Genomic DNA, 72089 nt, shown 5'->3' on the forward strand with positions numbered 1-72089 from the left:
GGAATCCACACTCCACGTCATCCACCCAACACGCCTTCCTCCAGGAATCTACACTCCACGTCATCCACCCAGCATGCCTTCCTCCAGGAATCTACACTCCACGTCATCCACCCAGCATGCCTTCCTCCAGGAATCCACACTCCACGTCATCCACCCAGCACGCCTTCCTCCAGGAATCCACACTCCACGTCATCCACCCAGCACGCCTTCCTCCAGGAATCCACACATCATCCACCCAGCATGCCTTCCTCCAGGAATCCACACTCTATTTCTGGTATCTCCTTGACTACACTGCTACACATTGTATTTCCTTTTCCAGCCTGTTTCCTCTGGGCTCAGGCACTGGATTGGCCCTTGGCATCCATTGAACTGAGTGCCTCAGTCAGCCTTTCTGCAGATGGGACAGCATTTCTGTCTCCCTGTCAGGTTAGGAGACCTTGGTATTATTGTGTTGCTGTAAGATCTCTCTTGTTCTTCCAGCTGGAGTTGACAGAGTCAGCCCCATCAATAAAGGGATGCTGAGCTAGGGGAGGAGACAGAAAGATCAGACTTCAGAAGCCATGTACAGCTGGATACCTGGTACCCAGCACAAGGCCTCTGCTTCAGCATCGGTGGTGAACTTTTCTGGCCCACCAGTCAGCTCTGTCCTGCCAGCCAGCTCCCAAATAACCACACAAAGGTTTATTGTTGATTATGAATGCTCAGCCTATAGCTTAGGCTTGTTACTAATGAGTTCTTACAGCTTAAATTAACCCATATTTATTAATTTATGAGCTGTCACGTGGCTCATGGTTTCTTACCTTATCTTCTACATGTCCTTCTTCCTCTACGTCTGGCTGGCAACTCTTGCATCTCCTCCCACTGCCAACCCCCCCCCCCTTCTTCACAGAATTCTCTCAGTCTGGCTCTCCCGCCTAATCTCTTCTTACCTACCTACTAGCCAATTGACTCTTTATTAAACCAACAAAATCAACACATCTTCACAGTGTACAGAAGGATCATTCTACAGCACATCAGAGCACACAGCACAGAACAGCAGAGCACAGCACAGCATGCCATGTTTACTATACCTTGAGAAGCCCTTGAGCATTTTATACCTTAGGAACAGTCCAATCCCCACTAACTGAGACTCTCATATCTTTGATTGCAATCCTTGTTGCAGAACATCGACTTCACTCTACCCCTCTTTCTGGAGTTCATGGTTCTCCTGCATATAATGCAGATTCTGACAGGGACTGGAAATTGCTTTGATGACAAGGCTCTTTCAAGCACCTCTGCTAGTATAAGAGGGTCCTGCTCCTTTGGCTGAAAGTGGTAGAAAGACAGCTTAGAAACCAGAAACAGCTCATGGCATTAAAATTCATGTTGGCCAAGAGCACTTAGCAAAAACCCATAATGTGAATCTGAATTTTGGACTCGTTCTGTGAAGTCCAGGACAGAGAACCAAGTCCAAGCTGTCTCCCCGTGCAATACAATCTGTATCAAGAGGACAGAATAGATGAACTAAGCCATGAGCACTGCTTCCAGGCCCCAGCTCCAAACCAAGTGTCTGCAGAGGAACTGAAGCAGGAATGCCTCTCTCCTTTTCTGACTCATATTGTGGTAGCACTAATAGGAATGAAGGTAGTCTAAAGAGATGCTTGTGCTCTCCCTATGGCTGTCAGATTACTGACACAAGGGACCTAAGAAATTAGACTTTCCTCGGGAATCTCTGACTGGGAGAAGGGTAGTCAGAGAAGCCTGGGGTCAGCGCAGACAGAGCTTTCCTGCCAGGAAAGATTTCACACTGTTCTGATAACCTGTCAGGCTATGCTGCAAACAGAAGCAAACCATGATAGGTGGGACCACACCTTCAGGGCTGCTTAGCTGTACAGGGCTCTTCTGTTTAAACCCAGAGCCTCCGAATTCTCCAGACAGGATTTTGAAGTTATACATTGTAGTATGAATCTTCACATCAAATATAGCTCCTGTGGCCCATGATTACTCCTTTTTTTAATTGTCCAATGGAGAATAGAATCTAAGCCTGGCTTGTCTATACCCAGGCTTTGATTCCAACATCTTTCTTGTTTCTTTTGCTTCTCCTCTAGAAGTTAAGGGCCAATGTGGAGAATCTAGATAACAGTGAAAGGCCTGTTCCAGGCTCCTTCCTTCAGAGAACAGTGCTGTCCTGATTCTTAGGTCAGTCTAGGGGTTCACCTGCTCACATTGGGGGCCCACTAAGTGGCATGCACACACTTCAGTTCCTCTATCATTCTACAGCTCCTGGGGTCACTTCCACACCAAGCAGGGTAGCCCATGCCTACATCAACGCTCTGCTCCAAGCAAAGGCAGGGCCCAGTCACAAAGCTGCCTTGGAAAATGGAGAATTGCACATTACGGTTAAGTGGTTATAATAGTTCTAGCTATAAGATCTCTACTCGTGGATATGGACAAACATGAGGTCATACTTGTCCAGCCACCAGAATGTGACCCTCTTGGGGCATTCTCAGCTCCATGGTGACTGATGACCCTGGCTCCCTCTCAGCTCAGCAGCAGCCCCCAGCTCCAGGCCTCACTATCTTCTCCCCATCAGCACAGCTATTTTCTAAAGTACATTAGCTCTCAGGGGAACTCATTTGAGCTTTACAAACGAATTCCTTCGGAAACATATACCCAAGATGTTTTGATTAGGATCTGGGTGTTTGTTAAACTCTTCAGCATCCCGTGCAGAGGCTTCCATGGGGAGTTTGCCTTGTGTAGCAGCAACCTTATGGCCCATGCTCTGTGGGCTCACGGTTACCTCATTTTCATGGTCCCTTGGATGCTATTACTTAGAGGCTTCTCATAGCTGTGGGTGAGTCTCTCACCACCTCAAGGCGGTGCCCAGCGTGTGCCCTGTCCCGGGTCTACAATGATCACTCTCTCTTCTTTCATACTCGCATGTCCTTGCCACCTATCTACTTTAAAACATCTAAATGAAGAGTTTATGTTATTACTGTTGGTTTCAGTCAATCCTCACAGGACTCCCTGTTTCTATTGCTGTGGTGAGACAAAATGGGAGTTAGGGAGAAAAGGGAATATTTGACTTAGACTTACACAATGTAATCTTTCATCAAAGAAAGTCAGGACACAAACTCAAACAGGGCAGGAACTGCTGCAGAGGCCATAGAGGAGCTCTGCCTACTGGCTTGCTTCCCGTGGCTTGCTCAGCTTGCTTTCTTGAATAAACCAAGGTCACCAGTCCAGGAATGCCACCACCCACAATGGGCTGAACCCTCCTGCACAAATAACTACTAAAGAAAATGCCCTACAAGCTTCCCTATACCCCCATTTTGTGGAGGCATTTTCTTTTTCTTTTTAATTGATTTTTTATTGAGCTCTACATTTTTTCTCTGCTGCCCTCCTGCCTCTCCCTTCCCCTTCAACCTTCTCCCATGGTCCCTATGCTCCCAATTTACTCAGGAGATCTTGTCTTTTTTCTCCTTCCTGTATATATTAGATCCATGTATGCCTCTCTTAGGGTCCTCATTATTGTCTAGGTTTTCTGTGATTGTGATTTGTAGGCTGGTTTTCCTTGCTTTGTGTTTAAAAACCACCTATAAGCAAGTATATGTGATAATTGTCTTTCTGTGTCTGGGTTACCTCACTCAAAATGATGTTTTCTAGCTCCATCCATTTTCCTGAAAATTTCAAGATGTCATTATTTTTTTTCTGCTGTATAGGTAGTACTCTATTGTGTAAATGTCCCACATTTTCCTTACCTATTCTTTAGTCGAGGGGCATTTAGGTTGTTTCCAGGTTCTGGCTATGACAAACAATGCTGCTATGAACATAGTTGAGCACACGTCCTTGTGGCACAATTGAGCATCCTTTGGATATATACCCAAAAGTGGTATGACTGGGTCTTGAGAAAGGTCGTTTCCTAATTTTCTGAGAAATCTCCACACTGACATCCAAAGGGGCTGTACCAGCTTGCATTCCCACCAGAAGTGTTTCCTTTACCCCACAACCTGTCCAGCATAAGTTGTCATCAGTGTTTTTGATCGTGGCCATTCTTACAGGTGTAAGATGTGATGTGGGAGTGATTTCTTTCTAATCTGTTGCTTTCATTGATTAATTAATAAAGAAACCGCCTAGGCCCATTTGATAGGCCAACCCTTAGGTGGGTGAAGTAAGCAGAACAGAATGCTGGGAGAGAGAAGCTGAGTCAGGGAGTCGCCATGATTCTCCCACCCAACACAGCCACAGGTTAAGATCTTCCCTGGTAAGCCACCTCATGGGCTACACAGATTATTAGAAATGGGTTAAATCAATATGGAAGAGCTAGCCACTAAGAGGCTGGAACTAATGGGCCAAGCAGTGTTTAAAAGAATACAGTTTCCGTGTAATTATTTCTGGGCATAAGGAAGCCATGCGGGCGGCCGGGTGCCGGGTGCCGGGGACGCAGCCCCACCGCTCCTATCACTACAGAGTAGTGCCCAGACGTGATGGACTAAACCCACTTAAAAACCTGAGAAGGCTTAAAAATAAGGGAGAGAGAGTTTAACTAAGGTTTTTTGCAGTTTGTTGATGGCGTGCTGTAGAGAGATTTCCTGATTCAGCAACAGCAGCAGAAAAAAAGCTGCATCATTTTATTTTATTTTTTTTAAAACTTCACATGAACTTGTTTACATAATTCATTCAACTTTATTTTTATGTGCACTGCTGTGAAGGTGTCAGATGCCTGGGAACTGGAGTTATAGACAGTCATGAGCTGCCATGTGGGTGCTGGGGATTGAACTCAGATCCTCTGGAAGAGCAGCCAGTGCTCTTAACCACTGAGCCATCTCTCCAGTGCCCAGCTGCATCATTTTAAAGTGTGGCTTCCTGGGTTGTGCCGCCAGTGCAAACTCTGGCTTTAAAGCATTTCAATGGCTTTTATGGGACTGGATGTTTGTGTTCCCACTTGGGATCTGAAGGAGAGTGTTCTGAGACTGTGCAGATGGCTCAGTGCTCCCTGCCTGCACCTGGGCAGACGGCAGAATCAGGCTTAGGCAGGTGGAAGAGCAGGGCGGATTCCTGCCGCCATACAGAGACGTGTTTTCAGACTGCGCAGTGCTCTGCGTGTCAGATTTGGCTGTAACTTGGATGAAAAGAGTTTCTGTGCCGCAAACTCAGTGTCAGAATTAAACTGCTGACTGTGGCTCCAATGTGGTCTTGCTGTGTGCCTGGAACTGTGCGCAGCTCAGGGGCACCAAATGGCTCCGAGGCAGGAGCAGCTCAGCTCCACCTTGCTGAACTGTGCTGACCTCAGGCAGGAAAGATCTTAATTACCATAACAATAGCACAGTTAAGGTTTAGACTGGCAGTAAACAGGCTGTACTGTAGTACTTCTACCTGGTGCAGCTTAAGTTTTTAAGAACTGCTTAACATTTTAAGAAATGCTCCTGGACATTAAGTGTCTTTTGGCCATTTGAACTTCTTCTGTTGAGAATTCTCTGTTCAGCTCAGTATCCCATTTTATAATTGGGTTGATTAGCCTTTTACGGTCTAGTTTCTTGAGTTCTTTATATATTTTGGAGATCAGACCTTTGCCGGTTGCGGGGTTGGTGAAGATCTTCTCCCAGTTGGTGGGTTGCCTTTTTGTCTTAGTGACAGTGTCCTTTGCTTTACAGAAGCTTCTCAGCCTCAGGAAGTCCCATTTATTCAATGAGGCCCTTAATGTCTGTGCTGCTGGGGTTATACGTAGGAAGTGGTCTCCTGTGCCCATGTGTTGTAGAATACTTCCCACTTTCTCTTCTATCAGGTTCAGTGTGTTCAGACTGATATTGAGGTCTTTATGCTCAACTTTCTTAGCGATAAGGGAAATGCAAATCAAGACAACTTTAAGATACCATCTTACCATAAGTTTGAGAATGTTGTTTCTTTATTTTCATTGAATTCCAGGAAGACTTTAATTTCTTTCTTTATTTCTTCCTTAATCCAGGTATGGTTCAGTAGTTGACTGTTCAGTTTCCATGAATTTGTAGGCTTTCTGGGGATAGCATTGTTGTTGAATTCTAACTTTAATCCATGGTGATCTGATAAGACACAGGTGGTTACTAATATTTTTTTGTAACTGTGGATGTTTACTTTGTTACCGACTATGTGGTTGGTAAGAGACTTGAACCTAGAGTGGCTCCCAGGTGCCCAGGGCAATGTCCCCAGTTAATTCCTTGGGCAGCTGAGGATAGGGAACCTGAAATGACCCTATCCTATAGCCATACTGATGAATATCTTGCATATCACCATAGAACCTTTATCTAGCGATGGATGGAGATAGAGACAGAGACCCACACTGGAGCACTGGACTGAGCTCCCAAAGTCCCAATGAGGAGCAGAAGGAGGGGAACATGAGCATGGACGTCAGGACCACGAGAGGTGCACCCACCCACTGAAACAGTGGGGCTGATCTATTGGGAGCTCACCAAGGCCAGCTGGACTGTGACTGAAAAAGCATGGGATAAAACCGGACTCTCTGAACATGGCGGACAATGAGTGCTGATGAGAAGCCAAGGACAATGGCATGGGGTTTTGTTCCTACTTCATGTTCTGGCTTTGTGGGAGCCTAGCCAGTTTGGATGTTCACCTTCCTAGACCTGGATGGAGGGGGGAGGACCTTGGACTTTCCACAGGGCAGGGAACCCTGACTGCTCTTCTGTCTGGAGAGGGAGGGGAAGAGGAGTGGGGAGAGGGGGAGAGCGGCGGGAGGAGGGAGAGGGAATTGGGAGGCTGGGAAGAGGCAGAAATATTTTTTCAATAAAAAAAAAAGATACCATCTTACACCTGTCAGAATGGCTAAAATAAAAAACACCAATGATAGCCTTTGCTGGAGAGGTTGTGGAGAAAAGGGTACACTCATCCATTGCTGGTGGGAATGCAAACTTGTGCAACCACTTTGGAAAGCAGTGTGGCGGTTTCTCAGGAAATTCGGGATAAACCTACCCCTGGACCCAGCAATACCACTCTTGGGAATATACCCAAGAGAGGCCCTATCATACAACAAAAGCATATGCTCAACTCTGTTCATAGCAGCATTGTTTGTAATAGCCAGAGCCTGGAAACATCCTAGATGTCCTGCAATGGAAGAATGGATGAAGAAAGTATGGAATATATACATATTAGAGTACTACTCAGCAGTAAAAAACAAGGGCTTCTTGAATTTTGCATGCAAATGGATAGAAATAGAAAACACTATCCTGAGTGAGGTAAGCCAGACCCAAAAAGAGGAACATGGGATGTACTCACTCATATTTGGTTTCTAGCCATAAATAAAGGACATTGAGCCTATAATTAGTGATCCTAGAAAAGCTAAATAAGAAGGAGAACCCAAAGAAAAACATATAGGCATCCTCCTGAATCTTAACCTTCATCAGGCGATGAAAGGAGACAGAGACAGAGACCCACATTGGAGCACCGGACAGAAATTTCAAGGTCCAAATCAGGAGCAGAAGGAAAGAGAGCACGAGCAAGGAACTTAGGACTGCGAGGGGTGCACCCACACACTGAGACAATGGGGATATTCTATTGGGAACTCACCAAGGCCGGCTGGCCTGGGTCTGAAAAAGCCTGGGATAAAACCGGACTCGCTGAACATAGCGGACAATGAGGACTACTGAGAACGCAAGAACAATGGCAATGGGTTTTTGATCCTACTGCACGTACTGGCTTTGTGGGAGCCTAGGCAGTTTGGATGCTCACCTTACTAGACCTGGATGGAGGTAGGTGGTCCTAGGACTCCCCACAGGGCAGGGAACCCTGATTGCTCTTTGGGCTGATGAGGGAGGGGGACTTGATTGGGGGAGGGAAATGGGAGGCGGTGGCAGGGAAGAGACAGAAATCTTAAATAAATAAATATATAAACCAAAAAAAAAAGAAATGCTCCTGGATAAAAAAAAAATTACAGATTCACAATAACACAGATTCAGACATAATAGACCACTAAATGCATCACATTGTTGGATGAATGTATGTAGGCTTGAGAGAGAGAAGAAAAAAATATATAAAAAATAAATGTTAAAAAAGGGTAAAGTCTTTAAAGACACAGAGTACAGATAGATATAGATTTAAAAAATAAAAATAATAAGCCATGTAAAAATGGAAAATTCACATAGAGTGTGGATTCTTTGTATTATTGTGTTTTCTTTCAACTTTTTGACTGTGAAGGAGCTAAGTACAGAGAGACATTTCATTATATGGGCTGCCAAGTGGAACCAGAACAGAGATCATGAGGGTATGACTTCAGAATTTGGGTCTAAGGATATGATGCTTTGAAAAGGAGTTTCTTCTTTTGTTTTCACAAAGGATGAGACCTTGTGGATGTATCTATCCCAATATGGTATGATAGACCACACCCTCCTGAAAGGTTGCTGTGAACACCCTCAAAAAATTACTTCACTCAACTGCTGACTGAGATGGGTCTAGCACACAGGTTATACCATAAAAGACCTGATTAACAGAGCCCCCATTCAACAGAAAGCAGTTTGGAGAGAAAAAACTGTGCCCATGTTCCCAAATATTGTTTATAACTGTTCTTTTACATTTAAAGGGGATAATTTTCTTTAGTTATGATAAAATATAAAATAGATATAAATATTGTAACTGTAATTCTTGCTTGGTAACTGTTTTACTATATGTAATTTTACTATGTTAAAATGAAAGCCTTTTTTTAAAACAGAAAGAGGGGAAATGATGTGGGAGTGATTTCTTTCTAATCTGTTGCTTTCATTGGTTAATTAATAAAGAAACTGCCTAGGCCCATTTGATAGGCCAACCCTTAAGTGGGTGGAGTAAACAGAACAGAATGCTGGAAGAAAGAAGCTGAGTCAGAGAGTTGCCATGATTCTCCCACCTGACATAGCCGCCAGTTAAGATCTTCCCCGGTAAGCCACCTCGTGGGCTACACAGATTATTAGAAATGGGTTAGATCAATATGTAAGAGCTAGCCACTAAGAGGCTGGAACTAATGGGCCAAGCAGTGTTTAAAAGAATATAGTTTCCATGTAATTATTTCTGGGCGGAAGGAAGCCATGCGGGCGGCTGGGTGCCGGGGATGCAGCCCCGCCACTCGTATCACTACAAAGGTGGAATCTCAGAGTTGTTTTGACTTGCATTTCTCTGATGACTAAGAATGTTGAGCATTTCCTTAAGTGTCTTTTAGCCATTTTATATTCCTCTGTTGAGAGTTCTCTGTTTAGGTCTGTACTCCATTTTTTTTATTGGATTATGTGTTCTTTTGTGACCAATTTCTTGAGTTCTTTGCATATTTTAGAGATCAGTCCTCTGATGTGGGGGTTGGTGAAGATCTTTTCCCATTCTGTAGGCTGTCGTTTTGTCTTGCTGACTGTGTCCTTTGCTTTATAGAAGCTTTTCAGTTTCAGGAGGTCCCATTTATTAATTGTTTCTCTCAGTGTCTATGCTACTGGGGTTATATTTAAGAAGTGGTCTCCTGGGCCAATACGTTCAAGTATACTTCCCACTTTCTCTTCTATAAGGTTCAGTGTGGCTGGCTTTATGTTGAGGTCTTTGATCCATTTGGACTTGAGTTTTGTGCATAGTGATAGATAGGAATCTATTTTCGTTCTTCTACATGTTGATATCCAGGTATGCCAGCACCATTTGTTAAATATGCTTCCTTTTTTCCATTTGATATTTTTTGCTTCTTTGTCAAAAATCAGGTCTTCAAAGTTGTGTGGATTAATATCTGGGTCATTGGTGTGTTCCTTCCAATTAATATAATATTAACAAATTAACATAAAACTAGCCAGTGCACCCCTACTAAACAAAAGGTTATTCCCTTTCTGTAATAGATAAGAATATAGCACTCAGGATATGTGAGTATCTTGACCGGGAATACACAGCCAGACTAGGCCAAGGCAGTCCTGTGAAGGTGGGCAGAATGCCTGTGCAGCTTCCCTGACCAAGAAGTCTGTAGTTTTCTCAAAGGTATGATCAATAACACACTTCCATGCAAGGGACAATAATTCAAAACTAATGTTTGCTATCAGCTTATATACCAGAGCATTTCAGACTGCTCCAGTTAAACCGTACAGCTTAAACAGCAAAGTCCTTGTGAGTATGCTGAGCCTCAGTCCTCACTTCACAAGATAAGGCTAAATGATATAGCTAAATAGGTGACTTGTCTGAACACATGCCTTCCCCAAAGGTCAGGAGCATACACACACGTCATACCTACACACCCACTCATGGCACTGCACTGCATACCCTACACACCCACTCACTGTACTGCACTGTACACCCTACATACCCACTCACTGCACTGCATTGTACACCCTAATCACCCAATCACTGCACTGCACTGCATACCCTACACACCCACTCACTGCGCTGCACTGCATACCCTAATCACCCACTCACTGCGCTGCACTGCATACCCTAATCACCCACTCACTGCGCTGCACTGCATACCCTAAACCCACTCACTGCGCTGCACTGTACACCCTACATACCCACTCACTGCGCTGCACTGCATACCCTACACACCCACTCACTGCGCTGCATTGTACACCCTAATCACCCACTCACTGCTCTGCACTGAACACCCTAATCACCCACGCACTGCACTGAACACCCTAATCACCCATTCACTGCACCACACTGAATACCCTACACACACTCACTGCACTGTACCACATACCCTATAACCCACTCACTGCACTGCACTGCATACCCTACACTCCCACTCACTGCGCTGCACTGCATACTCTACACACCCGCTCACTGTGCTGCACTGCATACCCTACACACCCACTCACTGCGCTACTGCATACCCTAAACCCACTCACTGCACTGCACTGCATACCCTACACTCCCACTCACTGCGCTGCACACCCTACACTCCCACTCACTGCGCTGCATACCCTACACTCCCACTCACTGCGCTGCACTGCATACCCTAAACCCACTCACTGTGCTGCACTGCATACCCTACACACCCACTCACTGCGCTGCACTGCATACCCTAAACCCACTCACTGTGCTGCACTGCATACCCTAAACCCACTCACTGCGCTGCACTGCATACTCTACACACCCACTCACTGTGCTGCACTGCATACCCTAAACCACTCACTGCGCTGCACTGCATACTCTACACACCCACTCACTGTGCTGCACTGCATACCCTAAACCCACTCACTGCACTGCACTGCATACCCTACACACCCACTCACTGCGCTGCACTGCATACTCTACACACCCACTCACTGCACTGCACTACATACCCTACACTCCCACTCACTGCGCTGCATACCCTACACTCCCACTCACTGCACTGCACTGCATACCATACACACCCACTCACTGCGCTGCACTGCATACCCTAAACCCACTCACTGCACTGCACTGCATACTCTACACACCCACTCACTGTGCTGCACTGCATACCCTACACACCCACTCATTGTACTGCACTGCATACCCTACACCCACTCACTGCGCTGCACTGCATACCCTACACACCCACTCACTGCACTGCACTGCATACCATACACACCCACTCACTGCGCTGCACTGCATACCATACATACCCACTCACTGCGCTGCACTGCATACCCTACACACCCACTCACTGCACCACACTGCATACCCTAAACCCACTCACTGTGCTGCACTGCATACCATACACACCCACTCACTGCGCTGCACTGCATACCATACACACCCACTCACTGCGCTGCACTGCATACCATACACACCCACTCACTGCGCTGCACTGCATACCCTACACACCCACTCACTGCGCTGCACTGCATACCCTACACACCCACTCACTGCGCTGCACTGCATACTCTACACACCCACTCACTGCGCTGCACTGCATACTCTACACACCCACTCACTGCACTGCACTACATACCCTACACTCCCACTCACTGTACCACACTGCATACCCTACACACCCACTCACTGCGCTGCACTGCATACCATACGCACCCACTCACTGCGCCACACTGCATACCCTACACACCCACTCACTGTACCACACTGCATACCCTACACACCCACTCACTGTGCTGCACTGCATACCATACACACCCACTCACTGCGCTACTGCATACCCTAAACCCACTCACTGCACTGCACTGCATACCATACACACCCACTCACTGCACTGCACTGCATACCCTACACACCCACTCACTGCACTGCATACCCTACACACCCACTCACTGCACTGCATACCCTACACACCCACTCACTGCACTGCACTGCATACCCTACACATCCACTCACTGCACTGCATACCCTACACACCCACTCACTGTGCCACACTGCATACCCTACACACCCACTCATTGTACTGCACTGCATACCCTACACACCCACTCACTGCACTGCACTGCATACCATACACACCCACTCACTGCACTGCACTGCATACCCTACACATCCACTCACTGCGCTGCACTGCATACCCTAAACCCACTCACTGCGCTGCACTGCATACCCTAAACCCACTCACTGCGCTGCACTGCATACCATACATATCCACACAGCACACTGCCCTGACACCTGTCTAATGCTGGCCCATTCCTACTCCAGCTCATTTGTGTGTACAGTGAGAACATCAGAACCCACAGAAATGATCTGAACTGTGCATGTATATATAGCATCAATTCCAATGGTGAGCACAAGCTGATTCATTAATCCAGATCTATATACCTGTTCCGCACGTATAAAGTGCACAAAGATGTGCACTTTTCCTGAGCACAGACTGCACATACCACGCCCTGTGGATTCTTAGAAGAATCTGCTCCAGAACTGTAGTCTTTTCACATCACAAGGAGCTGCCTTCTCCTCCACCTCCACAGTTTCTACCTGCTCCTGTCAGCAAATTCCAATACCTGTTCACAGAGCATGGAGTTTAGATCCAATCCTCTGGCTTTCTGAGCCAAGGCATGTTGAAAGTGTCTCTTCATTGGAAGCCCAGTGCTAAAATAATTCTTCTCATAACACACCATGTGTCTGGAGTAAAGAGGCCATCATATGACTCAAAGGACATCTAAACATGGAAACCTGAGCTCAGCCTGTACGTGGTGGGGTCCTGACACTGCTACCAGCGACACACGGTGCTTCTGAGGAGCAAGGTGAGGGTGGCTACCTAATCTCGGTGCCAACCTGTGCTCAAGGCCTCTCAGAACATTGTCTGGAATGAGAAGGGTCAGAGGCGAGCCTCTCTACACCTGTGTTGGACAGCTGCAGCAGAAGGTAAGAGGTGTCTGAGGTAGGCACTTGTGGGCTGGCAGCATAGGCATCTTGGCAAAAATACCAGAAGGAGTTCCCCAGCTACTGTCCTCACAACCTTGGCATCCAGTTCTCTTCTCAGAACAGTATGCTCTGCCAGGAATATTTCCTGGGAGCAGCGCAGCACCCAGTCTTAGGGAGGCAGCTGGCATGGCCGACAGTACTCCCAGTTCTTTCAGCTACCTCACTGGCACTGGGATGTTAGCTCTGAAAAACATGGGTGAGGAGCATGGGCCACACACATGTCTCATGTGCGTTTTCATTTCTCAACTCCCATTGTCTGGGTCACCAGATCCATTTCACTGTTGATTACTGAGCCATTGATTCAGAACTAGCAAAGTAACCCTGACGGCCCTAAATGGGTGCTTGCAAACCCAGTGACCATCCTCCTCATGGGACTGGAAAGACTAGAAACCCAGAGCAAACAGGAAAAGGCAGTCTGAGGTTCCAAAACCTCCCATGGCCATGGAAGGTTCCAAAATCTCCCATCTCCACAGAACAGTTTCCTCCATCCCAGCTAGTCACATACTTGGGGAACAAGATGTCTGTTATAACACAGAGTCCTTCATTGCACCGAGTTCACACTGTGGGGTCCCAGTCACTTAACCACAGCTGACAGTTTTAGTTTCTAGAATTATGGCATTCACCCTTAGGCTGTGCAGCCTGTAGACACCGCAGCATGTGTGAGAAGCAGAAGAGAGATTTGTAGATTATTCTCTCATATAAACCACCAGATCCCAGGGACCCTCATCATACCTGGTCACGTCCTAGACACACAAGCGTCAGTCCTGAGGACAGTGGCTTTGATGTGCCTGGGGCCACAGGGGAGGGGAGAATGCTGTCAGAAAACTTATGTTTGTCCATAGCTGATCAAACAGAATAACAAAATGTACAAATGAGCAACTGAGCAATGTTTCATATTCAGGCTGGCTTCTCATCACGGTTTAACCCTTCTCTGTACCTTCTCTGTTTTTTGAATCAAACATTCATTAAGCATCCTTCCATATTACCCAAATGACCAGCCAAGATCACATCCCACCCCTTACCGCTGTGGTTCTTAGCTTTTCAAAGTCTTGTTTATGGATGTATGCATGTCCAACATTTCTCTCTATACTTATGGGTGCAAGTCCACCAGCTCTATTTGATCAATCCAGGGGCTTCACTCGGATCATGTCACCACAGAGAGTGTGGATCCTCATCACTCACGGTCAGACCCACTACTACAGGCAAAGACACCCACTCTGTCTGTTTCTGACCCCCACCTATTTCTCTTCTACCTCTGTTTGTCTCTTGTGTCTCCATTTGCGTAATGCTACCATCATGTCCATAAACCTTGCCAAATCTCCCATGCTGCAGGGCTGTGGTCTCCCCTTCCCTATACCAGACCATGCTTTGCCATGTGCTGTCTGATCTTTGCTCCTTCTTCTACATGGAATCAGTAGGGTAAGGGGAGCCTAGCTTTTCACTGAGAGGTTCTGTTCCTGTCTGACAAGGGGAACCAGCAGCCAGGGTCATGTGCATACCAGGGCCTTCAGCGGAAAGAGGACCTGTGTCAAAGACAACTGCTTTGAGCCTTGAACCTACATGCATACTAGAAAATGTTGCAGCCAGAAGACACCACTTCTTCCAGTTCCAAGGAACAAAATGCCAGTCGTTCTCCCTAGGTAAAATTCCCAGACCCTTTCCAGAAGGAATCCCGCTAATTCTTTTTAAAGAAGGGAAAGAGATTCACTGATAGAAACCTTTTTATAATTTATTTGCTGTTGTTAATCTTCAGTAGAAAAATGAAGCTCTAGCTAAACGTAGGGTTTCAGTGGTGAAAATTTGACCCAATAAACAAATAAATAAATATTTACAGTCTTTGGCAAAAACAATGTTTCATTAACGTATATGAGAAGCTTTTGTTCTTTTTAAACTACATAAATAATTTACAAAAATAATATGGCACACTGAACGTATTCACATCTTCCCCACCACCTTGTACCATTCAACCAAATGCCCAAGGGAAAGCCTAAATGTTCTCCACACCCTCACAGTTAGAAGTCTCATGTTGGCCTTGGAAATACAGTTCCACAGAAAGCAAAGAGTGCAGGGTAACAAAACACAGAGGAAACTCACCCTCAAAGACACCAGCACAAATAATTGTGTTAAGATGAACTGTGGAAGCTCAGAATCTAAGCATGGATTCTTTCTATCTGACTTAGAAATGTGACTGCCTTTCCCAAAAAAAGGGATCATTCTCTACCCACACTAAAGAGAAACAAGATGTACCTCCACTGAACTCATGTGGAGTGAGAGAGACCATACTTCCTGCTGGGAGATCATGCAACTTAAAGCAAGACAATAAAACCAACCTAGCATGTCTGTTGTGTTGTGACTGATTAATGGGTGTGTCTGCGGGGAGGAGAATGTTTTCTTCAGTATTAAAATAAAAAGAACCTATATACAACAAATAGATAACAGTAAAATGAATTGAATTAAAATCATTGGTAACTGTGTGTATTAGGGTTCTATTTTATCATGACATGGAGCTTTGTATTTCAACCAGCAGATATTTTGGTAAGTGGATCATTATATCATTATATCCTTGTCATATGCTTATTTCTAGAAATTACACTACATATTTGTTGCCTTGCATATTTAAAATAAGTTATTCATGAATGGAGCTACATTCCAAATTCATTTAATAAATATTAACACAACAGTTGTACCTGGAACCTTAATTAAATATCTTACCAAATTAGACAAAAGCAACTTTTGTATCATTCCAAAGTCTAGACTAGGAGTAGGGTACCAAAATGCATTTGCAAATTTATCTTCTAGTCTGTTTCCTAGTAGTAGGAACAGGAAAGGATGCCCAGTCAGAGATCCTAGCAGTCAGTGTGCAGAGAGCTCCATGACTCCCAGCCAAGGAGGCTCTCCACAAAGCCCAGGAGGTGCTTGCCTCTGAAAGCTCTGAGAAACCCTGAAAGATTCCCTTTTGTAGTAATACACCTTCTTTGTCTTCATCAAGTCAGTTGTTAACTGTGAACCAAGAGGAATAAAAAGGGATTTTCATCTAATTTTCCAATCAGTGTCTACGTTCTGATTAGTCAGTGTTTAATATCACTAGACAAGGGGCCACAGTCATGTGACTGTCTTCTGACCTTTTCCTTACTGCAGCCACACTCACCCGATCTTTCTTTAGAATTGCCCTTACAGGATTGGTGTGTTGCTGAACAGCACAAATCCAAGAACAGTGACAACATTAAGCACTGAAAGTAGGTGAGCAATAGTTTTCATGCTTAATTTATGAGAATGACTTATACACAATATTCCCTTCAACTCCATATACACATAAATACTGCAAGTAATTACATTTTACATGTAAACGTCATTCTGTTTAAACAGATAGGAAAAGACAATGCAACAACACACTAAGTTTCCACTCCGTGGTGAGTCTCATTTCTCATCAAACTGTTTTCCAGCAGCGGGCCAGATGCTCATCTTGCAGTTCCCTTGATGTTTGTCATTTGAAGGCACTTGGACTTGGTGCTGATGCAGGAGGTGAAGATCCACTCAGTTAAGGTCAAGAAACAGAAAATGCTGAAAGAGAGAAAAGCTGCAAGTACCAAGATGGACCGACGTGTCTCGTAAACAGTGTTTGTAGCACATTGATGGAATGCAGCCTTTCTCTCTAGACATCTGGAAGAGAAGGAGCAATGGGATTAGGAAGGAATGACCAGGGGTATTTTATTATGTTCCTTTATTTGTTCATCTCATACCTGTAGCCCAGGTTATCCTAGAACTTGCTATGTCACTCAAACTGGCCTCAAATGAAGCAATTGTCCTGCCTCAGGCTCCCATTCATCTGTTTACTGATAACTTCAACTATCATCGTATTAATAGGTATACGGAAAGTTGATGGGTAGGACAGACTGTTAGCTGTGTGGATGGATGAGTAGATGGGAGATGAGCGGACGGATGGGATGATAGAAAGATGGATGCATGTTTGGAGAGGTAAAATAGATGTTTTGAAGGATGGGGACATAGATGGATAGATTAATGATTAGATACATTAAAAAAAATATCTTCAATGGAATCTTATCATAAGAAAAGGACCTTCGGTAGAAGAAGAGGTAATATGGTCTTGTCTTTACTTCTCTTTTATTTGTGTATTATTTTCAAGGTGTGAGCACTGAGGAATATTCCTGAACTTTCCTGATCTGCTCTGTAGGCCTGTCAGTACACTAGACTGGAGTCAAGTTTGCTTTCAGGCTTATCTTTTGGTTCAGATAAATACATTTCTAGCAGTATAACTAAGAATTAGACTCCTTCCTTCCCTCACTTCTTCCTTCTATCTCTCTTCCCCTCCTCCATTCTCCTTTTCCTTCTTCCTTTCTTTTCTTCTTGCAATTTTCAGTAAAGATAATATTCTAAAATGCCCCTAGGAACTCAGAGAGTATGGAAACAGGAAGCTACAGGATCAGCATAGTGGCAGATGACCTGTGAACTATCAGAAAGTATTTGTCTTACCAAAGACCTTCAGATTCAATATAAGACAAAAAACAAAAAACAAAGAAAAACAGAGAAATAGAGCAGGGGGATGTAAGTTGCCTAAACTACATCTTTGCTACAAGGGCAGAAACTGTAAGTCATCATTCATTTCCATGGAATGAAGCCTCTGTAGACAGAAAAGTGGATGTCAGTCCCACCCCGGTCCTGTGGGACCATTCCCTGTTGAGAACCTGCACTCACCTCTGCATTCATACTTGAGGTCCGAGAAGTAGACCATTTCTTGGGAGAAGACAAACAGGCCGAGCCTTCCACCAGCATAGGTTTTATCATAGATTGGTCCTGAATCAGCCATGACCTGCTTTCCTTCATGCACCAAGACTCTAAGGTAAGAAAGTGAAGGATAAAAGAGAACATGAACTTGGCAGCACATTCTCTGGAGAGGCTAGTGGTTGGTTCTGGATGGCAGCTGTTGATCAAGAGGAGTTTGGTCTCCCTGCTTGGTGCTAAAGATGAAAGCATGACCTTGTGAATGCTGACCAAGAGTTCTCTGCTCTACCACTGACTGAGCTGACCCAGACCAACCCAGAGGATCTATAGCCCCATACTTTCCTCAGGGTTTTAGCAACTGGGCTGAGCTTACTTTCCTTGTGGGAACACCAAGTCCTATCAGGAAGCAGGGGCTGAAGAGACCATTTCTTCTCACAGGCAAAGCTGTTGTACCCTTTGTCCTTTGTGTATGTATATGAGAGAGGGGAGAGAGAGAGAGAGAGAGAGAGAGAGAGAGAGAGAGAGAGAGAGAGAGAGAGACTAATCACCCAGGTTTGCATTAGGTTGCCTTTAAGAGCCAAGGCAGTGTACAGAGTGAGTGAAGGCTGGCTCCTGATTGCCTGTAGGAGATGGGTGCCTGTTTCTCTTCCTTAGAGACAGGAAGATGGTGGCTGCCTGTTTCTCTTCCTTAGAGACAGGCCTTCTCCTTGGCTTTCATTTTTTTGAAGATCCCTAATCTCATTTTTGTCCCATTGGAAGAGCTGTCTGAAAGTAGCGACAGGACTCTATCTTCCTAGCCCAGAGTGTGAAGTGATGTCACAGAATTCCCTAATGGAGCACATGGCAATGGGATCCCCTTTGCAGGGACATCACACCCTGCACACGAGTTTACACCTCACCTTCCCAGACCCTCAAGTATCTGCAAACACCAGACAGCCAACAGGGCTCTGGCTCATTGGCAGAACATTTGCTTATCATGTACAAAGTTCTGGATTTCATCCAGATGGATGTGGAGTGGGCTTCACACCACCCAACAAGTATCTTAAGACACAGATTTCTTTAAAGATTTTAAAGTAACTGATGTGTAGTAAGAATGCATGAGAGATGAGAAAAGACATTTAAAACTGAGGAATCCAGAGAAGAATTTAAAAGAGTTCTTTATGACTCAGTTATCTATTTGTAATCTCCAATGGGAAGGAAGAAAAAGAAGGTAGATTGTCCATTCAATGGGAAAACAATCTGTCTGTCCAATGGGAAGCAGACTACCCATCAATTGTAAAAGCCATCTAGCCATCCAATGGAAAAAGCAGACTGGTTATTTACAAGAAAGGAAGATTAGCTCATCCAATGGGAAGAAAGTCCTGAGGGACCTACCACTGAAGAGAAATGTACAACTGCCCTTACCTCATGTAGCCTGTCTTGGGCCTGTGAATCAGGTGCCACCTGTAGGCAGTGTAGTCTTTCCAGCCAATGTTTTTGGGGTCGTGCCATAGCGTGCGCACCTGTAGAACAGCATTGTTGTTGAAGGATGAGATACATGCCTCTCTACCATTCTTCTCTCCCCTACAACTGGACTGTGAAAAGCAATGCCCTACTTGCTTCACTACTCCTCTTGTATATTCTGTTTTATACACTATATCTTCAAACACTGTATATCATCTACCCTACTGTGCACACCTGTGGGGCACTACAGCCTGCTCCTAAATCCACTGCATAGTGTGCTGAAGCTAGCACTAAGAGCACCAACACTTGGCCCAGACAGGTATGGATCTGAATTCAGATCTTCTTTTCTTGGGTGTGACACTATGAACAGAACACTCACACTTTCGAGTCCTGTCTCTATAAGAGAATGAACATGTGTTCAGTCTTGTCAGCTTTGTTGACAGGAAGACTGGGCATTCTGTGTTTAATACAGTAGGCATTCAATGTCAACTATTAAAAAGATTTCTACTTGATTAAAAATGAACCAAGAGCATCATTTAAAATTAAAGAGAGCGGGCGATGGTGGCGCACGCCTTTAATCCCAGCACTTGGGAGGCAGAGGCAGGCGGATCTCTGTGAGTTCGAGACCAGCCTGGTCTACAGAGCGAGTTCCAGGACAGGCTTCAAAGCCACAGAGAAACCCTGTCTTAAAAAAGCAAAAAAAAAAAAAAAAAAAAAAAAAAAAAAAAAAAAAAAGTTAAAATTAAAGAGAGTGAAGGGTCTATACGGAAGAGGTCATCAACTGCTCAGTCCCTTACCTGGCCTTCTGTGTTTCCTGTGTGCCACAGGGCATTCCTTAGATGTTCACCGGTGCCGGTCGTGGAGTTCACCACTTTGAGGGATACACCAGAGTAGCCGTAAGCGCGACTGGGCTTGTCTTCCCAATAGGTCTGGGTGACCTGTTTCCACATCACCACATAGAAGCGGCTGCTTGACTGATAGCCGAAGACGAAGCCAGCGTAGTCATCATCCCGGTCAGTGTTGACATAGAATGTGCCACTGAAGTCCACAGACCCAAACTCATCAAAACCTGGATACGGAGGAAATAGGCATGGTTTGGAGGCCCAGGGAAAAGCACTTCAGGGACCCCTCAGGGGCCCATGTCACAGAAACGTGGGTCTAAAGAGCTTAGATTGGCTCTGCCGCATGCTCATCACTGAGAGATTAGCAAAAGCTACAGGACTTGTGACCCAACCAATAGCCTGCTGGGCTCCAGAACACAGGCTCCACTGTGTTGTGTACCATTTCAGAGAGTCCATAATATGAACTAGCTTATTGAACACCAGCTCCATAGACCTGAGGGGCAAACCTGCTCTTTCCCAGAGCCCCTTCCCAGGTTTTTAAGGGAGGCTGTTCTACATACCAAGACAGGGTAAGACTACCAGGAAAATTATCCTGAATCCTGTCCACATGGCCTCACTTGGCCACTCAACAGCATCACCTCACTTGGGATCTCAGACTCACCTACAGCAATGCCAGGGTCCGAGTTTGCTGTTTGCACCAGCTCTTTGCCTTGGTGACGGATCACCCAGTTGGGATCTATTTGAGTGGTTCCCTTGGGATCCAGAGGGACCATCTGGAAGTTCCTGAAGTCTGTCTCAGTGATAGCATTGTTCTCAGGACACACGTCATCAATATCTGGGACGTTGTCATTGTCAAAGTCATCTTTACAAATATCACCTCGGCCGTCACCTGTGGATAAGAAAGAAACAGACACGGGGGCAAAGGTGAGTGCTTTGCACTTGCTTCTCATAATCAGAGACCTTTGGGTCCCTAAGGTCTGTGGCTGAGCATCCTGCAGGTATCTATGGATTGAAAACCAACTGCCTCCTTAAGCACTGAGTTTGTAAAGCAAATAATCCCAGAGGTGCTTTTTAAAACATCATCACAGCAAACCCTGAAGCCAACAATAGCACGGCAAGGCCCTTGCAAGAGCTCTGCTCCCTCTCACTCAGAGGAGGCTGTTTGTCTCTCGCTGTCGTTCTTAATAACTGGAGCCATTTTAATTTATTTGGCATTTAAAATAGAACCTTTGCAGCACACATGACTTTCCCTAGGGAGATTGGGCCCAGAGAGGTTGGTCTGCAAAGGTGGATAGGTCATGTGTGTGACCTCACAGCTGCCCCACCGTTGGCCACAGTGAGATGCCCACAGGCAGAGGCAGTGGGGTAAACAGGCATGCTGCTGTGACCTCTTATTTCAAAAGGAAGAAAAGAAACCATATTTGGTATTAAGATTGATATCTTCATTCCCCCACTCTTCAAACTAGTTTCCAGTTCTGTATCCACTGCCACATCCTCCCCTGTCATGTGACACACATAACTAGGTGTACAGGCATTTCCTTTTCTTGAGACAGGGAGGGGGGGCCTCTGTAGGGCTTACCTCAAGGATGACTTTGAACTTCTGGTCCTCCTACTTCTACCTCCTGAGTTATAGGTACTCACTGATATGCTTTGTATATATAGTACTGAGTTTCATGTATGCTAGGCAAGTTCTTTATCAATTAAGCCGCATCCCTAGTCTCAGTGATGGCGTCTCAAAAGTATTAAAAATGTCAGCCTAAGTATGTCAACCTCTCCTCCTTCCCAATCCCCTTCCTGATGAGCCCAGATCTCACCCACCCCACCCCTGCTTGCACTGGTGTCTGTATCAAGCTGGAAACTTTCTGCTAAAAGCTGTTTCCCATGCAGGGAGGATCCTGGAGCTGCCCTTGGGCCTTGGCCAGGCCTTTCTCACGTGCTTCTGAGTCAGATTGGCTCAACACCCCAGGGCTCCTGGTCTCCATTTGTTCAGGATAAGTGTCTTCCAAATAGAGCTTGGATCATTCTGGCCATTGGGAGGGAGTTCATGGCCAGCCAACCAGCAAGCAGAGCTGTGTGCTTTGTTATTTAGGATTGTAGTGACTTCCTCCAGAACTTGCACAGTTACAGACTAGCGGTTTACACAAGAACGTCCACTTCCACTTGCCCTATTTTAGTTACTAGATTCAAAACAATAAATCCCCCATTCTGTCACAGGCTGCATACGCGAACCTTATTTCTTTCTAAGTGGCTCCCAAAGGTTTTCAGAAGTACAAAATTATTGAGAGGGTTCCTCATCATGGCACGTACAAGCACACTTCTCCTCTGTCATTGGTAGAATATTAAACACACCAGAAGAAGCTGAAACTACCAAGTATACTGGACAGAAAACCAGCCATCCCTGTGGCCAGCATACTAAGACAGCCATCCTTCTGACTTTTAAAGTGGCTTGTAAACAGAGAAGCAGGTCTACCTCTGTAGGACTGTTCACGCAGTTTGCAACACACGTATGAGCTGAGGAAGGCCCCTACCATCTGAGTCTTCCTGGTCTGGGTTGAAGACAAGCCTGCAGTTGTCCCTGTCATCTGGAATACCATCGTTGTCATCATCAGGGTCGCAAGCATCACCCTTGCCATCATTGTCGTGGTCGGCCTGGTTGGAGTTGGAGATGTATGGGCAGTTGTCCTGGTTGTTCTGGTGACCATCATCATCGATGTCCTCATTGTTGTCACACTGATCTCCAACAAGGTCATTGTCCATATCCGTCTGGAGGGTAGAGCAGGAAGTGAACACCAAGAATATCCCTGAGGAAGTCATTGAAGGCTAGGTGCCAGATCAGAGACCCACCCCATTGGGTTATAGGACAGTACTGGGGGCAGGGTGCAAAAATGGGGTGTTTTGGCTCGCTTACACAGAACAGAGCCTGAAATCCCAGACCCTTGGGTTCAGATTCTCCTTCCTGTGCCCCATCCTATCAGGGACTTATAGTTAACTGCCGTGCAACTGTCCCTGGTATCATTTCCCCCAGCATTTGTTGCTGTACGCTCTGCAGACCGTATTTCTAGGTCACATTCTCCTTGTCCCTTCCAACAGCCAGCCTGGAAATGTAGCTGGTTCTGAGTTTGCCTCAGAGTAACCATGGAGACAAATATCCCCCCAGACAGTGACGAAAAGCCACTTGGCCTGTGGCCACCTAGATACAACATGCTTAGGTGTGGGCTTGGTAAGAGGTTCCAGCTGAGATTATAGAAAAATCTATGCTGTCATCTTGGCAGAGCAGATGAGAACCACACAGAAGCATCTTTCTGAAACTGTTTGAGGATATGGCACACCCTGCCCTGAGATGCCAGTCGACCTCAAAGACCAATCTCAAGGCAGCAGCTGAGGCTCACAGAGCCCCGTTTAGAGATGTTCCATCACCTGGTCTGGGTTGTGCATCAGGGGGCAATTGTCACAATGGTCGCCCACGCCATCCCCGTCCGTGTCTCTCTGGTCAGTGTTGTAGACGTAGGGGCAGTTGTCTCTCTCATTGAAAACATCTGTGGACAGAAGAGAAAAGTAGTAACACCCTGAGTCTAGAGAAGACACGTCATTTTCCCATCATAAGATACAGACAAATTTTCACTAAGAAAAAATGGCAAAAATGTAAAGATTATTAGATTCAGGGAAGAGTACATGGTAGAGTTTCCATTAAAATTCAACTTTCCAGTGAGATGATGTCTCAAACACACACACACACACACAAATTCTCTTAGCCTAAAATATAGCTAGTGTTGTAATTCTCTGGGGTGATGCTGTTCAACCAGAGGAGGGTGAGTGCGGCTTGTCTCTGCGCTTGCTGCCTTGGCCACCCCACTTAGAGCTCAGAATGTCTGTGCTAATAGCAGGCTCTGGGTGATGCCTTCTCATCCACACACAGCAGGAGAGAAGCCGTGGTGGAGATAGAGTGGCCAGAGTCTTAGAAATCTGGAAATAGATAACACAGTCCACCAATACTGGAGAAACAATAATAATCTTAAAAAGATACGGTGGCAAAGTGAAGGGTCATAACTAGCAAATCAGAAAGAAGGGACCCTGGACACTGGCCTTGCCTCACAAGCAAGGGGAGGACATCTGGGGAGGAACTGAAGGCAAACGGACAGGGTCTAAGAACCTGAGACTCCAGTCAGCGTAACAGATGCATTAACCGACATCAGGACAGAAGGAAGAACCTGATGACCGCACTGAGCTCTGAGAAGGCGGAGTGGCTCAGACTGTCCTGAGGGTGAGGCTGGATGTAGAAGCTCACTGGAAAGTTCTACAAGAACTCAAGCTTTAAGATGGCTCCAAATAAGAGGGTAGAGTGAGTCAAAGTGGATGAAGAAACTCGAGGCTGGGAAAGGATGAGGAGGGGTGAGACTCATAGGGCACACGGAGAAGCTGAGCCGAGCAGTGCTCTGAGTGTCTCCTGCCTCTACAGCGACACTGTGAGATAGGAGTGTAGATTCCTGGGGCCATACAGCAGTTCCCTGGGCTCTTTCATGGGGCCACGGAGTCTCAGGGTAAAATGTCAGCCCACAGTGATGCCAGAGCTCTCGGGGGACATACATATCACCCTACCTGTCTAGGGAGCCAGATTCTGTACTCAGACCTAACCAATAAATACCACTAATAAAAAGGGATAGAAGTGAGACAACAGCTCTCCTCAGACCTTTCTCAGAGCAGGGTGAGGTTTAAGTGCAGGTCTTATATGTTTTAGATGGAGCATTCACTGTAGAAGATTCTGGAAAAAGAATATGGAGAAGCAGTTGTGGAACTGGCATCAAGGGAAGAGGATGCGGGAAATTGTGGTTTTCTGAGAATGGGCCTGAGGCTTGTGGGAGAAGGCAAGCTATTTAAGAAATCAATTTTATACAGTAGCGATAAAGTTGAGCTCTTGCAACAAGTTCAGAATTGTGAATGCAGTTGCCCTGGTGTACATAGAGGGCTGTTATCAGGACCTACAAAGATGCCAAAATCCAGATGTCCAAACCCATTATACAGAATGGTGTGATGTTTGCAAGCAATCTAGGTACAACCTTTTGTTTAAGGATAAGATAAAGATCTAGCAGGTAGTAAGAAGCCTGGGTGAGTAAAAGTGCTTGCAAGACAAGCCTGATAACCCAAGTTCAATCCTCAGAACTCAACATCAAAACAAAACAGACAAACAAAAATCAGATGCAGCTGAGCATCAGTGAACATTGTAATCCCAGCACCTCAAGGGCAAGATGAGCAGAAGACACAGAAACATCACCTGACTGTTCCCAGAGGAGCTTATCTGGAGTTGAGTGAAACAGAAACCAGACAGATCCTGTCTCAAGGAGGTGGAAAGAGAGAACCAACCCGTGAAAGTTGTTTTCTGACTCCCACGGGCACAGGGCAGCACCCTCCCCCTCCGCATACCCTCGGACGCACATAAATAAACTTTAAGTCTGTACACGCTCATTAGATGTGATCTCTTTGTCAACGCTCCATGTTTAGCTGATTTGTGGCTGTGAACCTGCGTACACAAGGTGCTGACTCACTTATGAGTCACTAAGATAAGCAGAGCTACTGACCGTCCCCGTCAATGTCCACAGAGCAGGCGTCCCCTTCGCCGTTGTTGTCCGTGTCGATCTGTGCTGGGTTGTGCACATAGGGACAATTGTCACAGCGGTCTCCAACCTCATCCTTGTCGTAGTCCAGTTGACGGGGATTAAAGAGGAGCTGGCAATTATCCTAAAAACACCAGAAAAAGACATCAGGAAGAGCACAGGACATATACCAGATGACCATAAGTCAGTTCAGTACTTAGGGGACAAGCAACAAGGAAGCAAAGGAAGCCAGCCAGTTAGCCCTCCCTCCGTGGGCACCTTTTCAACATCATGTGACTTTGCGGTTACATACACAGCTGGCCTGTCCCGTAAGTGTTAAGCTCTCCTGTTGCAAAGGGGTCATTTCATCTGTTTTCACAGGGAAGTCAAATGGACGGGATAGTGGGTGACTGGACGGACGGATGGGTGAGGCATGGAGAGCCCCGGATTTCCCCACAGAGAGCCCATCCTCAGGGAGCTGCGGGAGTCACATGTTAAACCTTCTGCTTGTAACACTCATCGCTTGCCTCAAGCACAGCTCAGCAGAAGGAAAGGAAGCTAATAAGGTCTTTGATGCAATTAAGGAAAGTGACGTCACTGAGTTTTACACTAGCCAATCAGCATTTGCAGAGACAACTTTCTCTACGGGTAACCTCTGGGATATGTGTCAGTAGACCAGCCTTGGGGGCACTGTTGGTGCAGGGGCCTGGTCTCTTCCAACAGCTGAGTGAGAGCAGCTGAGTGTCTGTCTGAGAGCAGCTGAGTGTCTGTCTGAGAGCAGCATCTATCCTACCTTCTCATCGCTCACGCCGTCATTGTCATCGTCCTCATCACAAGCATCTCCGATCCCATCCTTATCAAAATCCTCCTGCCCAGAATTTGGCAGTTTGGGGCAGTTGTCCTGTAATTCGGAGAGGAATAATCACCATGAAAGCATTCCAAAGTGGCTTTCTTTCCAAAACAGGGAAGACAAAGCAAGACTCATGAAACCAAGGATATAAATATCTGATACAAGTCCTCAGATAAACGCAGGACGGGGGCCAGAGCCAGCTGGCCTGGACGTGTGCTGTTCTTTTAAGTCCTACCCTGGGAATTATGTGGCTTCTGCACACGAACAGACAAAAGGAGCCCTGTTCTGAGCCCAGGACCTCCAGGAAGGGATCAGACACCTGGGAGAAGAGAGGAGGGTGAAGGGTGCCTGCCCAGGGGAGGCAGAATAGCAAATGCTTGGAGTCCAGTTCCTTCCCACAGCCGTAGCCAACGAACCAGGTGCCTTAGTGTCTATGCACGCTCGACCCTCAGTGGCAGGCAGGCCTCAAAGGAAGAAGCCTCCTCATACATGGTGCAAGGTTTGCAATTCCTGCATTGAACAGATGCTTAGAAGAAGGCAAGGCAAACTCCATTCCACAGTTGATGAACGTGTGACAGCTGCGTCCACTGTTATGTTACCTGAACCTGAGCCATGGACCCAACTGAGGGACTAAGGGAGAGTGGTGCAGGGAAGTGCAGTGTTGGCTTCAACCACATCGTGCCTTTGTGTGTGTGTGTGTGTGTGTGTGTGTGTGTGTGTGTGTGTACATACATGGTGTGTGTATGCATGTGTGTTTGTGTATGTGTGCACATGCATTATGTGTGTCTGTGTCTGTGACAGGTCCTCTATGAAATGATTATATTGCTGCTTAAGATTCTGCAAATGTTTTACAAACAAATCACCATGGTACCACAGACTGAAGGAAACACACTGTGTGTTCTGAGATTCATTTCAGTGTGTGTGTGTGTGTGTGTGTGTGTGTGTGTGTGTGTGTGTGTGTGTAAATCTCTGGCTTGTTTCTGTGACAGTCTTGCTTTGTTAGCCAATTCTTTCCATCTTCACTCAGTGGTTATAAAGAAAGAAATTCCTGCACTATGACTTTGTCACTTTAAACATAAAAGGAGAGTTTATGCATATAATTAAGTTTTTAAATGACTCTTCAATGAGAAGCCTTGCAGCACCTACACTTGTGAAGTTACAGAGGCCCAACCTGTACTAACCTCTCATGTGCTTGATCAAACTCTGACTCCCCAAACAGGCCTATACCCTGGCACGCGTGTGTCTTTGTAAAGAAAGACATTTGATGGGATCTTGCCAAGTGATCCCAAGCAGGATAACTTGTTGGGGTCATTTCAGCCTCACACTCTGGGGATAGGCGTGGACTCATCAAGTCCACTCACTGCTGATGGGCCTAGGAATCAGCAACGAGCACCATGAGTATGTGCTGCTTTCCCTAACCATCCCTGGAATGAAAAGAAAACGAAGGGAGAGATCTCTGTGTTCAGTGTTTGAGGTGGACCCGTGTGCTCTCCGTACATCAGACCCAAGCTCTCTTCATGCCTGCAGTTGTAGGAACACATGTAGGGCTAACACGGCCCAGTCTCAGAGCAGGAGGTTCATGTGGAGTAGTAGTTTCTCACTGTTTAGATCATTGCTCCCAGATTGGCCCAGTCTTTCCTGGCAGTGACCCACTGAAGAGAGACTGAGGGTAGACCTTTACACTGGCTGAAGAGGACTGAGGGGCAGACCCTTCACTGATGAAGAGGATGGGGAGCAGACCCTTCACTGATGAAGAGGATGGGGAGCAGACCCTTCACTGATGAAGAGGATGGGGAGCAGACCCTACACCAATGAAGAGCCATTGAGGCATGGAGTCCTGGCACCGACTTAAGGGAGGACTAAAGCACACAGTCCTAGCTCTTGGCCTGAGATGATGTGAGTCTCACCTTGATGCAATGGTAGGTGGCATTGGTGGCACACACCAGGTTGTTGTTGGGCCAGCCATCCAGGTCTGAGTCCTCCCCACAGATGAGCCCGTCGCCGGCATAGCCAGTCTGGCACTCACATTTGTACATGGGGTCACTGAAGTGGCCCAAGTAGATACACTCTGCATGCTTGTGGCAGTTGTGAGTCTTGTCCTTGCACGGGTTTTCCGGCTCACACACCTGCAAAGCAGAGAGTAGTAAGAGCTACAAAGAGGGCGCACGAGGAAAGAAGGTGACGATGGGTACCCCTGAGAATGGCAAGAGTCTCATTGTGAGGGACATGGAGAGTAGGGCATCATGCTGGGTTCTTAAAGTACTGATTTGGATCTCTCAGGGAGAAGACTTGAGTATTTTATAGTGGTTATCTGAGCCAGATAAATATCATTTCTGAGCTTACCATGTGATACTGCTCATCACGGATTTGCTAAGAATCTCTATCAGTGTAGTGGCTTCAGGAAGTGAAGAGTGAAGTCTCTTTGGAGGTGTATAGTTGTCAGGATCCTGCCACTTCAGCATGTCAATGCTGAGTCTCTCTCTCTCTCTCTCTCTCTCTCTCTCTTTCTCTCTCTCTCTGGCTTCTACCAGGTGATGACAGCACAGACACCTGAACTAGATGCCTGGTCTTCAGTCTGGGATTTCCAGTCTCCAAAATTGTGATAAACCGTGCCTTTCCTTTATCCCTACCCTACCCTGGGCATTCTGTTATAGCATCCCAGAGGTGACCAAGGTGTCACTGCTGCCCTTTGCATGAAGACATGTATTCCACATGTCAGTAGGAGAGGCCCCGGATGAACAGAGAGGCTTTCATAAGATAAACTCTGTCTCTGTCCATCTCTCAGCGATGTTGCCCCTTCTCTTTTTTATCCCATCTCCACTTGCCTAGACTTGTCTGACTTTTTCAAGCCTTTAGAAACACAGGCAAGGCCAGCAGCACTTACTTGTTTCTCTGTCTGTGCAGCCTCCAGGCCAACCCCGAAGGGCTGGCTCCCCTTGTAGCGTGGGGGACAAGGCAGACAGTGGAAGCCAGGGTCGGTATTGACACAGCGGGAAGCTTTGTTGGTTGAGAAGCAGATATCTGTGACCACAGCACACTGTGAAGACAAACAGAAGTCAGCCTTTCTCATTATCTCCACAGGATACCCTGCCGCCCAAGGTGAAGGTACCAACCTCATCCAGGTCCTCACAGTGGGTGCCATTGCCCAGGAAGCCCACTGGGCAGGAACCACAGGACCAAGACCCATCAGGGAAGCTGTTGCACTTGGCTCCAGGAAAACATGGGTTGGATAAGCATCCATCTGCATGGAGGATGGGGAACAGGGATATGACCAGATACCACACACATTTGTACATGTGGGCACACACACACACACACACACACACACACACACACACACACGCAGACAAGCCCTATGCCCTATGACTCACCAATGGGGCAGCTTCTCTTATTGCACATTTGATGTTCCTTCACATCCCCCACACAGTCCTTCCCACCGTACTGGGGTTCTGGGCTGTTGCAAACACGTGTCCGTTCACGGATCCCTCCAGCACAGGTGACTGTGCAGGCCGACCAAGGGGACCAGGGGCTCCAACGCCCATCAACTGTAGAGAGAACCAGAAAAGGTAGCTGAGAGGAGCATGGAGGGCTGGATGTGTTACCTGTGCTGGCAAAAGCAGAGGGAAGATGAAGTTGATATCCTGGCTATTCCAACATAGTTGAAAAAAACCAGTGTATGAGTGAAAAGGGAGGGGCTGGCCACAGTCAGGATTGATATACAATTGCTGATCGATTGTTTTGCCTCTGAAAGAAAATCCTTCTAATCTTTCACAGCCAGAAGCCTGAGTTTCCTTACAGAGCCAGGCCTCCGGGGTAGGAAATACTTTGTGGGACGGATTCTTATTGCACTGGGCAGACAGGCAGTGAAGATCTGGGTGGAAAACCTGTTGTGTGGAAGCAAACCTCCCGCATCCACACACTGCAGAAGCCCAGCCTCCCTGGGGAGGTCCTGGTATCCTAAGCTGTGAATTCCCTAAGCTGGAACTTGCTGTGATCCGGACAGCCCTGTCCTGAGACCTGTCCTGCTGATTTCCTGCTCCAGGTCCAGGTTGACAGTGCTGGCTTATTTTTCTGCAGATGACAATCCATGCTCACCTGATTGACCTGTGCCTGGTACAGAGACATCAGACTCACTAGGGGTTCAGGGTGGTGTTGTAGGAGCTGCGGGCCTCTTCCCACAGCCTGGCTCCTAGCCGCCGGCTAGCTTTACCCAAAATAACAACACACAAATTGTATTCTTTTAAACACTGCTTGGCCCATTATATCTAGCCTCTTCTTGGCTAACTCTCGCACCTGGACTAGCCCATTTCTAATAATCTGTGTAGCCCACAAGGTGGCTTACCGGGAAAGATTCAGCATGTCTGACCCGGCGGCTTGCTTCATCGCATCTGCCCGGGAGAGGGGAACATGGCCTCTGAGCTCACTTCCTCTTTCTCCCAGTATTCTGTTCTGTTTACTCCTCCCACCTATGTTTTAACCTATCAGGGCCAAGCAGTTTCTTTATTTTTTAACCAATGACCTTCCTCCATCAGGGTGGGGATCCAGCGACCCAGTGATGGGCTCTGTCCTCAGAGCAGGAGTAGCCACACCCCCACTGCTCAGACTCTGCTGGCTTTTGGTTTAATGGCCAGCAGCCGTCACAGCATCCTGTCTCACTCAGGCAGGCAGGACATCACCCCTCCCCATATCCCCGACTTACTTGGGCACGGCGCACCCTGGCAGGCCTTGGTCTCCCGGCCACTGCCCTTGCAGTTCTTGCCACCCATCTGGGGCACTGGGGAGTTGCAGAGACGTATGCGGGTGACATTGCCAACACCACAAGTCACGGAGCACGAAGACCAGGGTGACCAGTGACTCCAGCCGCCATTCTGCCGGACTGACATCAGAAGCACAAAGAGATCATTGTCCCAGGCTGTGACCTGGGGCCAGGCGATCCCCAAATCTGTCCTCCCAGCTAGTCTGTTTCCACTAAAGAGGGCAGGCCAAAGAGTACCACCGTCACCCAGAAGAAAGCGACTCTCGGCCATGGCCTCCAGACATCAGCAAACAGCTGTTGCTGGCACACCCACACGGAGAGCCATCCACCCTACCCTGGAGCACGGCAGGGGCACACTCACTTCTTGTATCACATTTGCCCAGGCTGCATGCCCTCGTCTGAATGGAGGGGCCCAGGCAGGTGTTGCTGGTGACATCACAAGACCGGCCTCTCTGCTGGGTCCCAGAGCCACAGGTGACAGAACACTCCGTCCACTCTGCCCACGGAGACCAGCCCTCATCATTTTCTGAAGCTAAGGGAGAAAGCACACATGTCCCTGAGGATGGGTTCTCCCTCTTCACACACCTTGGGGAAGTCAGGCACTGCAACCATGTGGGGCTGCTTTGGATACTTTGTAACAGGAAGGGGCTCGTCCAAAAGAAAATTCTATGGGCATAGACCCACCACCTGGGAAAAGGGTTTGAGTTCCTTCAGAAGGCAGAGTCCAGCACAGGGACAAGAACACCGAGTGAGTGTTAAGGAGCGAGTGGTCTAGATGTGTTTAGGGAAGCTGGTCCACAGAGCCGAGGAGATGGCTCCCACAGAGAATGTCTAGAGGGAGCGTTTTCAAAGCCTCCAAGAGGTCATTTCTACCTAGTTTTGTTGGCTCATATAAGGTAACAGCATGTCAACCATTGGTTGAGATTACAGATCGCATAATTTATTTCCAAACACTTGAAAGAAAATTCAATAAAAAGATAATTTTCTTGAAGAAAATTTTCACAGGCACATGGTGTGGTGGGGCCTGAGTTAAAGGTAAACTACACAGTAGGTCTTGTAGCAGGGGTCTCTTGGCAGGGGTCTCTTGGCAGGAGTCTCTTGGCAGGGGTCTCTTAGCAGGGGTCTTTTAGAAGTCCCTCTGGGGACAAAGGAAGGAAAGAGCAGCAGCAAGGTCGACACTGAGCACAGGCAGCCAGAGCACCCAGTGTGTCTGCTGTACTCTTGCCCTCACTGACACAGGGGAAGCAGCCTCAGGCGCTCAGTACTGTGGCAGTAGCATTGCTGTGTTGAGCAAGTAGATTCTAGACACACACCAGAAGGGAAGACCAGGATAAAACCCAAGCAGAGGAACCCAGAACACTCAGGGATGATGGCGAGGTCTGAAGGACAGGGAAGCCACAGGTGAGCATCACCCAGGGGCCAGATCCAGAGAAGAGGCACAGGGACCCACAGACCATAGGGGCTTCTGAGTGAGCCGTGGAGCTGAGTCGAGCAAGGACAGTGCAGGCTCTTCTAGGGTTCATCGGAGTCTCCAGGACTCCATGACACCAGCCCTGCTCTGTCTCTACAGTGTCAGACTTCACAGAACTGGCTCCGCCATAGTCCAGTTCTGTGTAACTTGGACCATATCTCTGTAACTTGAGTGCACCACTGAGTAACCGTCTCTGGGTTCTGTGTTTATTTACTGGACCGTGGGTTTCACAGCAACTGCCCAATCTTCACTCAGCCCAGATCAAGCTGCAGCTTCTGATCACAGCGGCTACTGACACAGGGCCTTGTTCTTGGCCTGGGCATGGGACTTTGGTCCGTGCAGTATCGCTAGGGGCCTCCTTGTCTGGGACGGGCCAGAATGGGACAGCTGCAGACATTTAATTTCTAGAGTTCTTCAAGGCTTCCTGGCCACTGGCTAGTGGTTAAAGGAGGGCCTCAACCACGCCTCTTCTCTTTCCCCACTGCCTGCCTCTAGGAACACAAACCTCACCCTCCTCCGCTCAAACCATAAAACAAATAAACAGATGCAACCACTAGGACTCGCAGCATGCTCGCCACCGGAGACTTACAGTGAGTACAGGTCGGGCAGCACTCGCCTTCCACGAAAGATGGGTTGGCGCAAGTCGCCGGCAAGCAAGTGATTTGGTGGCACACCGTTTTAAATTTCTGAAGGAACAGAAAAATATTTGGGAAACAATTATGTAATGTAACAGACATTGTCACGGGATCTGGATGAGGAAAAATCAGCAAGAAAAATGGGGGTTTTTCTGTCTACAAATCCTGCTTCAGATATAGGGCTTGAGCAGACCCAAGGGGACTCTGAGCACTGACATTGTGTCCTCCCGCCATGAACAGAGAGATGACGGCATCAGCATTTGAGCCCTCTGGGTGGGAAAGAAGAAGAATGAGTGACTATTCCCAGATCCCCCGACATCTGAGGTCAACACACGGACAGGGATTAATGAGAAGAAACTAGAACATTTGTATTTTCTCAATCATGACCAGGCTTCCCGGATATCTCCGTGAGCGCTGGAGCCCTGTCAGAGATGAATGGGGTCAAGCACACACTAGCGAGGCGCTGATACAGCTGGATTCTCACTGTTTCTCATCATGCGGCAACGCTGGACACACCACCCCACCCTCAGGCTTGTGGTTTCTTTATGCACAGCAAAATGAGGTCAATTTAAGTTACATTTGTGTTCACTTCCATGTCTAAGGCTCTCATGGTGAGCCTTCCATGTATCTAAACATTTTCTGTACATGTGTGCGAGCTAGTCATTGGCAGCCCTTAGGATCTGCATGTGTCAATTTGAACACGCCCACCCTGTGCAGGGCGTTTCTGCCTCCAGAAGAACCAATCTTCCAAACTCACCTTGCATGTGCACGTGGTACAGCTGTCTACCACCCAGGTTTCGTTTTCTGCAAAGATTCGGCCCTCCTGCACGCAAGCTGACATGTTCCTGGTCTTCATAGGGCCTCCAATGAGCTCCAAGAGGAACTGGTTGTCATTGGACTAGAAACAGAGGTGAGAGTTAGGACAAGAATTCAATGTCCTCTTCCATCGAGCTTAGGTCAAGCCTTGAAACCTCCAGGTGTAGATGGAACTTTGCCCTGGGATACTAGGGTCAGGTAAAGGCAGATGGGACTGCAATCCACATGAACTTCTGCAACAAAGACCGTATCACAGAACTCAGCTACACACACGTCTCAGCCTCGCTGCCTTTTCTCTGCTCACAGCTAATACCCAACACACAGATATGCAGAAGCGCTGCCTGCTCAACCCCTCAAAAACCACCATTGTGCACAGTGGGCAGAGCTCAGGGAAGGAGAGGCCAGTTTATGAATGCACTCATCTTCCTTTCGTTCAGCAGATAGGATGAGAAAGATGTGCAATGAGCTGATAGCGAGGGAGAAGACGGCCACAAGACCGGCCACCTGGACATTATACCAGGGGAAGGGGGAAGAAGACGGCCACAAGACAAATCTGCACAAAATGCCACTAAACATGTATGTTTTTGCTTTGGCCATCTCAGAACTCTGTAGGTTCACCCAAGGTGCAATGTCTGAACTTGGAAGTCAGATGGGTGTCACAAACCCTCTACAGCAAATACAGAAACCACACCACCTCTGTGGCTTTGTACAGCTTTAGGGCTCACACGTTTCCTTGACCTCTGATTTCACATTCAGTAACGTTGGACCTGGACTACATTACAGTGGTAGGGAAGCTGCCAGACCCTGTGCTCAGCCCCTGTCTCTTCTGAGCTCTGTAGCCAGGTCTTCTGTCAAGTCAGCCAGGATCATCACTGTACACTGAGTACTTCCTGGCACAGTAATGAATTAAGGGATACCACCCAGGGACCCTCACTAAGAGGCAAACAGAAACAGGAGAAGCTTCTGCCCAAAAGACAGCCCCACAGGGCACTCTGCACAGGCCTTGTCATGGGACTTTCTCCCTGAGCCATAGTGGAGGCTTGCAGGAAGTGTGTGTGTGATGGTCTCCCTGCCCTCTCTGCTTCTCATGATATTATGGGTGTCAGTGAGCTGCAGCCAGGAGAGACTACAGCTCTCACCTCCCTCTTCAAAGCCACAAGATGCCCGCTCTGGTGTGTGCAATTCTGTCCCCTGCTTCCACCCACTTTGGGACACACATGTTTGGCCTTAAATACAATAAGGCTGAGACATTCCTCAAGCCTGTAGACTATTCCTCTCAAAACTCTGCCCTTCTCCTAAAATATCTTCCTCTGCACGGACGTCTTTTATTCTCTGGGAGACGTATTTCCCAGAAACACAGCTTTATTGTGAGGAACTTGTGTCCCCTGACTGTGTTGTTATTTGCAATGTTTCTTGCATTTCAGGTTTTCTTCCCACCAACTTTGTGGTAGACCAGGTCCTGAAGGGTCTGACCTGAATGGCCTCTTAATACCATTTTCTAATCATAGATTCTCCGAAAGAGTGAAGAATTAGTCCTCGGAGGCTGACTGGATGGCTGCTGGGAGGGCTTCCCTGACAGGCTACCATCTGTTCCCCCTACCCTCATTTGCCAGCTCTGCCATCTCCCGTGTGCTCACCACTGTCTCCAGGTTCTTGCTCAGCTGGTTCACCATGACATGCAATCCAGACAGCTCGTTCATCATGTTGCTCAGCTCCTCACAGGAGTGTGCGCACACTTCCTGTGTCTTCTCCACACCCTGGACCACCAGTTCTGTGGTGATGTGGGGACTCAGGTGGAGTGTCTCTGTGTACTCATTGATGGTGTTGACTTCAGCTACGGGAGAGAAAGCACGGTCAGCAGAGCACAGGCTGTAAGATGGCAGACTGACCACTGTCCACTGGCACCCATTGATGTGGTCAGACTGTCCACTGGCACCCACTGGTGTGGTCAGACTGACCACTGTCCACTGACACCCATTGATGTGGTCAGACTGTCCACTGTACACTGGCATCCACTTTGTAGTTAGACTGACCACTGTACACTGGCACCCACTGGTGTGGTCAGACTGACCACTGTACACTGGTACCCACTCATGTGGTCAGACTGACCACTGTACACTGGCATCCACTCATGTGGTCAGACTGACCACTGTACACTGGCACCCACTCATGTGGTCAGTGAAGCACAGCTCCTGAGGAGGTGTCACCTCTGCAGCTATAAACCAGCACCCTTGAAACTCTATGCTTTCTTGGAGTGGCCACTTACTAGACTGTATCCATCAACACAAGAACATTGGGTGGCGACTACGAAGTGGAACAGGTTCCTAGGCCTGTAAGATTCCCCAGTGGGGCAGCGGTCCAGGAACAGAGAAGGGCAAAGCAGAGCAATGGGAGACAAGTAATTTGTAGTGCAGGGTCATGCATCACACACCTCAGTAAAACTGAGTTGAGAGACAGAGCCTTGTCCTCATCCTTAATCCCAAGTGGGTTCCTCCAACACATAGTCCATATGCTTAGCTCTTCCCTTCACCCTTCCTATGTCCCATTTCAACCTGCTAACCCATTCTTGGGGCTTTCTTTCAGAATAAAAGCATACAGAAATATACACTTCTAGGAAAAACTGTTTTCTTTCCACACAGTATCTTCTTCTGCCCAGTGGCTCCTTGGAGTGCGGGTAGGCTCTCACAGCCCTAGCTCAATCACAGGGAGTCTGCCTGGACCATGCATTCACAGACTCCTTTAATTCTCAAGTTGCTTTGAGACAAGTCCAAAAACAGAGTCATCCTCAGTGCATCCAGAGCCAAGGGCTCCAGAGAGGAGAGAGCCCCTGAGAGAAAAGAAGGAAGGGATGACAGGCATTCACTCACAGCTGAGTGTTTATTACTTGGGCTCAAAACCTTGTTGCAATCCTCATGGCTGCTGGAAGCCTCTTATATCTAGTGTGCTACTAACCATAAAAAGTCATGCTAAAATAAGTACTTGTATAACTAAGTAGACAGGGACACTCTTAAATAGATTTTGAGTAGATTTTTTCAGCATTTATTTTCATTTATGTTTTTAAAATCTTTAGTTCATTTAAGATATTTACTTTTCATATCTCAGAATTAATCAAAATAAGCCAATTTGTGCTTTTGCGCACCCCTGCCTCTGCCCTGGATGGGTTTCAGCGGATGATAGACGGATGTTTGAGCCAGTCTGTTCCTGTCAGATCTACACCAGTGTCTGCAGCTGTGAAGTCTGAATGACTCAGCCTCGAAACAGACATTCTTATCTTCACAAACATCAAAGAAGTCACACTCTGAGACCAGGCTCATGAGTTTGCTTTCCCAGTGACTGCAATAGTCAAGTGTGACATGACCAGGGAGGAGAATGGCGGTCTCTGCCAGACCCAAGCTCTGAGGGGAGAACTCACAGTGGGTTCTGACATACGGATAAAAGTACATGAATCCAATGAGTCCATTCTCACTCCCCATCTTCAGAGAACAGATGTGGACTTCTGTGTAAGTCTATTTTATTAAGAAGGGTTCAGAACTTCTGGAAAGACCTAAGTGTTTGCTTTTCATAGTTCTACGTATTGCTGGCTTGTAACTCAGAGTGTAAAATAATCCTGTTGAAGGAACCTACAGGTTAGAATGTGTTCAGAAGCCATAAGAGGGGTGAATGGTCTTGATCATGGACTGGATTACCTTCCTAGAACCTCCCGAAAATGGATTGTTATTCTTGAAATCTATTCAGAATTAATCCTTAACAGTTGTCATTTTTCAGGGGCTGAGAAGTCTAAGCTAGCCAGCGCACTTGCCCACTTGACCCAAATTCCCAGCAGTACACTCACACATGGCCCAGCAGCAACCCACCAGGAAAAAAGAGAAGCTCCTAGGAGAGAGCTCACCCACCTCCCTGGCTCTGTTGGCAGCCTTTCTTTCTTAGAATGTCTTCTACAGAATCTGCAAACACGAGATGGACATTCTGGAGCAGGCCCTGGGGAGAGACAGAGGAACAGAACTTCAGCTAAACCGTGAGCTTGATGGAAGCTGATGACACCTTACAAACACAGAACAGAAGATTCCAAAAGCACCAAGTCACCTCTGCTTTATCCACTAGGCCAGAAGTCTTTTTATATCAGTGACCCTATTCCTGCTACTTTGAAAATGCTACTACACACACACATACACACACATCACATGCATACATGCATGCATGCTGTGCACAAAGGTTTAGGATAAAAACATTTCTAACTAGGAGAAAATTAACCCTAGAGAAGAAAGAGGGAGGCCTAGGGATAGGCAAATTTTGTCCCCTGTAGGGTTCCCACAGACATGCTGTGCTATTTCTGCACATGGACCTGGAATGCTGTGTCCTTGTTTGCAATTCAAGTCTCAGAAACACCTACTTGTTCAGAAAAAGTGGCCTCTGGGTCACACCAGGAGAAGGGAGTTAATGTAACATGAATGGGCCAGTCAGACAGCTATAGCAGCACCGGACAGAGCATGCACATCTAGGTCAAATAACTAAGCTTTGACACACATTCCTTTCACAGATGAGTGCAGGCCTGCAAGAGCGCACTGTTCAAACGTCCCTTAATCTGTGGTGAGAGAGGAACGGGTACACCCATCAGAAGATACAGCATAGGCACCGTGCATCTGAGCTTGTGTGATATGTGTGAATGTGTATGCAGTGTGTGCCGGTGTGTAGAGTGCACACACATGTGGTTTGTCTAAGGCAAGATTACACCTTTCCAACACAAAGGCTACACTGAGTTGCCCCACGCCATGAGCTCCCCTCACAGCTCTGTCCTATGGCTGCTGTACCGCACACGCACCCTGAAGTGACTCTCTCGGGATGCACCTTTGGCCACATACATCCTGCTTCTGTCTGCTTCCAGCTGCTCGTAGAACGGTTCTTCCAGGGTGACGCTGTCAATCAGATCGCAGCCCACATATAGGCTATAGGTATCACTGGCCACCTGCACGGTCACGTTCCTCCACTGGGAGTCAGCCAAGCCCACATCCTCCAGGGAGTTGGTGTGTTGGATGCCTTCGACCCAGTAATTGAGGTCCAAGGTATCCCCTGGGCCATTGGACACAATCTCAAACTGCCTCTGGGAGGTGCCGGGGCCTTCCAATACCAGGAGTGTGCCCCGGGATTTGCGGTCCTGCTTCAGCTGGGCTGTGAGGAAGAAGCCCTCCTTTGTCCTTGCAAGCTTGACAATCCTGCTGAGATCGTCTGTCCTCACTGGGGGAATGTAGTCAAAGCGTACAAAACGGTAAGCGGGTACCCCAGGATCGGGCCCTCGAAACTGTTTGGCGCCGATGGTCTTCCGGTTAATGTTGCTGATGCTGAACAGGTCAAACGAAGTATCTTCGCTCTGGTCACCAGCTGCCGAAGGGAACCACAGAGGCACAGTTACAGGCTGAAAGGAGGCTTTCCAGGATGTGGGCTGGAGAACCACAAGCTCACAGGGGCTTCTCCCCATGACAAGATGCAGAGCTTATGTGTGCATCTTCATCTCCCCCACCCCTGGCTGAGCCATAGGAGGCTACCCGCAGCACTGTGGTATGGCTTTGTCAAGGGCTGCAGTGTAGAAAGTGTTCTGTGTCTTCCCAGAACCCACAACATGGCTTCTTTCATAAATGTCAGCACTGTGACATCTGCCCAAATCTCCCTCCAGACCAGGCCTCTGAATTCCACCCCCATCCCTGTTGTTCTTTGTCCCAGATTTGGGCTGAGCACAGCCATCCCCTCCTTTATGTGGCTGGGGAAGAAAGAAGTTTAAAAAGTAGACCTTTGGCTTTTGGTTGTGGGATTTAAGGGTCCACTAAATCCTATCTTGCATTCTTGGAATGGCATTCTGCCCTAAACAGATGGTGTAGACCTCTTTTCACTTTTGTAGAAATACCTTCAATGAATAATAGCTAGTGTGCACTGTGGGCCAGGATCTGAGACAGCAATGGACCGCGTGACTCCCAGTGAGGGGTCTGAACTCACTGTCCAGCTGCCAATTAGAAAAGTCACCGGATCTTAGCAAAATTAGAACAGGCTCAATAATTCAAATGGATAGGCTGACGAGAAAGTTAAAACAAAACATAGCTTCTCATCAGGTGCCCAGAAACTGAAAAGAAAATAAACCACTGCTTATAGAGGCACAAATATTATCATTTTAAATAAAAATATTAGCAGCAACACAATTAAAATAATTAGAACTGGTGACTATTGCCACTAAAAATGGCAGCCCAAGTTTTATAAATGATAATAATGCATAAAGACCCAGCTATGTGAAGCAAGTACCTCAGTTTCTAAAAGACCATCTCTCCCTGCTATACAGACTCAAAAGTCGGAGCATTTTTTTATTGACAAACATAGAAAGAAAACTTCACATGCAAGATGCAGACTCCAAGACTCTTGCTGGTCTTAGCTGGTCAGTGCAGCTAAGCCACACTGCAAACAGAGACAAGGGTTATGTCCCTTCTCACCATAAGCTCTTGGCCCCAAGCCCAGAGCCAGCAGGGCCATTGCCCAGAGCATCCTGTCTCCACCCGTGACACTCAGAAGAGAAGCAGTCTCGCCGGTGATGAGCGCACAGCTGCAGCCTGAGTGTCACTGAGAAATCTGCACACGTGACCTTTGAGGAAAAAAACAAAACAGTTTTCACACAAAAATCAGAAGCAAATGTATCTGTGGGAAGCAAAACTTTAGACACGAAGCTTCCTTTCCAACTAGGTTCTTCTAAACGCTGCTAGCACTCATCCCTACTTCCCCCTGACATCGAGGTGAGGGGATTCCGAGCACTCGTCACCATAACAACTTGGGGTTCCTGCGGCTGAGACTATGCTCCCTGCCCTTTGGAGGAGTAAATGGGGGCTGCACCAGAGCATTGCTCCCCCTGAGGAACTCTGATACAGACTGAAGTCCAGGTCCTGTGGGGTGAAGTCTCTGGACAGGCATTCTATGTCAATGTCCAGGAAAAACCCCTTATGCTGCCTTGATTAAACACAACCAATACTAACTGCCATCCGAAGTTACGAATAAACTCAGTGCATTTTCTTAGGACAAGCAGAAAATTTTACTTGGAGGGTTTTACCCCACTGTGCTAGTCTCCTGCAGGCCTGTTTTTCCATTCTCAGGGATTCTGAGTTGGCTCACTGGACTCTGGATTGGAGGAAGTCAGGAGGCCTGGCTTGAAGCCCAGCCCCACTGTTCCTGCTCTGTTAACCCCTTATGGGCTTCCCTGTGCCCGGGTGTCAGCTCCCTATCCAAGAGGAAGGAGTATGGGGTGATGGCCCTGGCTCTGTTCCCTGTCTACCCTGCTCTAAGGAAACAGAACCATACACTGAGTTCCTCATCTGTTAGTTGGCTAAAACGGCCTAGTTTCTCATTGATAAAAACACCTAAGCAGTCCCCTCTCCAGAACACTTTGGAAGCAGTGAAAGTCTCCTCTCCAGAGGAAGGTGATGTGGCAGGATCCTCAGCCTTTGAGAGTGTGGTCCTGATGCCCACAGCACTGCCCAGTGCTCTAGATCATGGTGCAGGAGGCAGCTGAGCACACCATCCCACCTGAGCCCTTAACATCAGCTTGTCCATCCAGACAATCCTCCCATCCTCTGACTTGGTGTCTTTGTCTGTGGCTCGATAAATTCACTCTTAAAATATCTATCTGGGGTGTTGGAGAGAGACCCTATGCAAATGAATATCCAATGAGTTCTTTGAGACACAGCAAACACGCCTTCAGTGGCCCATAGCTTGGGGGGCTCTTAACACTGTGTCCCGAGGCAGTTTTTTTCTGGAAATTGAAGAGCAAGGTAGACCCTGTCAGACACTTAGAACAGAACCAAGACCTCGGAGAAAGTTGAGAATCTCAACTGAGTCCCTCTCTGAAGGCTGCAGCCTGGCCTACCCTTGAATCCCTAATCAGGTGTGTGCCCCAGGACACCTGATTCTGCCCCCAAATTTCACCTTATCCCAAAGACAGCTGCAGGATACCAGCTCTGCAAAGGAGAACTCCATCTCAGAATGACGGTTGGCCTGCTTCCATGCATGCACAAGCGGAGTCCCTTAAACTGTGCTTTGGTAAAATCCACTGCAATCAGGAGTGCCACAGAAAGCCAGCATAAGCTCCCATCTCATCATGCTGCCTTCCCCAAATCAAAATGGGACAAAGGAGTGGAGAGTGTCTGGAACTGGAACAAGCATCCTGGCAGCCAACGCAACTGCATCCCAGCTCCATGGCACTAGGCGCCCCCTGAGCCGGAGCCTCTTCCCCGACCACAAGTCCACACTGCAATGGGTAGACTTTCATAAAGGCTTTCTGCAGTGGGGTATCATTACAAACTTACATGGGTCTCACCCAAGTTTACCTCTCAGGAGCGAAGTGCCTTTGCTGGGTGATCTCTATGCCCCTCAACACCTATTGCTCTGCCTGCTTCCCTCCTTCCTCCCTCCCCACCAGACCACCCTCCTTCAGTTGCCTCAGCCTACCAGCAAATTACCCAAGCAGCAACCCAAACGCAGTTCCCTTCAGAGCCCCCAGCCCACGGCACTGCACATTATAAAGACAGTTACACTTGGTTCAGCTGCTAATAATGTTTAGAGTTAGGATCGCTATAATCCGCTGATTATTTTCACATTTTCAAGGGATCTTTCGACATTCCTTTCTCTGCTCCTCCTCCATATCAAACTTCAGTGTAGAAACCTCTTATTTTAAAGTAGAATATGTCAGGGCTTTCCCCAGCATCCTAGGAATAAAGCCAGCCAGACCCTCATATCCCTGGGATCCTGCTGTGGGAGATCCTGGGGCCAAGACAGCAGCAGCGCCTGTTCCTGGTTGGTCTCTAACTGTGCAGGGCAAACCTAGGGTGAGAAAACCACGCTGCTAAGCATGGGAGGACATAGCTGCACTTTTCCCCTCCAGCCTCCTGGAAACCACAAGCCTGTTCTGAAAAATCGCAACCCAATGAAATGTCTTAGAAATAAAAAGGTACCTTGTGTGTTTGAAAATGAATGATGACCGATGTCAGTGTTCTAAGTCTGTCTTGAGGAGTGACCTGGCCAGGGAGGCTGCAGACAGCAGAGGCTTTCGCTGCCTCCAGGCGGTGACTGGCTCCTTTATACGCCCTTTCTCCAAGAGGCCTGTCAATCAGACACACGCGGAGGCACGTTTAATTCATTCTTTCGAAGGAGTGTCATAATTCCTCCTCCGCTCTCACCATTTGCTCCGAGTACCTGGGGTCCCAGGCCAAATCCAGCCCCTCTGAGCTGAAGCCCCTCCTACATGTCCACCCAGCCTTTCCAGACAGGGGCCAGGGGAGGAGTTAGACAAGAGGGGAAGGCAAGGACTCACTTTTCCTGTCTTCTCTCAGGAAATAAAAAGCTATAAATAAAACCAGCGAGATTGGCTGGGACTCCCCATTTTGCCGAGGAGGGGAAAAAAAGCCAATTCTATGTTTCAATGTGTTTCAAATTATCCAGTGTGATACTGGTCTTTCTAAACCAACTGAATGACAACCCGAAAAACAGGGGAGAGACCATAAGTTCACCATTGTGCGGGGGAAGTTACTCTATTCAAAGACTTGGTTTGTGTCATATGCAAAAAGAATTTACTAGAAAATTCATTTTGTCTCTGACCCTGGGAAGTAGCCCTGCTTCTGGGAGAACAAATCTAAACTCATTTCCTCTGTTCAGCCAGGGCCCTGCGACTCTATGACCAACTCTCTCTGAGAGAACTCAGTCCTCAGGCAAGTTTTGTTGGGACAGCTAGCTTGCCCAAGAATGGGAATCCTGTAGTCAGAAGTAGTCTTTACAGTTAATAAGATAGGGTGGGGGCAGGTTAGGGGCTCTGTGAAGATATAGGGACAGGAGCTGATGCTCCCTCTACACCCTGCAAGCCCGAGAGGACGGATGGTGAGTACGGGAGAATAAGGCCAGTGCCTGGCTGGATGACAGCTAGGTGGGAGCAGGGTCCCCTGATGAAGACAATCCGCAGGGAAGCTGGGGACAGGTGGTTCCTCCAGATCCCAAAGCAGATGGTAGAGCCGTGGCGTCTCCCACAACCATTGCTCAGCTTCAGTCTCTGCAGATGACACTAGTTGTCTGAGCATTGATCTGAGCTGACGCACGATGATGTCAGGTCTCATTCAAAGACCAGGGGAGAGAAATGAAATGGGGGGTGCGCTTAGCCACCTTCTGTTCTTGGTTGGGGATTTAACTGAAGTATCCCGGCACCCACTGTGCTACATCCTCTTAGTCTGGGACCAAAGTGGGCAGGGAGCCTGCAGACAGCACCCCAGGAGAAAGCACTGCTGGGTGAGGGCGGCTGTGAGGCACAGAGACAGAAGGGAGAGGAGGCTGCAATTGGAAAAGCCATTTTTTCTTATGAAGACTCTTCCTGCATCACTCCCTAAGAAATATCAGTTTCTACCTGGGCAGGGATAGCACACACTTTTGATCCCAGCACTTGGGAGGCAGGGGCAGGTGGATCTCTGTGAGTTTGAGGCCACCCCAGTCTACAGAGCGAGTTCCAAGGTAAACAAGGCTACATAGAGGAAACCCTGTTTTGAAAAACAAAAACAAAACAAGAAAAAGGAAGAGGAGGAAGAGGAGGGACGAAGGAGAAGGAGACAGGATGGAGAGAGAGAGAGAGAGAGAGAGAGAGAGAGAGAGAAGGAAAGGGGGAAGGAACAGTTTCTGGACCAACAACATCATTCAGGAATAACACTTGCTACAAAGCTGCACAACTTGACTTGGATCCTTTGAACCTACGTGGTGGAAGAAGAAAGCCGACTCCCACAAGCTGTCCTCCGACTTCCACTCACAAGCTGTGACCCATGTGCGCACACTCCCAAACACGTACACATACCTCAAACATACAAATCAATTAATAAATTTAGTAAACATCTAAAAAAGGTGTTCGTTCCTAACTCACAAATACACAAGCTTGGCCTCTAACAGTACGTGTGTCTTCTCTGAAGGAGGTTGCGTTGCTTTGAGTCAATTAATTAATGACCAATATCTTGATTTTTTAACTAAAATCGTTAGATTAAAATTTATATTACGATTCAAAGCTGAAAGGAAAATGTCACTGGGCTCCCTGAATTGCAGTGCCTAACTGCCCTATTGCTGTTCAGATCCAGGCCCTCTATGGTAGCTCTTCCAAGGAGAAGCATGGGGGTCAGGGTGTGGGAAGGACATGCACTCTCTACAGCACACTCAGTCCGCAGGGATCCATGCTGCTGCCAATGTGTAGAAAGATGCCCCCTTTGAAATGTCCCATAAAGAAAACCAAGAAGGGTCAATGGAAGAGGGGACATGAGTTGACAGTGTACATTGTAGGAGGGGAACACGGGGAAAGCCAGAAACAGCCCAGGCAGACAGATGGTGAAGTAGAATCAGTGTTAAAATGACTCCCGTGATAGAGATTGCTGAGGGCTGTGGGTCAGTGTAGCCATGACAACAAGAAGTCATGGAGCTAGTGACATGGCTCTCATGGCGCCACCTAGCACACAGCGGTTTTTCCCAGGTATCTTACTTCTCAGTGTCCTCGTCAGGGGTGGGATGTACACACAGAGCATGGAGAAAGACAATGGAACAGCGGCGGGTTCTCAGGTGTGTGGAGACTTCTGGGAAACATGCAGAGCAAGGAAGGGCCATGTGACAGGAAGGGGTTGACGGAGGAAGGTCTGAGGGATCATGCCCACGGAATCCGCGGATGCCAATTTACTGGAACTAAGGTCTGCATCTAGGAGGAAAGTAAGACGTGGTCACTTTGAAGGAGGTCAGCTCTCACCTACTACGTTTGCCCCACTGGAAGAGAAAAATTTTAACCCAGTGAAAGAAGGATACAGGGAGAGAGACCTAGCCATTTCTGGATGGCACCAGCAAGAGCTGGGCACGGTAAAGCACAGCGGAATGCTGCCAGGGTAGCCAGTTCTGTGCTGCGCATTCATCAGGTCTGTAAGCACGCCGCTAATGCTCCCTGTGAGCAACTGAAACTGCCAAACATGACCACTGACAGACCCCTTCCCTGCCACACGTGACCACTGACAGACCCCTTCCCTGCCACACGTGACCACTGACAGACCCCTTCCCTGTGCCCTGCAGCTTTGGGCTGAGAACTGTCGGCCAAGTAGCCTGTTTTCTGACAACCGGCCAGACTGTCCACACTGCAAGTTGGTGAGTTTATACACTTTACCGTCACTCTAAGGATCCTCGGACAGTCTCAGAGGATCAATCCAAACATGGCTGAAGACGCCTGTCAGCCATGACCACTCCAGAAAGCCTACAGCAACAAACTCTAGATGATCGTGCAGTTACATTCATCCAGGCCAGAGGAAAACACTTCCCCTGGGGGCCCAACAGAAGGGCCGTGATTGGCACAACCCTATCTTTCATTTGCATAAAGAGCTGTTCTGTGGCTGATCCAAGTGTCCTTGTCACACCCCTTGCTGTTTACATAAGTAGGTTCACTTTTCAAGTCAACTGGAGGACACTTTGCTATCTGACTCCTGGGACTGAAACATTGGGTCCAATAAAATCCTTCTTCCAATGGTCTTGTCTTTGCGTACTTCTGATTCCGTCACAAACAGAGCCGCCCCCTCTGGTAACACAAAGAAGAGATCTCAGGAAAGCAGCAACAACAACAGTGGCAGAGCCAACCATAGCACACATGGCAGCAAGGAAGAGGCTCACAAGAGTCCCAGAGAGTGGCTGGGACACAGCTTGCATGACCAGAGATGTCAGAGGACAGTGAACGTATGAACAGGATTGGTAAGGAGCCTGGAACCCCATTCCTGGAAGGACTTCTAGTCTTAAAGCCAAGGGTCCTGATGTCCAACGCTCAGTCGGGAGCTGTGACAGCTGATGCTATTAAGAACCATGGAGCATGGTAGAGAAGGCTTGAGAGCTGTGACATTAGATCTAGATCGTTCAAATTGCTTCTCCTATCAAGGCTGCAAAGGACCAAAGACGACACCAGCTGACCAGGGCCCGGATACTATAACCAAAGCCGAGGGCAACAGGACTGCAACCTGAGTACCTAGAACTCTATGTCTCTGACTGTAGAACAAGGAGCATCAGTTTCTGGTTCTCAAGACTATAAATCTCATGTCTGTCATCTTCTGGTTGGTGCCTGGCATAGTCACACCATGACTTCAGACTCCTGGCCTCCAGAACGGTGGGACAATTTTTATCATTTAACCCTCGCCTGATGGATTCGCTGCTGGTTGACAGGCATGCTGCCTGACTGACAGACACACTGCCTGACAGACACCTTGCCTCAGTACTACAAATACTGTTTAAAACTACACAACCAGCAAATAGGAATTCCTAGCACAGAGGACAATTCTCACTGACCTACACCATCTTAGTTCTGCTCCAGAAGGAGAAGCAGAGTAGCCAACAATGACGACTTAACAGCGGGGGAAGGGGCAGAGAACAGGGCAGTGGGTGGGAAGCGGTTGGAGGAGGCCCCCCCCCTGCTGTGATCTCTTCCTAAAGCAGGACAAAGGCCCAGAGCAATGCAAGACAGAAGGCCTTGGTCATGAAGCAAGAGGTCCTGGCAGGCTGACAAGATGAACTGATCTAATCAGGCAAACTCTGCCCCAGAGTCGAAGGTCAGTGTGATCTCCACAGACAACAAACCCTGTGGGCATGGGCATCAGACGCCCACATGTGGCTGAATTGCGATCCAGCAGAAGGAAGAGGCAAGGGCAGCCCTTTGCAGAGCAGCGGGGCTACCGAAGAGCAAACCAGGAACCAAAAGTAAAATAGTAGATAGGGTTATGGGCATAATGTCCTCCCAGATCCTGAGACAGGCTGACCCAGTGATCAGCTGAGGTTCCTTCTGAATGGCCATGTGGCACAGAGCATGAAGACACTTGTATGAATGGGATAAGACAGCCTACTTTCTACCTGGAACCCACCAGGCTTAAAGGAAGACAGGCAGCTGAGCTCAGCATCATGGCTTCAGAAGCCTTCAGCAGAGACAACATTTCCTCCACGTGCCCAAGCACACCATCAGTGTTGCCCAGTGGGAGTTAGGCTGAGACCAGAGCCACTGTGGGCAGAAGGGGCCAAGCCCTAGGATTCCAGAAAGAGGGTCAGAAACCCAGAATTTCTCATATTGGGTCCTGATCACCGTCTGTTGTTCAGGGTCACATTTCCAGAGAGTCATTCTGGATCTACAAATTAGAGCAAGGTGAAGTTTAGGCCGGGAATGGTGAGAGTGTACTTGAAGAGCAAGAGATGGCCAGTGGTGATAGGGACCTGGAAGAGAACAGGGAATGTGTCCCCAAGGGCACCTCACCTGTTTACCTGCTGGTGCAGGGTCCCTCGGAAACTGGGGTGCAGTGCCCAAATGGCATAGTGGGAAAAATGGATTTGTTTCTCATAGTATGTTAAGGCTTATATGGGACTAGGCTTCTTCTTGGTGGTCTCACCTATGACACTTCTGCCAGGGGTACTGGCTGATGCTGGAAGCCATCTCTAGGGTTGGAATGGGTCTGCTTTGAGTATATGCGGCGTAGACCAGGTCACACAGGAACAGAAGGGGGACGGGGAGAGGACAAACAGAGCTGTGTGCATTACAAAGGGCCATGAGGAGTTGCTTCACCCAAGTCAACACCAATGATCAGGACCAGGTCAGTATCTGGTCCACACCACTCCTGAAGGAGTTTTCTAGCTCCAGAATCAAAATTAGGTGAGACCGAGATTTTCAAATCTGAAGATAGGGAATGCAGACTACATGGTAGGAAAAATAGGGGTCTAAAACCCAACACATAGGGTGAGAGGAAACAGCTCCACATAGGTTCAGAAACCCCACATGCTGTCAGGCCATCCCAGACAGGAAGCGCAGAGAGAGCTTGGCTGATAGCTACATCGTCATGACTACATGACTATGCTTGGTGACATCTGCTACTCTGGGAAGACACTCTCAGATCCTGTATGAAGGAGGGAGAAAAGAGAGAGGCAGTAGAGTGAGCTGTGTGTCCGTGACAGGGTCCAAGACATTCTCTGCCGCCAAAGACTGCAGAACCACAGGAGATGGAGCCAGTGTCTCACCCTGGTGTGATGGTACAACCTCTAGTCCCAGCAGCCTAGAGAAGGAAGCAGAGAGAATGGGGGCTTGATGCCAGTCTCGGGACCTTAGCAAGACCATATCTCAGAAAGGACAAAACATGTCAGATAGGATGCTTGTCTAAGGAGACGGGTGGATGAGCCTTTTCCATTTGCTGCAACACCCTGAGGTCAGTTTATAGGATAGATCTGAGTGCCCACCCTGGGGAACCAGGGACTTTGATTGCTGTGGCTCAGGGCATTTGGGCACAAGACAGTGATAGATAGATAGATGTGGGCCCTGAAGGTCAAAGACACCGTGGTACACTCATCTGGAGACTCAGTATTTTGGAATAGTATCTTCTTTGAGTTCAATGTTGTAGAGCCTAAACTATTTTTAATAAAAGAATGAACAAAAAGATTTACAAATGAATAAGCAGAATGGCCTCTTGTTTCTGAATGAGCACTGACTCAGTAAAGTGCGGATAATGCCAAAGGGAGAGAGATTAACTGCTCAGTGCTTGGCCTGAGGACCCCAGGGTCCCAGGCCAAGAAGGGTCAAGCCAGTGGGCGCCAGAGATAATGTCGCCTTCTTTCCTTCGCAATGAGGAGGTGTCAAGGGCCGGAGACAACCTCCATCTGCTGACACTGTGTCTCGGGGATGCCCCCACAGGTCCTGGCACTCAAAGGTCTTTGGACAATAAGCCCAAAAGCTGCTAGGCTACAGAGCCACAGCCCCAGACATCTGTTTCCTCTTAGTGTGTCCTCAGCTTCGTGAGTAAGCAGCAGGCTCCTGTCCCTCCTCTGGGAGGGAGTTACGGGAACCCACTCTCCTCTAATAAGTAGCAAAGACCGGGAATCCAGCGTGAGCACCCCAAGGTTGGTAGCAAAAGGAAGAAAACTCTCCCCAAAAGGCTCCCAGGATGGGTTCAGGCTAGGGTTGCCCATTCTCCCTATGAATCAAATTCCAGAACATTCTCTGCTTGCATCAGAGTAAAGGAGACCCCTCCTATGGGAGAGAAGCAATATTATGTGAGATGAGAAGAGAAGAGAACTTTTCTCTTTATGGCCAGTCCATAAGACAGCTTGCCATGCTATGACACCAAACTCGGCCTTTGCTTCCAGGGCAACGGGTACACTAAGAAAGAATTCTCAGCGAGGTGAAGAGGATTAGGCCTATGAGCTATTAGGTGCTCATAAGAGCCACCAAAGCGAGCTCGCAATACCCTGTCCCCAGCCATTGTGTGTGGGCCTCTGGCTCTATGCAGGTTCCCAGTCAAGGGAACCACACAGAAATTGTGCACTTGTTCTAGTGACCATTGAAGCCAGCTCAGAATTTCCCAGCATGCAGAGAGGTGATTGAGACATACTTCTAGAACTTGGGTGCTGATCCTCGGGTGAGGGGTTTTGAGTCAGAAAATTCGGTATTGTCTGAGACTTATCGGCATTTCTTTTCAAATCATCTAAAACTGAGGGGGGTTAGGAAAGGGAAGAGAGAGAGAAAGAGAGAGGGAGAGGGAGAGAGGGAGGAAGGGAGAGGGAGAGAGAGAGAGAGTGACAGACCTGCCCAGGGACAGACTGCAGAGTACCCTGCAGCTCAGGCATGGGACTTCTCCCTGGCAGGGTCACATCAGCCTCTGTGTGGACTCAGCTGTCCTGAAGGATATAACCACCACTCTCCTATCTTCACACTTCACACGGCCTTGCCCTACCTGTGGTTTAAGCATCATACCAGATGCTAATCACCTATTTAGCCTTGGACTCATCTGTCCAAATGCAAAACTCCTGCCCCCAGCAGCTTCCTGCCCAAGACCAAAGGCAGATGCACCCGAGCTTTTTGTCCCAGGGAACCCAAGAAGTTTGCCACTCTGAGGTCTCTGAGGACCAGGGGACAGTCCTTGTTCTTCCCCAGATTCTTGGCACATGTGCAAGAGCCTGTGGAGCAGCCAATTGGCCATTTTCCCCTGAAACCTCTACTTAAAAAGTAACTGTAGGGACACTTATAAGCCATCTCCTGCCAGAAGTTTCCAGTCACTTCAAGCATACAGTCTAACCACTTATTAGACATTTTAATTTTTATTATTTATAAACTCTATTATACATATTTGTGAATAAATAAAGATATCACATTTTATATAAACTAAGAAAGTCAAGCAGCCTTCTTGAACCAACGTGTGCTAACCTGATCTATGTGGACCAGCCTGGGACAGCATAGACACCTCCCAGGATACTCTGGGTTCCCAAGTGCCTACCATCCCTGGAAATGTAAGGAATGGTATATGTAAAAAGGCCACAGAAAACATCACAGAGAACCTTGGAGATATCATGGCTGAGAACAAATGCCATGGTGCTCCTCTAAGACAGACGCGTGAGTCCCCAGTTGTGAGACTCTTTTGAGCATCCTTTCTCCTACCCCAGAGTAGGCACTTAGTCACGATAACTAACATACAAAGACGCCTGAGAAACTAACAGCTACTGTCCCTCGGGTCTTCTGAGTCACCATGAAGGGAATCCAAGGTAAAGAGTAAAAATCTGAAGACCGCATTTGGAAACGTCTGCTCTCTAAAATTCTGAGATGGCAGTCGGTCACTGACCCCTCTGAAAACCTTTCCATTAGCCTGTGTTGACTGTGTGAGGCATCAGGTTTCAGGTCCATCCTAATGGATTATGTACATCAAGCATATCCACTACTGTGTCCTTCCTTGTCTGTCCCCTATGTGCCTCTTCCTCTTCCCAAATAGTTCCCTTTTGTACTTCCATGTCCTATGTGTGTGTACATGGGTGTGTGTGCAAGTGCGTGTGCCCACACCTAATCTAGGTTCTACCTATAAGGGAAAATATGATATTATTCATCTCTCTGTCTCTGGCGGAAAGATTTTCCCTAATATGATCATCTCTAGTTCCAGTCACAGTCCTGAACATCAGGAATCAAAATCTAAGCATCCACGAGCTCAAAATCCAAAATCTGCCCTTATCAATGAAGTGAAAATCCCAGAGACTCAAGCAAGGCCTGGAGGAAACAGCCTGTGTCCTCTGCTAGGACCCAGCTCTTCTCTGTCAACAACTGGATGGTCTCTCTTGACTGCCGGCTCCTCCAGCACTAACCACCACACTTGAGTCAAGCACTGTATGACAATGATCATACAACAGTGATCACACCTGGAGCCATAGCTGAGCGGGTACAAGCAGAGGAAGCTGGAACAGAGCAGATGGAGATTGTGGATGTGGCCTGGTGGTGGAGACAGAGGGCAGGAACTCTCAGAAATACAGTTTGCAGGAATCAGACTTCTGTGAGCTTGCAGAGTATACAAAGAAGCTAGGGTTGCAAGGGAGGCTGGGCAGTTACTCAGTGATGTCAGCACTGTGCTGAGAGAGGCCTGGATCAGGATTATACCCTGTGCAGAAGAGTAATGATCAGAGAAGGCGTGTGTGGAGGGGACAAACACACAAGGCTCACAAAGAGCCTCCAGTTCAACAGAACAGGGAAGTCGGATCCTGTAGAATCGGGACGCACAAAGTGGTCTCAGGAGAGGGAGGCAGAGAGGCTGTGGAACCACAGCTGCCAGTGCACTTGACCAGGACAAATTCAAACATGAGAGTGCACTGGACTCTGGACCGCTTGCATGTCTAGAGAGCGTCTAGAGTTGGGACAAGACAAGGAAGAAAGACGGAACGCAACAAAGGTAAAGTGCAAGATAGACATGGGGTGTTCCCAGCATTTGAACACTACAGTGGAATTGTGGGAGCTTTCTTTACTCCCAGAAGGCAGGACCCGTGCAGCCTGAGCTGTGTAACATGAGGGTGCTATCACTAACTGCTAGTGCCTCGGGGAGGTACCCACACCATCTCAGCTCTGAGCAAATTGTCTCTGCTCATTCTCACAGTGTAGTTTGCTCAGGGAGCTGGAGTTCAGTTGCCCAGAACTGAAACATTGTCTGGTATTTACTAGTGCATTTGTTTCCCCAAATCCTGCCTGCTGATACACCATAGAAAGGGGACTCCAGGGTGTCTGCCCAGAGGTTGGCAGGGGGACACTGTGTCAACATGACCAGATTCCTTATTGCTTCCGTTGCACCATGAGCGCAGTGGCTCGGCGCTGTGAGATGTCCCTGGCTTGCTGGACCTCCGTGTGCTGTCCTGGTGATGTCCCTGTACAGGGTACATCTGGGGCTGAATCACTCACCACATTGTCCCGAGAGAATGTGCACATGGCATCCGGGGTTTCACAAGCAGATTCATGTGACTGACATTTGCACAATGTTTTTGTGATTAGGCAGGAATTCGCACATGGAGACCAAGCGGAAGGGCCCAGCCAATGGCCTCGGCATCCCGCTCACTTGCTGCGTGCATGCGTGGGCACGTCACATTGTTACTGTGAGACCCACGAGCCAGTGGAGAAGGCGGAGTTCCAACAACTACGAAATATTCCAGCCAGGGCGACAGATGTGAGCCTGATCTTCCACATTAAGCAAGTGCCACCTTTAACAAATCATAACTATGGAAGAGTTTAATCTTCTTTCTTTTAGTCACTGAGGTTCACTAAGACCAAGTTTTACCAGATGTGATGAGCCACACGACCTCATAAGGACATCGGGGTTACTGTGTTCTCACCTCAATTCTGGATTCTTTCAAAACGAGCTTAGTTAATCGGATAGGTAGTCAGGTCTCTCTAGAAAGGTAGAACCAATGAGGTGTGTAGGTGTATGAGGAGATGGAAGTGTGTCTGGGGATAGACTGAACTTTAAAAACTGACCGACAGGTCCTAAGATCTGATTGGATAAGCAGAGAACTAGGAGGGACAGCAGGCTCTCCCCAGAGGCCGGCAGAAGCTCCCCAAACCAAAGAGACCACTTAACCATTTGTGCGTTCATTCGGTCAAGAGATTGGATAGAGCTCACTGCACTGGGGAACGCCACGGCTTCCATGCTCACAGAGCGGAGCATCTACTTACCCAACCACCGAGCATCTGGGCACCCCGTGGCCATCAACTTGACATATAAAATAAGCCATCACACCTGGTGGGCAAAGATTAAAACCCATGCTTCCGAAGGAGGAAGCAAGGTGGTAACTGTGTTTAATGGATGCTCAGTAGACTCAGGTCAGGAAGAGGCCATGAAAACAATGCCCACATCTGTGACTGATCATTCCTCATAGTGTAACCTTGAAACTCCCAGGGATGGGAAAGACCAAAATGAGCCAATCGTAAAGCTCATTTAAACAGTATCCTTTGGTCCTGGAGGTATTTCTTATCATATTTATTCAGTTACGATGTAATAGAAACTGAAACATGGAAAATGTGTGATTTTTTTGACCATAGCTTTACAAAGTATTCTCTTTAATGAGATCAGAAGATGAGAAAAAATACCACGGGGACATCAGAGAGGCCCATGGTTTCCATCGGATTGACGGTCACCGCTTCTGCTTCAGACTCTCTCAAGCCTGCACAGATCCTCAGATCCACAGGGGACCACTGCTCCTGAGTAGACTTTGTCACTTCATCTCCATGACTACAGGACAAGGACACAGAGCACATCTGCACCAGCACAGAGACATCAGATTCCTAGAGTAAGCCTGGAATCTAGGACCGTGCAATCTCCTCTCTGCATTCCCAGGTCAGGCCCTGAGTGATGTGGTTGAGGGAAGGATGACTCCCTGGCCGGTGTCAATGAGAACAGGATGGTTGTGTATTGAGTACTGTGGAGTGTAAGAGTAATAGAACCGTCTGTGGCTCCACCATCTGGGGCTTTACCATCCATGGTCCCTCATCACATTCCCGTCTAGTTGTGTTCTGCAACTGAGTGACAGATGGAACATACCCAGGCTCCATCCTGCATCTCCTACAGTTGGCCAAGAAAGATCTAGAGAGAGAACCTCCGCTGGAGCAGGCACACCAGGAGGCTCATCCGCTCAGAAGCTGGGAGTTTACAGCCACAGCGGACTCCAGAGTAAGTAGCTGAAGTCAGAAAAGAAGTTCAAGTTTGGAGACTTTTGTAGATGTGAGAGCAAGGAAGTTGGAAGCAGAAGCTGTGACTCAGCTCCTCCGTCAAGCAAGATGTATCATGTGCTCAGAGATGGGCAGCCTTCCCCTCTCCAAACCAGGCCGGTCATGCTATTCCAAGGCCTTTGGACCTTCTTCTCAACAGTGAGCCAAAGCTGCCTATGAAATGGGGCAACAAAGTGTCAAACCCAAATTCGACTCTGAAGGCCTGTTGGTGCCTACCCACACACACCTGCATGGGGCTTGCTGGTACCCGAGTGCGTTATCGGGCCTTTTCCCCTTCCTTTGCGGCACCGTGATGATAGATAGCCACTCTTTTATCAGATGTTCCTCTTCCATTCATAGGGACACCACCCCATACCCAAGGCGAGGGCAGACCAGTCCTAACTAGACTCCTCCAGAGAAGCTGTGGGGAAGTTAGTGGGCCATATGCCCAGCCCCGGAGTCCCAAGCTGGCTAGGAAAAAGTGTCTGGAAGCTGCCTTGCAGTCTCGTGCCTGCTAGCGAGAGCCACTTCTTCCCCCACAGAAGCTGTCCGAGAAGCTATCAATTTTTTGTCACAAAGAGGAGAAACCGAGGGGATCCTTTCCAACTCAGAGGAAATTCGAAATAACCAAGTAACAAAAAATAAAATCGATATGAAATATATGGAAAAGCCAGATGATATGAAGCCACAATGTTTCCGATTCCAGACGTTAAGGACAAAGGAGTAGGAGGAGAAAGGCTGAGCTGAGTCCCCCACTCTCTGACCCAGACCTGAGGACAGTATCCTGATGTAAGGAGTCTAGGCTGCTCTGTGCTGAGTCAACACATATAAGCTCCTGGAGAGAGAATGCAAGAGTTCACAGGGCAGAGCTGTAAAGACAAACACCCAGGGTGGAGAAAACTACCATTAATTGCAGAAACACCCTGCCCCAACCCTTTGGTACTCACCAGAGCATCCATGTAGAAACTGATCCAGAGCTTAGGTGACACCAGGTACCCACTTTTCCCACCACTATAACAGGTGTTTCTGGAAGTACACTTGGAAAACTCTGGCCTCTGCCACGGAGAGGAATAGTCCTAAACTGTATTGTGCTCTACTTCACTTACTAAATCTTAGAAGAAAAGAATAGAAAACATTGAACTATTTCAGTAGTTTTCCTGGACCAAAAGCTAGATTAGGAATATTATAGGAGTTGAAATACTTGGTGTTTCGAGGAGTGGTGACCCACACGTTTAATTACAGCACTCAGGAGGCAGAGGCAGGCACATCTCTATGAGTTAAAGGTCGACCTACTCTACAAAATGAGTTCCAGGACATCCAGAGCTACACAGTGAGAACTATCTCAAACACAAACAAACAAACAAAAGAATGTTTGGTGCCAGGTAAATTCCCAATATGTTGTTATCTTACCAGAGCTCCCCTGGGACGTCTGGTGAAGGAAACAAGAACCCACAAGTTGGAGAACATTCAACACAGCAATGTTGGCCCACCCTGATGCACATGTTCAAACTCTAGACCAAACTTCCAGCATGAAGTCACGTGTGTGACACAGGAGATACATGTGTGCAGATTAGATGCTGCAGAAGAAAGTCGGGCAATTAAGATATCTAGTCTCCACAGGAAACAGAGAAGCAGAACTGCGTGGTAAGCACACCGTTAATCAATTATCTGTCAGATAATGAATTCGCTTCAGCAGACCTAATCTGACGGCAACTGGAGTCCCACAGAAGTGGGCTGCTCAGTCAGCATGGCCGGGATGATTCTTTCACCCCAGTGGAGCACACTGGCAGGACGAATGAGTGCTGTCCACAGTGACACCAGGAAAACTCAACTGGTGTGTGGTGTAGAACGGCCCAGAGCACACAAAAAAAAAACAGAGAACAAGAAAACACAATATAGGAAGGACTGGGGATGAAAGAATCAGTCTATGCCAGGTGGCGCACACCTTTAATCCCAGCACTTGGGAGGCAGAGGCCGGTGGGTCTTAGTGAGTTCAAGGGCAGCCTGGTCTACAGAGAGATAGTCAGGGCTGTTTCACAAAGAAACTCTGTCTTGAAGAACCAAAACAAACAAACAAATAAACAAAAATAAAAAACCAATCTTTATAAATGAGAACGTGAGACCCCATTTTCCAAAAATAAAGGTAGTCCAGTCTCTTATATCTAGCAGAAAGATTTATTTCTTAAATCCAAAAGAAAAACACAGACATTTTCAGATGTCTGTAGGCAGAAGAACCTTCCCTAGCAGATATGTGTGTGACAGAGTAAAGGTTTCTCCATTTCGCCTCAGTTTGAGCCATCTTTGGTTTAACACAAACTGACCCTCCCTTTCCTACCTACACTCAAATAGGGGAAATTAAGAGAGGGAAACAGGATCAGAGGTTGTCTGTCCACTTTAAGGACATCGGTACCTTCCTATAGGTGACATCATACTCGGTGAGAAAACAGTAAATCCCAAGGCACAGAGCAAAGTCTGGGGCTGTGGGAATCACCCCCGCCCGGGGTTGTGCCAGGAATTCCAGTCTGGTGGAAAGAACGGAGCTCTCAGGCTGGAAGGCCAGAGCTCCTGTGGAAAGCAGGGTCACCCATGTAGGAAACCGAATGGGCTCTACAAAGAGTGTTGGTAAGTCCAGACACATGAGATCCTTAGGGATAAGTCAGACAAAATATATGCTCTCTAAACACTGCAGGTCACTCTGATGACTAAAGGCAGGGGTGTGCTAGACCAGCAATGGCAGCGCTCCTGGGTCAGAAGGTCAGTGTCCTCCAGATGCCGATACGTTGCTGCCCATCTGAGTTCCAACACTGAACCATCTTTCCACTTCTGACCATTCGGGTTGTCCTCTTGCTGGCTTGACTTCAGAATTCCCTGGCTTTTGCCCCACCAAAAGGCTTCTGAAGAGCCTGTTCACATTACACTCTAAACATAAGCCTCACTCAACGCCGGGGGTACATTTAGAATTTCTCTCAAAATGAAAAAAATAATCACTTGAATAGCATACATTTTTAGAAGTATGACTAATTTAAACTTGTTTAGAATTTTTTTTATTTTTGTTTTGTTTTTTGTTTTTTTATTGAGAAAAGGGAAAAAAAAGTTTCCCCCTCCTCCCAGCCTCCCATTTCCCTCCCCCTCCTCCCACCCTTCTCCCCCTCCCACCACTTCTCTCCCCCTCCCTCTCCAGTCCAAAGAGCAGTCAGGGTTCCCGGCCCTGTGGAAAGTCCAAGGTCATCCCCCCCTCCGTCCATGTCTAGGAAGGTGAACATCCAAACTGGCTAGGCTCCCACAAAGCCAGAACATGAAATAGGATCAAAACCCCGTGAATTTAGATATCCAGTTTGATTAGAAATATGTACCTCTTTCTACGGATTTTTGAAAAGGACCCTCAGTTCATGCTGGTGACTGTGCACTTGGACGCATCCTCCTGCAGACATAAAGAGGAGCAGAGATGCGGTCGTCCTCCCCCAGGCAGCCATCAAACCTGTTGAAACAATGCTGATGAAAGATTGGAGTTGAAATTCAATACCAAGTTCTAGCCAGCCCACTGCAGCCTTTACTTTTTTTCCGAATGTTTATTTCAATCACCTTTCTCTGTACTTCTGGTTTTTGGCTGGGCCTGGAAGTAAGCGGCCAAAATGCCAAGAGGGGGGAAAAAGGCCTGTCTCTTCCTGGCTTCAACAAAGGTGCACATGAACACTAAGGTCTACTTCTCTGGCAGCTCATGCGCTTCTTTTCGTGTAGGGCAAACCGTCAAGGCAGCTTCCATGGATGCCCACATCCACTGCTTCTAATTTTAGTGATTATTTTTCAGAAAGTCTGCTACCACCAGCAGTCAATTGAATATTGGGGGCTGGACACCCAGGCCAGATTCCAACACTTGAAACTCTACCTCTGCCGGCCTCTCGGAGACAGATGGATGAGGAAGACAGCTTCCAAAAACAACCAAAAGTTTTCTCTCATAAATAGGAGGGAAAACAAGACTGGACAAGGCTTAAACTTTATGACTCTCTCCGCGGCTGCATTTTAGGGCGCCATTGGGAATTCCATGAAGTCAAGTAGCCACGCATCTGGAGAGTCCAGCAAGGCAGACGGACGTCAGGCCTCAGCATCCAAACATGCTGAACTCTGAACTGAGAATGTGAGGGGCTCAGAAATGTCCGCACAGAAAACACCTGTTCTTGCAAATCAGATAAACAGCGTACCAGAGAACACGTAAATTAAATAGCTTCCCACTGATGGGAAGGACGGTGAAGAACCCTGCACGCGCAGCTTTTTATCACTCACAGGCATACATTCATTAACCTCTCTGCTCCTCTCATCCCGAAGCCTGGACATTCGCCTCAGAGAGACATGGTTAAAAGTGCCCTTGGAGGAAACCACCCTTAGGGTTTAATCTTAGAAAAGTCAGTAGTGAGCTACACATCACACTATCCTGTAAGCTAAGTACATTAAACTGGTTCCTCTCACCCATCATCCATTGTCAACATTGTGATAAAAAGTTCAGTGAGCAGAACAGACTCTTGTTTACCTGGGACTCTCAAGAGAGAGAGACAGAACCAGGCCTGTGTTTACAACAATGGATTCCTTTTTTTGCTGTGAGTGAAACTGACAGAGGCCCACCTGATGTTTGCAAAGTGGAATAGCTCCTCCTCTTTCCTCTCATTAAATGTTGTGTTGTCCACTGCTCGGCTTGGTTGGCCCGACATGCATAGACTCAACTCCAAACTATGGTTCGCGGTCCAGGATGGCTGTAAGCACTGCCAGGAACCAGCAGGAGGGTGTGTGGGAGCAGAGGACAAGTCCCCCTCCTTACGAGAACTGTTTGGAAGTCAACACCATGTTTTCACTTATGTCTTGGAATGAGATTCCCTTAGCAAGATCACAAGTGCCTGTGGAGGTAGCTGGGAGATGCTGGCTTCCCTTAGACTCTTCGCCCACAAACTCAGGGGCTCTCACACACATTTCCCTGTGGAACCCAGTCTGAGATCTCCTTAACAGACATTGACTACCCCAGGACAACAGGAAAACATGCCCTCATCGCTCCCCAGTTCTCAGCCCTGTTGAGTCCCATACGGCCTCCTCCTCTAACCACTAATCCAGAGTATTGTCTCTGCTCAGTGGCCAGCAGCCTCTCTGGCTCTATGGAATACCATTTCCCTCCCATTTAAAACAAGCCACATTGCATATAGCATCCGCATAGAGACAGGAAGGATCACCTCCCTGTCCAGAGACCCTGTATCCTGCCACCACATCACATTACATCTTTTGTAATATAAGGTGACAGGGACAAGTTCCAGGAAATAGACCTGGAAACTTAGGCTGTTTGGGTAACCATGTCAACTGAAATCACGTGGGGACAGAATTCCTGAAGATTAGAGAGAAGATAGCAAGCAGATCACATGGAGCTTTCTTGTGGGAACTCATTCCTCCAATAGCCTTGGGGTACCAGCCTTAAGGTGTGGCTTCTTGTCAGCAGAGGTGACCGCTTCAGAGGTGAGAAAGGGAAGTTGCGCCCTGGGTAGTGAAGACCGGGACAGGTGGCCTGACATGGTGTGTGGTCAGTCCCCAGCTCTGTAACTGATATGTCTTGCCCTGTGTCTGTGAGTCTGTTTCCCCATAGCTCTCCAGTTAAAATGTATATGTGTGTATGTATTTATGTATGTATATGTATACACATGTGTGTGATATGTATATATATGTGTGTGTGTATGTTTCATATTACACGCTTCCTTAGGGAAAGAAAGGAGGAAGGGGGCCTCTTTTGAGGATACAATAGATGTCACCTTGATACCCAGAGCTTCCTGCATCCCCAGCAAGCTGTCTTTCACAGTGAGTGCCTGGCTTCCTTTAGGGGGATATGGAGGTGAGGGGTCTTGATATATAAGGGTCTGTATTAAAATACCCAGTACCCACAGAAGCGGCCAGACCTGGCAGCATATACCAATAATTCCAGTGTTTATGATAACAAAGACAGATGATCCCTGGGGCTCACTGATCAGCTGATCTAGCTAAATCAATGAACTCCAGGTTTAGGGAGAGATGCGGTCTCACAGAACAAACATGGGACCGTGTTAGTTATGGTTTCTATCACTGTAAAGAGACACCCATGACCATGACAGCTCTTATAAAGGAAAACATTTCACTGGACTTAGCTTACAGTTTCAGAGGCATAGTTCATTATCATCATGGTGGGACATGGTGTGAAGGCAGACATGGTGCTGGAGAAGGAGCTGAAAGTCCTACATCTAGATCTGCAGGCAATAGGAAATGAACTGTGTGTCACACTGGCCATAGCTTGAGCATAGGAGACCTCAAAACTCATCCACCACAGTGACACACAACCTCCAACAAGGTCACACCTCCTAATAGTGCCACTCCTTATGGGGGTCATTTTCTTTCAAACCACTATAGGGACATTGATCTTAGGACATCTACATACATGAGCATCCATGTGAACACACAGAGCACCCATGTTAATACACGTATGTACATATGTGTACACCATACACTCACACTAAAAGAACCAGAGTTCACAATAAAAGTCAATGAGAGTGCAGAGGACACATCTCTAGCTGGAGACACAGAGTGGACTCGCCAGTGATGCCATCTACATTCCAGAAGAAGGAAAACTATTGCCTCTGGTATAGCCAATGAAGGTTCCTAGGAGCATCACAAAGGGGGAAATGTTATAAACCTCCAACTTACTGTATCCTCCTGTTCAGGTCCCATATCCAACCCCCATGGAATCCTAAGGTCCCTCGCCCAGGTCTCCGAGACCTCAGTTACTCAGAGTGTGGGCAGTGTCCTCTTTGGGATGTCCATAGCATGGGCAGGGAACATGCTGACCAAGGACAGATGGAGATTGTGCTTATGTACACTTGAGAGACACCTCCTTGAGAAGGAGTCACAGATGCAGAGAGGAGGGGACAACATGGGCCATGGCACTAGAAAGGCAACTAGAGCCACAGCTGCCTCCTGCACTCCAGGTTGCAGAGCAGAGGGCTGGAAGACACCGCCATTTCTCAAGTGTCTAAAAGCCTCTGCCTATTGTTTCTATAGATGATGGAGGCAGGTGCTGAAGACATGCCCAGAGGCTGACCCCTCTCAGGTAGCATCCTTCCTAGGTGGGCCATCAGCTTCCATTTTCCCTGCTTCCCTACCTCCCTGCCCGCAGCCTACAGCTCCTTTTATCCACCAGGGTGGCCATTTCCTAATCCACACATCAACACAAGAGGCAGAAGTGAGGGCCAGCTTGAGTCTCTCCCTGGCTGAGCCACAGCATCCTGAGAGCCAATAGCTGTGGAGCACATCTTCACACTCCCTGTGTGCCAAAAGTTTAAAAACAAATATGTTTATTCCCCGTGAATTTGCTTACGAGCTCTATGTCTCAAGCTTTTCTTGGGCTTGAGGGTACTTACTGAAAGTAAGAAACCACAGAAAGATTAAAATCCTTGACTGCCGTAAAACATGTCATGTTTTTAATGTGCTGTGTAAACGTCATTTCTCGTTTTGTGAATGAAATAGAAGTGCTTATTTGTTTGTTTGTTTCTCTTGTTTGTGAGGAGAGGACACAAGAAACAGCAGCTCCTGTTCTCTGAAGACATTATATCCAGCCAGGCAGAGCCCAGCTGCCTTTGATCCACACATTTATCGACTCCAAGGAACACGGTCCCAAACACAAACCCATCAGAGGAAACATGCATTTGCCTGTGAGATGCAGACGCCACACTTGTGAACCCAGGAAACAAGCAAGCCTGACCAAAGCCCAGGGCAGCAAGGTATGAGATTGGCCCGCAGCACAGCTCACACGCATGTTGTGGGATTTCGAACCCTTTAGCCAACGGCTTTTGGGGAGTACCAACCCTACAGCAGGGTCTTGTCTGCGGACTTGACAATTTATAAGCTTATGGAGAGGGTCTGGCCCTCTCTTGTTCCTGCGCTCTCTTTGGTGGTTGGAGCAGAGCAGGTGCCTTGCCCTTGACCCCTGGACAGAACGACTGGACAAAGGCAGCTGGGCCAGTGGTGGTGTCTAAACTGTTCTGTATCAGTGAGTGTTTACCCCTATTTTATACCTAAATAAATTCTTGAGAACCCTTAACAGACTCTCGTGGCCTTCTCGCTACATACACATGAACTACAGAGACCACACTCCTGTGTCTACACAAAGATCTGAGACTCGGAGTCCAGGTGATGGCCGCAAGGCAGGGTAAACATGAGTAGAAGGCAGCTGAGTGGATGACCACGGGGGACAAGAAGAGTGACTTGCAGGTCACCACAGACGTGCACAGCCCATAGGGAAGTCAAAATCCTACCCTTCCGCTATCTTCAACAGAGTTCCTGCCCTGCCCCCTTTTAAGAATAGCTTGAGCAGACAGCAAAGAGGAAAATCTTTGTCAGTTCAGGGCTAACAAGCTTTAAACAAAGCAAAACAAGAGGGAAGTAAAAAGGATTTCCACAGTGTGTCTTGTTGGTTCTTCAGTCTCTCCTGGGAGAAATGGCTCCTCTCTTCTGTCTTCAAGATTTCTGCATATTGCCTTTATAGCTGTTTCTGTTGGGGCTCAAGCCCCAGAAGCCTGGCTCCCAGCTGCAACCTCCTCTGTGTTTAGTTTTTATCGGAGCCTGATTCACCTGCTTGCTTTCGCTCTGAGTCCTGTACCCACTGATTCCGCTGCTCAGTGCCTCTGTGGGAGCAGAATGGCTGCTGAAGAATGAACTCATGGCCTCATCTTCACAAAACCTCCTTCATTTTTCACAGCATTTCCCTTCTTCGTGTAGAGAGTTTACCTCAAAAAGCCTGCCTAAAATTAGCCTGTTGGTGTTGCTCTAGGTGTCCCATAATTAGACTGTCACAAAGCGTGGTCATGGGTGAGACTGGTTCTCACTAGTCATTAATATTTATACAGACCTCAGCCCTGGATCCCCTCCCTGATGAGGACAGTCACTCTGGAAATGGCTTCTGGTAGTCTGGGCTTTCCTAGGTTTTGGGACACCTGGCACCAAGCCATTGCCCAGTGATGTACAACACAGCATGGACCATGAGCTCACGCAGGGCCCCAGGGACTGTGTGAGCCGCTACACCATTGTGCAATTGCCTAGAGGAGGATGAGCTCCCCACTTGGGAAATGGGGGCGGCTCTCCCTACACAAGGTGACTCACACAGCCTTTCATCTTCTTGACAGCAGCGTTTTGTCTGTAGCTGCCTCAAAATATTCTCTCCATTTCATCATAGCTAATATTTTATAGACTTGTGTTCTTCAACAAATAATTAAAACCACCCATATCCTCTCTGGGTAGGAGCAGCCTGGGAAGGATATAATGGGACATTTCCGGCCATTACACATGGCTATTGTATACGCTCAAATATTTTATATTACTCATTTGACGTCTGAGCGTGACATTTAAACTATTAAAGGGGAGATTATTACCAAACGATTATAAAAAGAAACAATTAGAACATTCAAAGGAGTTGCCCATACAAACACGCTACAAATATAACTGAATCAGATGGTTCTAATTGATTCCTTTCGGGATGACAACTAGAAATAGGTGACTGGGGTCGGACGTTTGCCCAAAGAACACTCTGGTCCCGTGAATTTTCTGAAGCTTGAATGGTTTCTATACTCACTGCTGCTAAGGTGGAGTTTTCTGACAGAAGGGAAGATTCCCATAATTCCGCACATTTACAAACATTTCTTCAACACGGATATATTTCATAATGGCCTAGAAATATGTAATTGAAAGACTAATAAATAACTTGGAGGGCCAAAGGTTGAGATTATACTTGGCATTTTGAATGAAGCAGGTTGAGATATAATATACATATTCTGGAGATTCCAAAATTTCAGTTGTACATTCCACAAACATTTCACCACTCCAAAGATTCTCAGGCTTCTGTTGCAGTCAGACCACTCTCAGTCAGGGGCCAGGGAACAATGATTTCTGTGTCTCTACAGACCACTCTCTCCTTTCTGAAACATCACATACACTGCGTTATGGAATGTGAAATTTTGTTATTTTTAATATTAAATCTTTTTCATATATAGTTAAAATAAACAACACATATTTAAGATGTATAATTTGATCGGTATTTAGCCTTCCAACTCTGAAGCCACCTCTGAGATGATGGGCAAAACCATCACCTCCCCTCTTAAGGAGCCCTTCCCTCTGTCTCTTGCCATGGGTCCTTAGGAAATGGCTCCTCTGTTTCCTGCCACTATAGACCAGCTCATTTTATATAGGTGAAATCATGACTGCATGATACTCTGTCTGGCTTTGCTGTACACAGATGATGGAGGAAGGTCATTGGTTAAAAAATAAAGAAACTGCTTCATAGATTAGAAGATAGGTGGGTGGAGTAAACAGAACAGAATGCTGGGAGGAAGAGGAAGTGAGCTCAGACTCGATAGCTCTCCTCTCTGGGGCAGACGCCATGAAGCTCCAACCCAGGATGGACGTAGGCTAGAATCTTCCTGGTAAGCACCCCTTGGGGTGCTACACACATTATTAGAAATGGGCTAGTCCAGGTGCGAGAGTTAGCCGAGAAGAGGCTAGATATAATGGGCCAAGCAGTGTTTAAAAGAATACAATTTGTGTGTTGTTATTTCGGGGTATAAGCTAGCCAAGCGGCCAGGAGCCGGGCTGTGGGAAGAGGCCCGCATCTCCCACAACACACAGAGAAGACTGGGATCATCCATGCTGCTCCGTGGAGTATTAACCCTGCTTTGACAGCTGTGCAGCAACCCTCCATGTGGCATTCCACACAGTTCACCCATTAACCTTTGAATGAAAAGTCACATCTTCCTCAATTCCTGGCTCTTGAAGATCAAGCTTCTGCTAGCATTCGTGTCCACACCTCTGCCAAGGCACATGATCGCATCTCCCCTGGGAAAACGCTGACTGGTGGGAACAACCCGTCACTGTGCAGGCTTGTTTGACTCTCTCAAGAAACTTCCGGGCTGTTTCCAGCAGCTGCTCATTGCACACGTCCATTAAGTGTGGATGAGTGATCTGTGACCACACCTTGGGGTCACTACTCACCGTGACCACCGTGGGGAGCACTGTCTCAGCCAGCATGTCCCTAGGTTAATGACAGAGAGTGCTACAGTCTTGTCACCTGTCCACCTCACTGGGCAGAGTGTCTCTTAGATAGATAGCTACCCTTAATTGGTCTGCTTGGCTTTTACTGTTCCATTTTGGATGTATTCTTTATCTGTGGGTACAAGTTCTTGCTCAAATAGGCTATGCAAATATGTTCTGCCCAAGGGCCACTTATCATTCAGACCTTGGAAAACAAGATGCTCTTAGCCTAATTAGAAACAAACCTTGTTGATTCTTTCGGAGGAGATACCATGCTCAGGAAGCTTGCCGAGGCAGGTGCTCTGAGTGCCACTTGGAGGTTGGCTTTGGAGGCCTCAGGAGCCATGACCTGGTGAGGCAAGTCCATGACAACTTTGATGAATTGCTGGAAGCTGAGCATCAGCCGGCCGAGAAGAGACCCCTGGGATACAGGCCTTGGGCGGGATTCACACTTCCATGGTTTTACCTCCCAGAAGCCAAGCAGCCGCCCATATTAAAGGCCAAGAAAGTTTCTGGCAAAGAGAGAAGAAAACTAACTCTATTGAAACATGTAGGGAAATCTCTGCAGCGAGATCTCCTATCGCAGGAAAGGACTGGAGAGAACCTATTCCCACACATGGGAAGATACATACCTGGCCCAGCCCCTGGGGCCACTATGGCTAGGTGCACTTGAGAAGGCCACAGTCCAGGAACCCACCAAAAATAACCCCACAGCCACACCCATCCACAGGTCTAATAGGGACCCAGAACAAATTCAATTCATCACAGCTTAGAGTCATAAGACCCAGACTGTACAAGCACAGAGTTCTTGGAAAACCAGACACTAGGAAGGTGGTCAGTTCCCTAGAACTTCCAGTTTTAGGAGTCATTAATACATCCCAACTTACCACAAGATGGCCCACTGAAATCTCATGTTTCTTTTCTATTATGAGAGGCTTTAAATAAACAAACTAAAAGTTACAAGGCATACCAACAGCAAGAAGTGGCCTTGCTTGCCAGACAGCTGCAAGGAAATCCTGGGATCATCAGATAATGGCCTGAAACTGTCCTTGATTAATAGTGCAAGGGACTAAGAAAAAGCAGGAAAAAAAAAATCAAGAAAAGAAGGGTGATCCAAGAAGAGCCAGACATTTCAGGAAAGTTTTAAAAAAAAACTGCCAGGAGTTCACCAGGAGACTGAACTTGACTTGCTCATGGAAAGAAATCTGATAAGAAATTATGAAAGCAAATGAAATCAGGGCAGAACAGAATGTCGAATGAATTAAGGCAATTTAACGGGTCTGAGAGATGTTTAATTAGGGCACTATAAGAAGAAAAATAAAAGAATGGGAACAGAAAAAGATGTTTGAAGTAAAAATGACTAAGAATCTGCCAGACATAATGACAGCAACAAGTCACAGGCCAAAAACCAAAAAATATGAATATGATTAACACAAACTCAAGGTATATCATAAGCCAAACAGCAAAGCTCAGAGGAAATCAGGGCAACTAATCTGTGGGAACAAGAATAAAGCATTGGCATAGAATTCCCCTGGAAGTCTGACGAATCAGAAAAGTAGAGTGAAATATTTAACATAGTGCAAAATTACACTTCAATATTAAGGGGCCATAAATAAAAACTAAAGGAGTTCATTACCAACCCACACTAGAGACGTGCAAAGGGAGGCAGCACAAGACAGAAGCTTGTGTCTCACGGAGAGAACACTGCAGACACCGAAGTATGGGGACAGAAAGCCTGTACTTTTGTACTTCTAATTGATCTAGAAGAATAATTTCTTTAAAGATGTGATCCTTGCCACGTGTCCACAACACATGGATATGTGGTAAGAGCAGGAAACTATCCCAAAGGCAGGAGGGAGACAGTGGGGAGCCTAGCTGCTGGTGCTGGCTTCTGGGAAGTAGTATTCGAAGCCACTGTAAATAGGGCTGAAGTCCAGATTTCTTTCTCAGTGTGTTCATTATTGGCATAAAAAATTTCCTGATTTATGTATCTTGATTTAATATCCTGTTACTTGGTTTAAAGTGTTCAGATCTAGGAGTTTTCTGGAGGAGTCTGTAGTCTCTTCAGGATCAGATCAAATCATCTACAATAAAGGGAAAACTTCGTCTTCCTTCTTTATGCCCTTTATTTCTTTTGGCTTGTTTGCTACATTAGTAGAAGTGTTGTGAACGGACAAGTTTATTTATTTCCTGACTCAGCAGAAATGCGTTCATTTTTCCCATCTAGTGAGTGCTAGCTATAGGTTTGTTAGATCCAGGCCTTGCTAACTTGGCATGTGTTCCTTCTGCTCAAGACAGTCATCATGAAGCAGTGTTGAACTCAGAATGTGTTCTGGCTTAGTATCCTCCTTCTCATACATGGTCTGTCGTGGAGAACCCTCCCCAGAATGTAAAGAAATGTATGCTTTCTGCTTTCACTGATTTTGAATATCCTGGAGATAGTTGTTGGTTACATTTGATCTACGGACTTAAAAAAAAACCTTAATTTTTGTTTTTTTGTGTGTCATTCTCTTATTTTATTTTATTTATATAGGAGGATTTTGTTTTGTTTTGTGGCAGGATCTCATTATGTAACTCCCACTGGCCTGGAGATTAGGATCCTTCTACCTCAGATTCCTGAGTGCTTTCCTCACAGGTTTGAACTGCCATTATGGACTGAAACCTCATTGATTGATTGATTGATTGATTGATTGAACTGCTTGATGCATCTATTGATGAGACCTAGTTACTGTGTCAGACTTTCAGTCTTTCATGTAGAGTTTTATTATAAACTTAGATGATCCATTCTTCAGGGCATCTTTTTAGCGGATTGTTCCCTTGGCTACCTTTTCTTCTGATTAATTTTGTCTTGAGATCCGCTTTGCTATGTATTGTTGTCGGAGCCCACTCATTCATTTCCAGCCACCCAGACTCGGAATAACCACACAGAAACTGTATTAAATACAATAGTGATTGTCCTATTGGCTCTAGCTTCTTATTGGCTAGTTCTTACATGTTAAATTAACCACTTTCTATTATTTTATATTTTGCCATGAGGCTCGTGGTTTATCAGCAAGGTTCCAGCACGTCTGTATCCAGCTGGCGGTTACATAGCATCTTACTGACTCTGCCTACTCTTTGCTTCTCTATCCTTGGGAATTCCTGCCTTGCCCTGTTCTGCCCTATCACAGGCCAAAGCAGCTTCTTCAATCATTAACCAATAAAAGCAACACATATACAGAAGGACTTCCCACATCAATGTATAAATACTCTGATCTTCTTTCCGATTCCATTTTATTGCCTAGCTTTTCCTGAAGAAAAATAAATGAACATTTATTTACCTCAGATGATAGACCAAAGTCAATTCCATTCCTAATGAGTTTATTGCAGTTGCTTACTGAATAAGGGATTTCTTACAGGTATATTAGTGACTCAGAGATGCCTGTATCACTGAGAGTTTCACCCAGCATGGGTATGACTCATGAAAGTTGGATTCCTGGAGCTCTCTGTCCATTTTGTAGACAGCTCTACTGGAAAATCTCTTCTCCCCTTGCAATTGCTTGCTGTTTATATAACCTTACATAAGTGCCTAAGGACTCATGATTTTCTAAAATTCCTGAATCTCATAAGCTTTATGAGCTTCCTGAATATTGTGGGTTTCCCTTTCTTCCTGAGTCTTATGATCCTCCGATTAACAGGGAATATTTCAATTTGGAGGAAACAGCTACACAGCATGTTTGCTTCAACTGTCATTGTTCATCCTTCTACTGTTAGTTTGTTTGCATCTTTGCCTGTGAAGTGTGTTTCTTGAAGTCAGCGAACAATGGAATCTTGTTTTTCAATTCAAAAAACAAGTCTGTGCCTTTTAATTGTAATGTTAAGTCCATTTATATTAAGAGTTTTTGTTGAGAGGTGGCATCAATCCCAAAGAATTTGCTGTTGTTCTTAATTTCCTGTTTGGCCCAAAAGCTTTTCTTCTTTTTATATTTAGATATCCTTAACTCCTTTCAATGGTGCCTTATAATTCATCTAAACTTTAGTTATTTGATAAATCTATTCTGATATACTTACTATTGTGTTGCTGTGGTCACTATAAATCTTTTCAGAACTAAATTTTCAGGTTTCTCATCATTAAGGTATACAGATATAAATTTGTATACTTATACTTTCCCTGCAACCTAGCTAAACTTGCATTTAAACTCTAATAATATTTTATCTAATTCTTTATGATTTTCTATCTTTGAGTCATGTATTCTACATGGAGACTGTAGTTTTTAATTTATAATCTGGATTTTATTTATATTACTTCTCTGATTAGAACCTACAATTAGGGTGGATATTCGCTCTGACCTTAGAGTGAAAACATCCAGTATTTTACTGACTACACTGTCCATGATGAAGATTTTTAAATAGGGCTTCCTTCTAGTGTATAAGAAACTTCTTTATATTTATAGTCTTGGAAAACTTAATCATCATTCATATCAAAATAAAAACTTTGAATTTCAATAGACATATATTTAAAGAAAGGTACCATAGAGACAAAAATAGGTATGAGAAGAAGTAGAATTTTTGAAAGCAAAGTTTTGATAACTTTGATCCCTTCATTTTTATTTTCCTTCTGTCCCACACCAGGTAGCTCTCCTGATATGAGATAGAAATTGTGAATTTTTCTTTTAACAACACGCTTGGATTTAGAGGATAAGAGAGCCAAAGGGCAACTCCAAGGCCAGCTTTAATATTTACCTGGACTGGGACTGCAGAGAGGCCATTTGCATTACATGTCTGTAGAGAACAGCAAAAACAAACACTTGGGAAGATATATGAAATTTTACCCTGTTGGAAATGTGATATACCAATAGGCAGAGTTACTCTTTTTCTTGAGACATTTTTTTCTGAATGATTTATTCTTTTTCTTCAGTTGTCTCATTTGTCCAGTGATTTTCACATTCCTTAGCTGGATACCTTCATTCTCCTGAAAAGGCATAAATAAGATTCTTCCCCAACCCTAATTTTTGAAAAATTCTCTTTTGGCAAGTTATATTTGATCAAATTAAAAGCATTTGTTAGTTTTGTAGGTTAGTTCAGATTAAAAGGCCATGATGGTTAATGAACTATCATTTATTCTAATTAAGAGTCTTGTTCAAATCAAATATTTATCAATTTGATGATATCCATAGCTTTTCTTTTCCTGTAGAAACAAAAGCAAAACTCTTTCTCTAATGTAACACATGTCCTGGTTTTCATTCTAAGGTCAGTACATTTTTAAAGTATATTGGCTGATTTAATTCCATAGTTTTTTTTTTTTACTATCAAATGTCTCAGCAGCTGCTGTTCCTTTCTCATTAGCATTTAGAAAATTTAAAGTTAATAAAGCATTATGTCATCTATTTCTTGGGGATATTTATCATCCTTTTCTGTTTATTTAATATATCTTTTAGAGTTCAATTTGAACTTTCTATAACTGCCTGGCCTGTAGGATTGTGTGGTATACCTGTAATATGCTTTATATAATAATAAACAAAAAAACTGTTTCATTTTCTTAGAGACATATGCTGGCGCATTGTCTGTCTTTTTTGTGCAGGTA

The 72089-nt window shown here is 46.8% G+C and overlaps 1 protein-coding gene across 1 annotated transcript; it reads right to left on the minus strand.

Moving 5' to 3' along the window:
• Nucleotides 1–14995: 14995 nt before the first annotated feature.
• Thbs2 (thrombospondin 2) lies at nucleotides 14996–43665 on the minus strand. Its single transcript, XM_075951449.1, has 22 exons — nucleotides 43404–43665; nucleotides 40899–41047; nucleotides 39248–39804; nucleotides 38322–38406; nucleotides 36066–36262; nucleotides 34370–34510; nucleotides 33567–33663; nucleotides 31868–32038; nucleotides 31450–31626; nucleotides 30122–30295; nucleotides 29864–29991; nucleotides 29635–29787; nucleotides 28658–28876; nucleotides 26694–26801; nucleotides 25886–26045; nucleotides 23730–23848; nucleotides 22841–23075; nucleotides 20974–21201; nucleotides 20268–20539; nucleotides 19432–19529; nucleotides 18001–18140; nucleotides 14996–16947 (listed from the first exon to the last, which is right to left on the minus strand). Exons 2-22 carry the CDS (start codon nucleotides 40948–40950, stop codon nucleotides 16940–16942), a joined length of 3519 nt encoding a protein of 1172 aa, XP_075807564.1. The 5' UTR covers nucleotides 40951–41047; nucleotides 43404–43665; the 3' UTR covers nucleotides 14996–16939.
• Between the last annotated feature and the right edge of the window lie 28424 nt (nucleotides 43666–72089).

This window comes from Microtus pennsylvanicus, chromosome 1, assembly GCF_037038515.1.
Source record: "Microtus pennsylvanicus isolate mMicPen1 chromosome 1, mMicPen1.hap1, whole genome shotgun sequence".
NCBI classification, from domain to species: Eukaryota; Metazoa; Chordata; class Mammalia; order Rodentia; family Cricetidae; genus Microtus; species Microtus pennsylvanicus.

What these genes read in the sequence shown, in the direction of transcription:
- Thbs2 (XM_075951449.1), bottom strand. Translation starts at nt 40,950, where the DNA reads ATGCTCTGGGCAATGGCCCTGCTGGCTCTGGGCTTGGGGCCAAGAGCT. An exon ending in GGGCAAATGTGATACAAGAA is followed by an intron (nt 31,627 to 31,867) that starts GTGAGTGTGCCC and finishes TTCTGATGTCAG; the next exon opens with TCCGGCAGAATGGCGGCTGG. An exon ending in CTGCACAGACAGAGAAACAA is followed by an intron (nt 28,877 to 29,634) that starts GTAAGTGCTGCT and finishes TCTGCTTTGCAG; the next exon opens with GTGTGTGAGCCGGAAAACCC.